Genomic DNA, 71151 nt, shown 5'->3' on the forward strand with positions numbered 1-71151 from the left:
TGAAAACTGGATACTGAGAAAAGTATCGATGCACGGACCGGCTTTCAAAGTTAAAACGCTTGTGGCAACATTATATATTACCTCGGTTGCCCGCCTAGACCGGTTTTTGAGTGATGCAACGGTTTGAAAGCTGAAAAAAAATTCGCAACTCGAACTTTCGAAGGTAAAACGATTATGGAAGTTTCCAAAAATTGCACGTTCTCCATAAAACCTTGAATTTGGTCATTTCACGTTGTTAACAGGGACCTCAAGCGGCGACGACGACGACGGCAACAAGAACGTCAGAAAACAATAGTTTAATAAGGGAAAACACTGTCTTTGCACGTCCATGACAATAATGGGGTACAAGGAGGACAGGCCTGCACGACTCCCTAGCGCATGTTTTAACATTTTTTATAAGGGAAATGGTCAAAACTACTATACTCGAACAGGACCCACCAAAACTCAAAATAGCTGGTGCTCTCTGCCTGTTACCTCTTTTAATTCCTCAACCTCAAAAGATGGTGTCTTTATTGCATTGCTTGTGGCAACATTAATTCTGTGTTCGAGGTTTTTTGTTGTGATTTCTGACAACATGGGAATTTTTTGATCGTACTTTGTGATAACTGAAAGGTAATATTTTTAGTGTTATATTACCACGGTTGCCCGCTTAGACCGGTTTGTGAGTGATGTAACGGTTTGAAATGCCCGTTTAAAGCAGATCAGAAAATTCGCAACTCGAACTTTCGGAAAACGGTTATGGAAGTTTCTAAAATTGTATGTTCAGTTAGTAAGTTGCATGATCGAATTTTGTGAATGATGGCATTGGACTCTGTGATCGTGCTTGTGATGACGGACAAATCATGAGCTCATTTTTTTGTCAAATCTGTCGAGGGAGAGTACATAGCACTGGCCTTTTCAGAAAGTTCATCTCGTGCCGGATTAGTTCGTCTCCCAGGCCCGATAAGTGTCTTTGGTGATAAATGTTTCTTAACAGAAGTCAACTTTTGTTAGATTTGAATACTAAATATCAAAATCTTATAATTCTAGGAAAACATTGGCTAAGTGGCATGTCTGTAATCATTGTGTAATCGGCGAAAAAAAAAAAACGTTTAAAAAATATACTTATCGGGCCCGGTAAGTTACCGGATCCGTTCGAGAAACGGGCCCCTGATCTCTAGGGATCCCGGTATCTCGGGATGAAACTATTAAATAAATGTAAGCGAAAATATACTTTTATTCTGTGACTACACTCATTCTCTGCTTTCTGTGAACGAGCCCTTATGCAATATATTACTATGTAGAATTTAAGATGATGTAGTTAAAATCGGCATGAAGAATCGTCCTTGTAGCTTTAGTAGTGTAAGAGGTTTTCATCAGTTGAAGATTTAATTCAGGTAGATAATAGAAGCAGTGGAAATCGTTCTAATAAAGCATTGTCATTTTTTTCTATCGATCAAATTGTTGTTAATCAAGTTTCGAACTTCCAGGCCATAATCAAAGATACTTTTATTTTCATTTAATTTATAATGGTAATTGAACTGAGTGGAGTGCAATTTGGTCTGAAATCATACGCGTGATTTCAAAATGGAACGAGCGCGCAGCGCGAGTTCGATTTGAAATCACAAGTATGATTTCAGACCAAAATTGCACGACCTGAAGTTCAATTACCACTTTATGACACCCATTTTGAAATCATACAGTTTTATATTCACTTCAGGAAATTAAACCCGGCTTTTTCTGGAAAAGAGGGAATTGGGGGAACAGAAATTGCAAAATTCTCTCCCCCCCCCCCCCCCCCAAATGAATTTTTTTTTGCCCTATATTTACTGCAATGTGATTAGCTAGTACATTAAGGCCATGAAATTTGATTCGCTATTATTTGTTCATATTCATTTTGTCATTTTGAGAGGGCTAAAAAAGGATGCAATTTAGAGCAAAAAATGGTGCGATTCGTGAATAAATCGCACTTGTGAGAACCAATCAGATTGCAAGGATCACCAGCGATTTCAAACTGGGTGTAATAAATTATCAAATAAATTAACCTTTTAAGTATCAAAGAGCATATTCTTGTGTTATAATGAGTTTTTCCTACCTGATATCAATATGCAGAAACAGATTGGTTACTTTCTCACTAGAAGACCGACGATGCTTTTTTGCGAATGGGTCATCTCAGAAGTTGTCTTAGTGTGAAAGCGGGATAGATATTGTTTGGATAAAAAAGTTGCCTAATTTTTTCAGGTATCTCACGATTCACCATATGTTTACTCTACTATGGATTAACCGGTTTAACAGGTTCCCAGTAACACAGATTTGAACTTGCCAGGTCATTTCACAAAAAGATAAAGTAACTTATGTAGACCAACGTTAGCACTTATAGTTTCCAATAGTGGGGCAAAAATATACAATGATACATTATATCAACTGAGGAAAGTTCCTTTTATATCAGGGTCCTGAAAAGGAAGGGGGAAGGTACCAATCCTATTTCCCAGCCCAATTTTTTTCCGAATCCCATCTCCCAGCTTCCATATCCCATTCTCACTTCCAGGAACATGTCACGTGTAATTATTCAACGCATTTTATTAAAAACTGGATCATTGTATGATGCAATTCCAGGGATTTGATTGGCTAAGCGGCCATGGTATATGAGCCATTATACCATGCCCAAGAAATAGCGACCATTAAATTGTCTTCTGGTTGTTCTTCTAAAGCAAAATTAGTTAGATCTAGCAACATTTCTCGATTTTTAAAATAAAACAATTATTCCACTCACGCTTGTTGGATATGAGATGATTAAAGCCAACTCGGCGCTACGCGCCTCGTTGGCTATCTGGTATGGTAACTTTATTTAGACACGGTAAATCCGTCAGTAAATATTGTAAAGAGATAAAAGATAAAAGATAACCAAAATCATACCTAACTAAACTAACTTACCTAAACTACTGTGACCACATTTTGGTGGGGTAGATTTGCGGGGTGCCCATTCTCGTGGTCTCAGAAACCTGGTTCAAGTCCCTGTTATCTAAGAATTTTCCCTTTGTACATACTCATTTGACTTCGAACAGTCCCTTAGTTTTCTTAAGGATAGTAAAGCGAGAGGTCCCTACGAGCTAGCGCGAAAATCGTCTCCAGTCAAGCACATGTACTGTTCTAGGGGCTGCACTGTGCAGGCTCAAAGCGGGCTTACATTACCGGCGCCCTAATCCGTCAGAAACAAGGAGGGACAGGAAGTACTGTATAAGCGGAAAACGGGCCGGGGCATCTTTTTGCAGCTGGATCTTAAAGAGCATTTTAAACGTATTTTGAGCTTTGAGCAAAGTGAACGTGTCTAGATTTTTCTCTTTTATACGATGAGTTTTCGTGGGAAGATAAGCGACCTTCAGATCAGGTTACTCGATTTAAATAACCCGCCAAGAACGTACCCCGCAAGTCAAAGTTTAGAACTGTGCCAGTTTCAGTATGATTTTCTAAGAAGATCGGAGGGGACAGTCTGTTCACGCACAGTGGCGGTATCAATTTGTTTAAACAATGACAAGAAGCTGGTGGAAATAGGTCCCTTAAAAAAAACCTTAAAAGCAGGGCAGTTGAAATCCTTCAGCACGTTCAGAGCAATATTTGACTAAGTTCAAAGAAAACTCGAGTACATAAGTATGCGGCCGTATTGCAACTTTTTACTTTATAATTTTCAAATGAATGTAGTTTGATATTAATCTCGTAGCCAGATCTCATTTGATTCGGGAATGTCGAAATGGAGATCTGGGTACGAGATAAGTTTGATATCAAAAGAAAAGCTGTTTTGTGGTTGGTTGTGTAGACTGTGCACAGCTGCCTGCTCTCCGAGCAAGCAGGAGAAAACGGGCAAGCGTTGCGACTGTGCACAGCCTATTGGTTGCGAGGTGATTTATATTTACTGGAAGATAACTCGTTTTCTCAACTGCAAAATAAAAAAACCCAAAACATTCCAGCCTCAAATCCTCAAAGAGTTAAAAATGCCGGTTACCCGTCGAATAAAAAATCATTCTTATTAAAAAAAGTATAACCAGTCGAGAAGAGATAATTGAAGTGTTATCACTTGGCTATTTTTGAACGCGCCAAAACCTGAGTAAACTCATCGAGTATCAGGCCTTCCTAAGGTTGGAGAGGTGGGGGAAGAAGGAGATCCAAAAGAGGAAAGAAGAGTTCTCTCCTTCCCCCCCCCCCCGTCTCCATCTTCTCCTCCCCAATAAGCCTGATACTCAGCTTATTATCCTCGCCCATAAAGCATAGGAAAGGCATCGTCTGGCTCTGCAAAGATGGTCTGATCAGCATATTAGAATTGACAATGCTGAGAGTGTACAACAGCAATTTTTTTTTACTGTTAAGCGTATGCATCCGACAGTTGAAAAGTTAATAAACAAGATGGAGACAGAGTAGCTAACGTCTTTCATAACAAATGCTTGAGAAAGTTCGAAGAGGATATATATGTTTGTTGAGGAGACGTATCCTCGGAGACTCAGGGATTCAAGTCGAAACGGGTTAGAATTTTTTTGGCAAAAAAAGGTTTCGCCGAAATTTTTTTTTTGCCTGTTTTGACCCAAGTGTTGATTTTCCCTCGCCCCGGACTATCTTTCCCTGGGTCTCTGAGGACGGAATGGCATTACATCAGAACGCCCGGCAATTAAGAACTCCATAGACTGACCTCCGTTTAGACTGGCAGCCGATAACTTATATAATAATAAGGGCAAGGCTAACCGGATTTTACTTACAAAAGTAGGAGCTGACTGCGTGGACCCGGTTCAATCTCACAGCTATCTGTGGCTGGAGTAACTTATAACAGGCTCTTACAATGGGAGAGAGTATTGCACCAAAATTACGCTTAAAACTAATAGAATGTTAGAAGTTATGCACAGAACGCTCAAACCATGCGAGAGCACAGTTAGGGCATGGACCTGCAAAATTCCCGAATGGAAAATGCCTCCCGCAGCACGGAATCCTTACGTGGATTTTGACGTCAGAGACTAGACCAACCATCAAAACAATGCAGCCAGATTCTTAACAGGCAATCAGTTATAAGCGTTCAAGTTCAAGTTTATTTTTGCAACTATAAATGAAATTACGAGTGTAACTAGCAGTAATCAAAGATTATAGTGCGTCGCCTTAAGCCTGTTCCAAACTGGACAGTTTTTCGGGGTTTTTTTGTTGCCATTTTAGAAATGTGGTGGGCCGCATTATGAAAGCCAGGCTAAGTGCAAAAATTTTTAACAGAAAACTTAAATTAGTTACATATGAATAAAACCAGTTTTCATAATATAAAAAGGTTTGGACTTAGGTTCGCTTTCATAGCGATAGAAGAAAACCGTCAAATAATGGCGAAACGAACGTAAAAAATGCGTAGAAAGATAAAAGAGGTTTTCATCAGATATTTTCAAGTCAACTGAATAAAACTTTTATTGATTATCTGTATTTTTTACAAGATTTATTTGTGTGAAAATTTACCTTGGAGGTGGAATCCGGCTGTACAATTTCGACAGCTAGTTCTAGTTTTCATAAGCTTACACTGAAATTCTCACATCTTAATTGCCCGGCGGATAGTGACTTACAAAAGGAATCAGAACATTACCCACTCTTTAAACAATTAGCCTCAGATCCGTTCGGGCGTAAAAGAGCTAGCACACGACTGCTGTGATTTTAGACTACCATCTTGGATGCAAATGCACAGAATACAAAACAACAGCAAACGAAAACGTAAGTTGAATATTTTAATTTCATTCGTTCTTTCTTTTACAAGCTCCTGTGATTGAACACGCTAACGTACGTATACTTTTAGACTTTTCGATTAAAACTGCGGCGGGAGTTTTCATGAAAATATTTGTGAAGAAATTATCAATTCTTTTAAGGTAACAATAATGTTATACCATTCAAACTACGCATAAAAGCTGTCTCTATCTTCCAAACTGAGCGAGTAGCTGGATAGACACCCTGAGCTGTGCCGCATTTTTATCTTCTCCAGCATCAAAAATGCTGCAGGCAAATCTCCGGAGACTTTGGACACCCTTGATAACGGACCTAAGAAAATGAAAAGAATGAAATAAGACAATGAGTGTGGTAATTTTTAGTTCGACTTTAACACTTTTGTTTTTTAAAAAGGAAATGAAGAAACTGAAATGTTATTCATCTTCAATGGTGAGACTCGTTTCTTAATTAGTCCGTTGGTCTATTGTTAGTAAATTTGTCTATCAGTTTGTCTGTTTTATTGATGTTGTCAATAAGTCGTTTCTAAGGTGCAGGGACCTAGTTGTAGGAAACGGTTTTATGGCGTTCCGTTCTAAGTTAGTAAACCAGCTTTTCAGAAGGAGTCGTTGATAATAATTTCTACTGTGGGCAACGCACTTGGTAGAGCCCCGGCAGAGGATTCTGTGGTTCGTTTGTTAATGTCGATGTGTGGCTACTGGAGATTTTCTTTCCTGACGTTTTCATCAGCTTCTAAAAACTGCTTACAGTTTACCTTTGGGCTTAGTTGTTGTTTTTGATTCCTCTTCCACCGTTTCGGGTGGGATTTCGTCTTGGAGCACAATCTGCACAAACAACAACAAAGAGGAACAAGTTCAGTATGAAAAAAAAAAAAAACAACTGAAATAAAAAGAAAGTCGCCTAGGTAGTTTTCGATTTACAGCCTGTACCTCGCCTTTTGCAGCAGACATTCTTGCACAACGATATGGTGCGAACTTCTTGCTTGATTGTTTGAAAACTGGATAGTGAAAAAAGTATCGATGCGTAAAGTTTACAGTCAACCCAGGTCACGCGCGAACAGTATTTCCAAGAATGAAATGAACATTCGAATTTCTCTCTGTAATGTCCGACGTGTGAATGGAATGTTGGACACTTCTCTGGAAATCGTTCCGAAAAAGACGCGTCAACTGAAAAAAAGATTCAAAATACTTGGGAAACAATTGTTATTCTTGAAAAATTCAATTTTGCAATGTAAAGAAAAATTCATAGCTTTATACCGTCAATAAGCTAGGGAAATTTATACGGGAACTCTGAAATCTCGTTGGCGATTTTGAAAACGGCAGGTCTATTCCGAGGGTGAGGGGTGGGGGGTGGGGGGTGAGGGGTGAGGGGTGGGGGGTGAGGGGGTGGGGGGTGAGGGGTGAGGGTGGGGGGTGAGGGGTGAGGAATGGGGGTGGGGGGTGAGTTCAACAGACGTGGATCTAGACTCTCATATACGTGATAAACGAACATCCTGCAATCTCACACGAAATCACGAGTTCGGGGGTGAGGGTACGTTTAATTTGTTCATGGCGCGAGCTGTGGGGATCTGCGATCCACCTTAACATTATTGAGTTTGACAAACACATAAAAGTAATCCAAACTGTGGCTATCGTTTATTGTATTGCTTTTTTGTTTGAGACTCGTAAGATCTTGGATCTTGGATCGACTAAATGATACAACTGACGTCATATTGGTTTTGATTCTTCAAACTGTAACAAAACTGTAACTTGATATATACAAATAAACTAGATTAACTTTCCCTGGTTAATCATTTACCATATGGCCTTCGAAAAACCGGTTGTTAGGCTGGTTTGTCAATGATACTAAGTGTAAGCGTCAATACTACTAAATGTCGCTATTGTCATGATACAATTACAAATGTCGTTATTGTCATTACACAAACAAACGTTCTGCTCTTGAGATATGAACCCTCTACTCTCAGATTAATTCGGAATCTTAAAACTGCAACACAACTGTAACTGTAAATAATCTGGATTAACTTTTATGAATTTGCCAAAGTGGCTTATGAAAAACCGGAATCTAGACTGGTTTTGTTGAATCGTTACTTTAACTAGCGAGCAGTTTCCTTCCTTCACCCCCCCCCCTTTTTTTTTGGTGGGCAGGGAAAAAATGTTTTTCCCTTTTCTCGTTTGTATTTGGGATTTGAGCATGTTACATTTCGAATCTTCATTTCTAATTCTCTCTAGGATCAGAGAAAAAAGAAAGAAAAAAGTTCACTGCCTTCAGTTTATAATTTCTTTCAATTTCAGATTTCCGTTTCTCCCTTCCTTGTAATCAGAGTTCCATTAATAGAAAACGGAACATAAAAATAAACAACAAACATGTTTTTAGTGACTAAAATATGCTGGTATCACTTATATTCGAGAGATAACTCTCACGACAACAAGCTCTAGTGTATTTGCCGTTGCCGATTAAGGCATTTCAATGGTCGAATCGTCCAACTGAGTAAAGCTTGAGGTTGGCCGCTGATTAAGATTGGTCCTTAAAATTTTTAACGGACGTGGTAAATAAAGCTGAAGTAACGTGTACTGGGACTTCAGTGGTACAAACAATTACAGCTGACAATAAAATTATCAATTCAATTCAAAAAACAAACTTAGCACAGAAATTTTTTGCGACACTTTCTAATTTTGCATATTTCGTGAAAACGGGAAAATTCAGTCACGAAAATTAAATTAAGTGACTTGCCGTGCAAGCCTTTAGAATATTGGCCAAAGCCAAGTGCTGCGATGTACACTTCAAAATCTCGAAATTCACGTGTCGCGAAAAATTCATTTAATAATGTACACAAGCCAACGAATCTCATGTTAGTGGTGGTATTCACTGTAGTCATGTTGGTGCTTTCAAACGGAACTATACTGAACGAGGATGCACAGGGGGATGATTTCCGTCCTTTGCTGCATGCAATTACGATGACATTTCTATTTTTATGTAATTTTTTTTCAGTTTTCGCTCGCACCAATATGATACCGTGAAAATAACCTGCATGGATTACATCTTGACTTGTATCCCCCTCAAGAAAATTAAGGCATGGGTCTCTAGTTATTTACTTGAAAAAATAAGAGGGTGGCCTATCATCTGAAGATTTAGCCGTAACTTCGTGGGACTTTGGCAGAGTAACATGGTTGCAAATGTCAAAGTATTGACATACACGATGTATGTAAATTGAGTTACGTGGTACGGCCGTAACGTCGTGAGACTTTGGAGAGTAACATGGTTGCAAATGTCAACGTATATGAGAGTCTATGAGAGTCTAGATCCACGTCTGTTAAACTCACCCCCCACCCCCAAACCTCACCCCCCACCCTCACCCCTCACCCCCACCCCTCACCCCTAACCCCTCACCCCTCAGCTCCCACCCCTCACCCCTCACCCCCCACCCCTCACCCCCCACCCCCCCACCCCCCACCCCCGGAATAGACCTGCCGTTTTGAAAACTGACATGTAAATTTCAAAACTCCGTTCAAATTTCAAAAATATCGTACACGCGTGACCTGGGTTGACTGTAAGGCAGGCCAGAAAATTCGAAACTCGAATGAAGTAAAGTTATTTTCAAGTGACGTTTTCTTTGGTGTTATTGTCGTCGCTGCTTAAGCTTTTTTCATAATAAGGCGGGGAGTCTCTTCTCGTTTTTCACGCGCGCACAGTACATGTCTAAACGTCTTGGGACAGGCAAAAGCACCCTAAAACGTCGAGTCGACAAGCCGAGTTTTAACTGGACTACAAGAAAACGGACTTCGAGAAATCTTGTATCAAGTCGACAGTACTGATTCGATGTATTTACTCTTATTTATATTAGGCAGGATTTTTAATTAGGGTTTCACCCGTCACCGCATTCCTAACAAGGGACTAACAATGTGGCAACAATAATCCCGTGTTCGAGTCTTGTGCTGTTTGTCTTGTGATTTGTGACAATATGGAATTTTTTTTTCTTGCCTTGTGAAAACTGAAAGGTCACGTTTTTAGTGTTATATGTGACAAGGGTTGCTTGTCTTAGGGCACAATCTGCGCAAACAACAACAAAGAGGAACAAGTTTTCAAAAAAACCAAATAAAATAAAAAGAAAGTCGCCTAAGTAGTTTTCGATTTACAGCTTGTACCTCGCCTTTTGCAGCAGACATCCTTTCACAACGATATGGTGCGAACTTCTTGCCTGATTGTTTGAAAACTGGATACTGAGAAAAGTATCGCTGCACGCACTTTCAAGGTTAAAACGCTTGTGGCAACATTAATCCCGTGTTCGAGTTTTGCGTTGTTTGTCTTGTGATTTGTGACAATGTAGGACTTTTTTGATCGTACCTTGTGATACCCGAAAGGTAAAGTTCTTAGCGTTATATTACCAGCGTTGCCCGCCTAGACCAGTTTGTGAGTGATGCAACGGTTTGAAAGCTGAATACCCGTTTAAAGGAGGTCAGAAAATTCGCAACTCAAAGTTTCGAAGGTAAAACGATTATGGAAGTTTCTAAAATAGGCCTTATCACGGTTTTCGACGCCATTTTGACGAGTAGGCAAACACGCTTAAAATGACAGTGTTTGTATGGAAATCCGATGTCAAATAATTTTCATAAAACATCGCTTCTGAAAAATTCATGAATTGGAAACTTTTGGCACTAGGAAAAGGATTTTAAGAAAAAAAATTGGAGGGATGTAGCTGTGCCAGAAAGCGTCCAGTCGTGTTTTGAACTTTCCATACATTTGTCTGTATTTTTTTCCCGCGAACTATTTTTAGTAGCAGTTCACGGCTGGTTCGCTTGCAGACAAATGTATGGAAAGTTCAAAACACGACTGGACGCTTTCTGGCACAGTGCCAAAAGTTTCCAATTCATGAATTTTTCAGAAGCGATGTTTTACTAAAATTATTTGACATCGGATTTCCATACAAACACTGTTATTTCAAGCGTGTTTGCCTACTCGTCAAAATGGCGTCGAAAACCGTGATAAGGCCTATTGCACGTTCAGTTAGTAAGTTGCATGATCGAATTTTGTGAATGATTTCATTGGACTCTGTGATCGTGCTTGTGATCACGGACAAATCATGAGCTGTGATCATGTTTTGCCAGTGAATATTAAATTACTGGAGTCGCGCATATCACGTGATGAAGATTCCTGTCCTTAAAATTTTACAATGACGTAAAATTGTGAAGTGTAATGTGAGGATTGCAGTGACGGGCGAAACCCTTGAAAATCCTGCCTAATATAAATAAGAGAAAATACATCGAATCAGTACTGTCGACTTGATACAAGTTTTCTCGAAGTCCGTTTTCTTGGAGTCCAGTTAGAAGTTGCCTTGTTTAGAGTGCTTTAGCCTGTCCCAAGACGTTTAGATACTGTGCGCGCGTGAAAAAAGAGAAAAGACTCTCCGCCTTATCATAAGGAAACGTAAGCAGCGACGACAATAACACCAAAGAAAACGTCACTTGAAAATAACTTTACTTCATTCGTACTACTTCGCCATGATTTCAACTCGTTCAACTCATTTAACAGAAACGGCGAACTACCCAGGTTTTGTCAAGAATCAAATTGGTGCGAGTGGCGTTCAAGTAAAAATTAAATATGGGTTTGTTTTGCAGAGGATGGCAAAGAAATTTACCAAAATTTAAAACGCACGTGCAGAGCGATTGTCTTTGCTCATTAAGCGGTTTGTTTTGTGGCGTTGTCGTCGCCGTCACCGTTGCATAATATATTAGTCTGATTAGTTCATCAACACACTGATAAATCCACTAAAGCAGAAGCTCTGTAGCTAAGTAAGCAACTAAAATAAAAAAAAGTCGCCTAAGTAGTTTTCGATTTACAGCTTGTACCTCGCCTTTTGCAGCAGACATCCTTTCACAACGATATGGTGCGAACTGCTTGAAACTGGAAGAAGACAAAAATCAAGTTCAGAGAGGAGCGGGTGAGGCGGGGGGGGGGGTGGGGGAAGTTTGGTGAGTTTGAAAGGTGAATACTCGTTTAAAGTAGGCCAGAAAATTCGAAACTCGAACTTTTGAGGGTGAAACGATTATGGAAGTTTCTAAAATTGCATGTTAGTTGCATGATCAGATTTCCCTTTGTGAGATCGGCTTGAAAAACACAAATCTACCTGGAAGTTAAAAAAAGTATGCCCTACAGTAATTTTGTAATTTTAATTCCCGAAAAAACTTCACTTGCTCATCGGACAAGTGATGATCAGAATCCACTAGCCCCAGTAGCCCCGGACTATAGGACACGAATTTGCATGACGTAGCTGCACATGGCGTGCTTCTGTGAACTTTGAATAATAATAAAAAAGTGAAATTTTTTAATCGGCGCATCAGAATAATCTTATTTAATCTGTATAGAATAATTTGACAATCATTTTTATAGTACAAGAATGGTTATTTCTCGTTACATAATCGGGCAAAGATATAATTTCTTTTAGCTTGCAAGGAAGTTTCCGCAGCCGTCTTAATTTCAATTACTGATGTGTCATCTGCATTCACGAGTTGGCTCACAGGAGCCTTTGATATTGTAGGCCAGAATGTTGAAAATTCGAACTTTCGAGAGTAAAACGATTATGGAAGTTCCTAATTAAAATTTTAATGTTAGTTGCATGATCGAATTTTGTGCGGTTTGTCATAACATTGAGGTCTTAAAAGACTATTTTTATTACTTTAACTTTGAAGGCCGATTAATACATTATAGTTATTCACTTATTGTATTACTGAAGTCCTGAAGCAATTACGAAACGTTTGAATACAGAGTACCACGCAACACACAAATAAATTGATCTCGTGCTTTTTGGAGAGATGCACTCCCGCTCGTGTCAGACTTCACTGTACTGTACGTCCTTGAACAATCTAAAAACTTGGGCAGTTTGGAACGCGGGCGGCTAACTCGTATCAGCGTCTTTTACCAAAGTGTAAGCTACTACAGTTTATGGACATATACAAACAAAAAACACATAAAAGCCGAAAAAGAAGTAAAAAAAAAAAAACCAAAACAACAACAACAACAACAACAACAAAAAAATAGAGAGCAAGAATGAGAAACAAAAAAAAAAAGTCCGAGGAAGAGAAAATGATATTTACTGCGTTATATTTTCTATTTTCGAACAGCTTTTACCGGTCAAAGTGGAGAAATAGAAACAACATGGAAATTTAAATTTCTGATAAGTTTATCAAAGGGAAAAATGCATAATTATTAAGTAGCACTGACGCCAAAGTCAAAACACAACGAGAATGGACCCATTTACATGAAAGTTTGCATCACAGGATTAAACGCGAGGAAAGATCGTATATGAACAGCGTTCACTTTTGATGAGGACATTTTTTGGTCCCAAGTGCATGGATCACATGCAGCATTAAACACTATTTACGCTGTTCAGTTTTTTTCGTCAAATCTGTCGAGGAAGAGTACATAGTACTGGCCTCTTCAGGAAGTTCATCTCGGGCCGGATGAGTTCGTCTCCTGATCTCTAGTGATCCCAGTATCTCGGGATGAAACCATTAAGTCAAATGTAAGGGAAAAGAAATTTTATTCTGTGACGACACTCATTCTCCGCTTTCATGTAAACGAACCCTTATGCAATATATCACTATGTAGAAATTATATAGATGATGTAGTTGAACCATACGTTTACTGTACTATGGATTAACCGGTTTAACAGTTCCCTGTAACACAGATTTGAGCTTTCCATGTCTTTCACAAAAAGATAAAGGAACTTATGTAGACCCAACGTTAGTTCCAATAGTAGGGCAAAAATATACAATGATACGTCATATCAACTGAGGAAACGTCCGGAGGTTTTCTCAGTTTAGATACGTCCCTTTTGTGTCAGGGTCCTGAAGGGAGAGGGGGGGGGGGGGGGGGGTTGGTGCCAATCCCATTTTCCAGCTCAATTTTTTTTTCAAATCCCATTTCCCAGCTTCCAAATCCCATTCCCACTTCCAGGAACATGTCACGTGTCATTATTCAAGACATTGTATATTGTAACCCGGCCATGACTCGTACCCAAAATCCTCAGGCTCCTTGACCAGCGGTTAGAATAGACTCCTAATAAGATTTGGTGGGATGGATTTGTGCGGTGCCCATTCTCGTGGGCTCAGAAACCTGGTTCAAGTCCTTGTTATCTAAGAATTTTCCCTTTGTACGGTGACTCATTTGACTTCGAGCAGTCTGTTAGTTTTATTAAAGATAGTAAAGCGAGAGATCCTTGCTAGCGAGCGCGAAAATCGTCTCCAGTCAAGCCCATGTACTGAAGCGTTCGTTCCAGAGGCTGCACTGTGCAGGCTCAAAGCGGGCTTACATTACCGGCGCCCTAATGCGTCAGAAACAAGGAGGGACAGGAAGTACTGTAAGCGGAAAACGAGCCGGGGCATCGTTTTGCAGGTGGATCTTGAATTGAAGGGCATTTTTAATGTATTTTGAGCTTTGAGCAAAGTTAACGTGTCTAAATTTGCTCTTTAATACGATGAGTTTTCGTGGGAACATAAGCGACCTTCAGATCAGAGTAACAGCACGACTTTCAAATTTCAAATCAGTCGCGATCCCAGAACTGATCGCTCCTTCGCGTTGTTCACCAGCAGCAAAGGAGACTCTAGAAACAAGATTGGTGTGACAAGCGGTTATCCAAACCACGCAAACTAGATTTGAAAAGTCGTACTCGTACTCAATCTCGTAGTCGTAGTCAAATCTGAGGGTCCCTATTGAGTCTGAGAAAGGTTACTGGATTTAAATTACCCGCCAAGAACATACCCAAGCCAAAGTTTAGAACTGACAATCGGAGGGGACAGTCTGTTCGCGCTCAGTGACGGTATCAATTTGTTTAAATAACGACAAGAAGCAGGGCAGTTGAAATCCTTAAAGCACATTTAGAGCAATATTTGACTAAGTTCAAAGAAAACTCGAGTACATTTGTAGGGAAGAGGTAATACGAGTCCCCTAAAAACGACTGCGTGGGAGGCTAATAAGTATGCGGCTGTATTGCAAATTTTCACTTATTAATTTTACAATGACTGTAGTTTGCTATCAAGATCAAAGCTGTTTTGTGGTTGGTTGTGTAGACTCTGCACAGCTGCCTGCTCTCCGAGGAAAGTCTTTTTTTCCCAGTTGGGCAAGCGTTGCGACTTCGCACAGCCTTTTGGTTGCGAGGTGATTTATAATTACTGGAAGATAACTTGTTTTCTCGACTGCAAAATAAAAAACCTAAAACATTCCAGCCTCAAATCCTCAAAGAGTTAAGAATGCCGGTTAACCCTCAAATTAAAAATAGTTCTTATTAAAAAAAAGTATAACTCGAGAAGAGATAATTGAAGTGTTATCACTTGGCTATTTTCGCTCGCACCAAAACCTGAGTAAACTCATCGATTATCAGACCTTCCTAAGGCTGGAGAGGTGGGGGGAAGGAGGAGGTCCAAAAGAGGAAAGAAGACTTCTCTCCCCCCGCCCCCTCCCCCTCCTCCTCCCTTATAAGCCTGATACTCAGGTTATTATCCCTGTCGATAAAGCAGATGAAAGGCATCGTCTGCTTCTGCAAAGATGGTCTGATCAGCACATTAGAATTGACAATGCTGAGAGTGTACAACAGCAACTTTTATTTTTTAGTTAAGCGTATGCATCCAACTGTTGAAAAGTTAATAAACGAGATGGAGACAAAGTAACTAACGTCTTTCATAACAAATGCTTGAGAAAGCTCGAGGAGGATATATATATAATTGTTGAGGAGGGAGGAGGGATATCCTCGGAGACCCAGGGATTCAAGTCGAAACGGGTTAGAAAAATTTTGGCAAAAAATGATTTCGCCGAAATTTTTCCTGACTGTTTTGACCCAATTGTTGATTTCCCCCCGTCGCGGACTATCTTTCCCTGGGTCTCTGAGGACGGAATGGCATTACATCAGAACGGCCGGCAATGACGAACTCCATAGACTGACCGCCGTTTAAACTGGCAGCCGATAACTTATATAATGATAAGGAAAAGGCTAACCGGAATTTACTTACAAAGTAGGAGCTGACTGCTTGGACCCGGTTCAGTCTCACAGCTATCTGTGACTGGAGTAACTTATAACAGGCGCTTACGATGGAGGAGAGTATTGCACCAAAATTACACTTAAGACTAATAGAATGTTAGAAGTTACGCACAGAACCCTCAAACCGCCATGCGAGAACACAGTTAGGGCATGAACCTGCAAAATTCTCAAATGGAAAATGCCTCCCGCAGCACGGAATCCTCACGTGGATTTTGACGTCAGAGACTAGACCAACCATCAAAACAATGCAGCCAGATTCTTAACAGGCAATCAGTTATAAACGTTCAAGTTCAAGGTTTATTTTTGCAACTATAAATGAAATTACGAGTGTAACTAGCAGTAATCAAAGATTATAGTGCGTCGCCTTAAGCCTGTTCCAACTGGCTGGACAGTTTTTCGGGGTTTTTTTGTTGCCATTTTAGAAATGTGGTGAGCCGCATTATGAAAGCCAGGCTAAGTGCAAAAATTTTTAACAGAAAACTTAAATTAGTTGCATATGAAAAAAACCAGTTTTCATAATAAAAGGTTTGGACTTAGGTTCGCTTTCATAATAAGGTTCAAAGCAACTCAGAAATAGCTATTTTTTGGAGGTGGGGCCGTCGGTATCCCGGTGTAGTTGGCGACCTGGTGCCCCTCGATTGACTATGGTGAACCCAATAACCCAATATAACAGTGATCAAGGAGGCTCTCACACGGTCATCTTGTTAAAAGAGCTTATGTTACTTTGTGTGACATAAATGTTAGCGTTACGCAAGCGTGACCGAAGGTCACGTTTTTAGGTCTACTTGTTGTAGTAAAAGAAATTACAGATACATATAGTCAATATTAAAATGTTCGGCAACAGAGTTTTCTTGTCTCATCCACCTGTTCTTTGGAGATCTCTTAAAAAGCTTGACAGTGCTTGTGTTTTACAATCCACTCGTCGGTGTTTGGAAAATCAGATAAAACACTCTTTCTCGTGTTTGAGATATTACGTGTTGTTATCATCAAATCGTTCTGGGCGCCTAGTGTTTTCACTGTGGCATAATATTTCAAAGGCTTGTCTCCTAACCTTTCAGCTTTTGGCCTTAATTGTGGGCTCCTTCATTTATTTTTCCATAGACAACAGTCTTGAGCTCCCAATACTTTGGACCAGTCTCATGTAAATAATTGCCTGGTTTCTTGGCCTCTCTCTGTTTTTCATCTCGGTCAATCCGTTTCGGGTCACGTGGTCCGATCGGTTAATTTGTTAGTCGGGGATTAGCGTTAATCGCCTTTCGAACAACCGGGCCCAGACTAGCAGGAACAGTACTTGTACTTTCACATTGTTAACAGGCCCTTAAGTTGCAAGGACGACGACGACGTCAACGAAATCGTCAGAAAACAACAGTTATAACGAGGAAAACACTGGCTCTGCACGTGCATGACAATAATGGGGTACAAAAGGGACAGGCCTGCACGACTCCCTAGCGCACGTTTTAGGCTTTTTTTTTTTTATAAGGGAAGTGGTAAAAGCTACTATACTCGAACAGGACCCACCAAAACTAAAAATAGATGGTGCTCTCTGCCTGTATCCCCCTTCCCCAACCTCAAAAGATGGTGTCTTTATTGCATAGCCATGCACCCATCTATCCAGCAGTAAAAGATGACTGCGAGATTCAAACATCACTTTTCTTGTTCATCTTGCAACGCTGTGTGAACTAAAATTTTAAAGCCAATAAAATTTTGTCAGTAATGTTCACGAGATAGGCCGGGTGTCTTCGATAACCCCCCTACCCCAGACAAGGTGGGTCCTCTACGAACAAACTTGTTATGACCAGTTCCCTAATTTGGCTCTCACGGAGTATATCTTTGATTAACCGCCCTCTTTTGTAAGTTATGAGGGGTGGGTCTTTGCAGATTTCTTTGAGCGATGGTTAATTTTTGCTCTTTTAAAATGCCAGTCTTTCATGGGGATTTGTGGGCACTGCTGGGTGGTATTGTGCATCGAAAGGCAAGATTCATTTGTTCTCTTTTGGATATTGAAGGAGTGCCAGTTTCCTGTTTTCAAACTCTACTTCTGAAAGGGTCCTTTGAACAAGGTTCTCGGGATAACCTCTTTCCCGTAAGCATGATTTAAAATTTTTGAATTTCCTCTTCAAATATATTTTTAGAAAAGTTAATTGTTCTGAAAAGCATCAGAGCCTCGCGTTTGATGAAGCCTTTTTTGACCCTTGGTGGGTGGCACGAAGAGAAGTGCGTATATTGAAATGTTTCAGTAGGTTAAGTGCTTACGCACATCAAGAACTGAATTGCTTCTAAATCTTTCGCCTTTATAAATGTTTGTATCCAGAAATGTCGTTTCTTTTTCTGAAATTTCAGCCATAAATTTACTGTGGGGTGGTGTTTGTTTGCTTGCTCAATGAACTGCATTATCTACTCTTTGTTTAAGGTCAATTGGGAAAATATGTCACCTATATATCGTTTCCAAATGAGTGGTTTTAGTGCGCTTTGGTTTAAAATCTTAGTTTCAACCTTAGCCACGAAGATATTGCTCAAAAAGTAGAAAAAAGTAGGAAAGTGTGGAATTTATAGTATCCTCCCCGTACATTAGTTGGGCATTTTTCACTAAATCATCGTCTGCTCCGGGTGCCATTCATTTGATGGCCTCGTTAATTTCACCTCACAACAACGTGTAACGTTTCAATGACCATTTTTATTCTAGAGGACACATTATCCGTCTGGATGAACTTGTGCAAACATTCGTAGTTCGTCTAGAATTAAAGCTGCGTCCATAGTATAGAGACAGCCAAGACACATTAATGGAAGTTCGGCCAAAACAATGAGGTAAAATGGAAAATCTAGTAATACATAAATGCAGAAAATAACTGGAAGTGTCATCTGAATGGACGATGATCAAAGAGATAGAAGAAAACCGTCACATAATGGACGAAACGAACGTAAAAATTGCGTAGAAAGATGATAGCGGTTTTCATCAGATATTTTCAACTGAATAAAACTATTATTGATTATCTGTATTTTTTACAAGATTGATTTGTGTGAAAATCTACCTTGCAGATACAGTGGAACCCGCTTACATCATAGGCTTACACTGAAATTCTCACATCTTAATTGCCCGGCGGTGACTTACAAAAGGAATCAGAACATTACCCTCTCTTTAAACAATTAACCTCAGATCCGCTCGGGCATAAAAGAGCTAGGACACGACTGCTGTGCTTTTGGACTACCATCTTGGATGCAAATGCACAGAATACAAAACAACAGCAAACGAAAACGTAAGTCGAATATTTTAATTTCATTCGTTCTTTCTTTTACAAGCCCCTGTGATTGAACACGCTAACGTACTTTTAGACTGTTCGATTAAAACTGCGGCGGGAATTTTCATGAAAATATGCGTGAAGAAATTATCAATTCTAATATTATAAATATAAATTCTTATAATTATCAATTCTTTTAAGGTAACAATAATGTTATGCCATTCAAACTACGCATAAAAGCTGTCTCTATCTTCCAAACTGAGTGAGTAGCTGGATAGACACCCTGAGCTGTGCCGCATTTTTATCTTCTCCAGCATCAAAAATGCTGCAGGCAAATCTCCGGAGACTTTGGACACCCTTGATAACGGACCTAAAAAAAATGAAAAGAATGAAATATGACAATGAGTGACTGTGTGGTAATTTTTAGCTCTACTTTAACACGTTACTTTTGTTTTTTAAAAAGGCAACGAAGAAACTGAAATGTTATTTATCTTTGTAATGGTGAGACTCGTTTCGTGATAAGTCGGTTGGTCTATTGTTCACTGAGTAAATTTGTCTATCAGTTTGTCTGTTTTTTATTGATGTTGTCAATAAGTCGTGGCGTTCGGTTCTTAGTTAGTAAACCAGCTTTCCAGAGGAAGTCGTTGGTAATAATTTCTACTGTAGGCAACGCACCTGGCAGAGCCCCATAGGATTCTGTGGTTCGTTTGTTAGTGTCGATGTGTGACTATTAGGAATTTTCTTTCCTGACGTTTTCCTCACTGGCTTTTAAAAGCTATTTACAGTTTACCTTTGGACTTAGTTGTTGTTTTCGATTCCTGTTTCACCTTTTCGGGCGGGATTTTGTCTTGGAGCACAATCTGCGCAAACAACAACAAAGAGGAACAAGTTATGAAAAAAACAAAAAAACAAAAAAACAAAAAAAAAAAAACAACAACAACAACAAAAAAAAAAACCTAAAATAAAAAGAAAGTCGCCCAAGTAGTTTTTGATTTACAGCCTGTACCTCGCCTTTTGCAGCAGACATCCTTGCACAACAATCTGGTGCGAACTCCTTGCTTGATTGTTTGAAAACTGGATACTGAGAAAAGTATCGATGCGTAACGTTTAAAGCAGGCCAGAAATTTCGAAACTCGAATGAAGTAAAGTTATTTTCAAGTGACGTTTTCTTTGGTGTTATTGTCGTCGCTGCTTAAGCTCTTATAATAAGGCGGGGTGTCTCTTCTCGTTTTTCATGCGCGCGCAGTACATGTCTAAACGTCTTGGGACAGGCAAAAGCACTCTAAACCGGCGAGTCGACAAGGCGAGTTCTAACTGGACTCCAAGAAAACGGACTTCGAGAAATCTTGTATCAAGTCAACAGTACTGATTCGATGTATTTACTTTTATTTATATTAGGCAGGATTTTAAAGGGTTTCACCCGTCACCGCAATCCTGACAATGTGGCAACATTAATCCCGTGTTCGAGTCGTGTGTTGTTTGTCTTGTGATTTGTGACAATATGGGACTTTTTTTTAATCTTACCTTGTGAAAACTGAAAGGTCACGTTTTTAGCGTTATGTTACAAGGGACCGGTTTGTGAGTGATGCGACGGTTTGAAAGCTGAACACCTGTTTAAAGCAGGTCAGAAAATTCGATACTCGAACTTTCGAGGGTAAAACGATCATGGAAGTTTCTAAAATTGCATGTTCAGCAATGATTTCAATTCGTTCAACTATAACAGAAACGGCTAACCACCCAGGATTCGCTAGGAATCAAACTGGTGAGAGAGGCGTTCAAGTAAAAATCAAATTTGGTCATTTCAGGTTGTTGTTTTGCAGAGGATGGCAAGAAATTGACAAAATTTAGAAGTTTAAAAAATTTGTTCAACAAGCGGTTTGTTTTGTGGCGTTGTCGTCGCCGTCACCGTTGCGTAATAAATTAGTTCATTCAGTTAACCAAAGAGGAACAAGTTATCAAAAAAACCAACTAAAATAAAAAGAAAGTCGCTTAAGTGGTTTTCGATTTACAGCCTGTACCTCGCCTTTTGAAGCAGCCATCCTTGTACAATGATATGGTGCGAACTTCTTGCCTGATTGTTTGAAAACTGGATACTGAGAAAAGTATCGATGCACGCACTTTCAAGGTTAAAACGCTTGTGGCAACATTAATCCTGTGTTCGAGTTTTGTGTTGTTTGTCTTGTGATTTGTGATAATATGGGACTTTTTTGATTATACCTTGTGATAACTGAAAGGTCACGTTTTTAGTGTTACACTCTGTTTTTTTTTTTTTTTTATACGAACGTCTAATTTTGGAGCTGAGGCTGAACGTTCTTATATATATATATATATATATTTTTTTGGGAGTTGAGCCGGGCTGGAAACGTTCTTAAGGTGTTCTTAAACTACATGGTATACACTACATGTATTTCAGTAAATAAATGCGGACGAGAACAGAAAACCTGTCAAAGTGCATTGTCTGTAGAGATATGGTATCAAGAACTGCTGAATATGACAAACCGAGATGTGTGTCACCGTTGTTACTGTTATACAAAACATGCCCTTAAGTATTTTGGTTAATTTGCATTTGTTACCTTGATTTTATATACAGATTAGCAAAATAAAAACGTTCTTAATCGACTCTCAGCCTGAGGAACGTTCTTAATACGTTCTTAAAATTTTGGTTAATTTCAGCCTCGACGTTCTTATAAAAAGGGTTCTTATAAAAAAGACAGAGTGTACATTACAAGGGTTGTCCGCCTAGACCGGTTTGTGAGTGATGCGATGGTATGAAAGCCGAATACCCGTGTAAAGCAGGCCAGAAAATTCGCAACTCGAACTTTCGACTTTCGAAGGTAAAACGATTATGGAAGTCTCTAAAATTGCATGTTCAGTTAATAAGTTGCATGTTCGAATTTTGTGAATGTATTGTTTATCATTGGATGGCATTGGATATTGTGCTTGTGATCACGGACAAACATTGATCATGAGCTGTAATCGTGTTTTGCCAGTGAATCACTGGAGTCGCGCATGTCACCTGACGAAGATTCCTCTCCTTAAAATTTTATAATGACATAAAATTGTGAAGTGTAATGTTAGGATTGCGGTGACGGGTGAAGCCCTTGAAAATCCTGCCTAATATAAATAAAAGTAAATACATCGAATCAGTACTGTCGACGGGATACAAGATTTCTCGAAGTCCGTTTTCTTGGAGTCTAGTTAGAAGTCGACTCATCACTGACTCGCCGGTTTAGCCGGGTGCTTTAGCCTGTTCCAAGACGTTTAGATCATGTTTAGATACTGTGCGCGCGTGAAAAACGAGAATAGACTCTCCGCCTTATTATAAGGAAAGTTAAGCAGCGACGACAATAACACCAAAGAAAACGTCACTTGAAAATAACTTTACTTCATTCGTACTACTTCGCCATGATTTCAACTCGTTCAACTCATTTAACAGAAACGCCAAACTACCCAGGTTTCATTAAAAATCAAATTGGTGTGAGTGGCGTTCAAGTAAAAATTAAAGGGGAAGTATCACGAGAATTTGATGTCATTTGAAAACCCAAAAACGTTTGTCTGTGAACAGAAACGAGAAAATAATTGTATAGTTTGGTTATAAATTATCACTCCAGCGAAATAAAACTGTCGATTATTGCCTCTGGTCAGAGTAGGTCGGAAAGGATTGAAACTTAAAAAATGTTAGGCTAATTTTTTTCAAGTTCTCGCATTTTTGTTTCCAAAATGCGCTAGAATAGATCAAGAGAAATTCCTTTCAAGAATTGAGTTGATTTCTTCCGTCTCGTTACTCTAGAATTATTTTGTAGCTAAGTGAAGGTCTCATTTCACCATTTTTTAAGAGAAGAGGTCAAAAACACCATGATACTTCCCCTTTTAAATTTGGTCATTTCAGGTTGCTGTTTTGCAGAGGATGGCAAAGAAGTTTACCAAAATTTAAAACGCACGTGCAGAGCGATTGTTTTTGCTCATTAAGTGGTTTGTTTTGTGGCGTTGTCGTCGCCGTCACCGTTGCGCCGGAGTAATAAATTAGTTCATTAACACACTGACAAATCTATCTAAGTGCAAGCTGTAGTCTGTGAACAGGCTTCCAAGTTAAGTGGTGGCGATAGGGCGAAGACAAAAATCGAGCTCAGAGAGGAGTGGTGGGGGGGGGGGGGGTGGAATTTTGTGAGGTGATGTAACGGTTTGAAAGGTGAATACTCGTTTAAAGTAGGCCAGAAAATTCGAAACTCGAACTTTCGAGGGTAAAACGATTATGGAAGTTTCTAAAATTGCATGTTAGTTGCATGATCGAGTTTTGTATTGTGTATCCTATGATGGTATTATATTACTAGCGTTGCTTTATCTAGACCGGTTTTCTGAAGGTGATGCAATGGTTTGAAAGTTGAATATTAGTTTAAAGATGGCCGTAAATTGGAAAACTTTAACAGGTTATTAGGCCTCCCTCTTTAAATAATTAAGACTAAAAGTAACACCCCTCTGAATGAACTTTTAGTCTTACTTTTAGTCTTAATTTAATTTATTCTATTTCACACCTTTACTTTCTGTATAAATTATCTTTTCTGTTGCATTCTTACTTTATAATGGTGCCAAGATGACACCGAAACGTCGTTCCGTTTTTTCGCTAATTTTTATAGTCAACTGTATTTCTAAATTTTATCAATCACTAATCCTAAGGAGTCCCTGGAGGAGTATTCGTTTTAAAGATGGCGTTACTATTAAGTAAACAATAGGAGACCCGCGTTCAAATCACTGTCAAATGGTGAAACATTTTATTATTTAAGCAGGTAGTTCTTGGTTTGGGGTTTTAAAATATTTTTAGTTGGCCATTCATCCCAGCGCTGTCGATTGCATCTTGCATCTCCTTTATGGCGTTCTCCAAGCACTTCCAAACAATAATATATCACAATTCGCGAGTCGAGCCTTTATTTTATGACGACGAAAAACACAGAAAATTACTTCTTCTTTTACATGTGTTCTTTCTTATCAATAATTAAGGAGCAAAAGTGATTACTTCTGTGCTACTGGATTATTTTTTATTTCTTGCTTACTCTGTGATTTATTACTACGCTTCTTTCTTAATGTAACTAACTGGAATTATAAAAAGACTGATTTTGTTGTTTATTTTGCTTCATATTTATAGCGTTGCTATAGCAAGACAAGAGGGTTGCACACCGCTACTTTGGTCGCAACTTCCTCTTCTTCTTTGAACCGCGCTGAAGCTTAACATCGATAAAAAAACCAAATTAGCTTGTTGATATTGCATTGCATATCCACGATTGAATGACTCAATAAAACCATAGAAAATACATCGTGTCAATCTTTTACTTGTAGAAATTGACAAAAATAGTTTCCGATAAAAATCGATGATAATCGATAACAATCGATAAATCAATCCTTATCGATTTCCATCGGAAATCGATATCAATCGAACTAACGACTTTTTTTCTTTATCGATTCCTATCGAGTGGTATCGGAAATCGATATCGAAGATTGATATCGATTGCTATTGATTGTTATCGATTATCGGTTTATCGATTGACTACGCCCGGAGAACTGGCAATCGGAGGGTACAGTCTGTCTGCGCACAGTGGCGGTATCAATTTAGTTAAACAATGACAAGAAGCAGGGCAGTTGAAATCCTTTTAAAAGCACGTTCAGAGCAATATTTAACTAAGTTCAAAGAAAACTCGAGTACATAAGTATGTAGTCTCCTACGCAGCCGTTCTAAGTGACGTCACGTTGCGTGACGCGTGACGACACTAAGAACGGCTGCGTAGGAGACTAATAAGTATGCGGCCGTACTGCAACTTTTCACGTATTAATTTTTACAATGAATGTAGTATGCTACCAAGATCAAAGCTGTTTTGTAATTGGTTGTGTAGACTGTGCCTGCTCTCCGAGGAAAGTCTTTTTACTCCCAGTTGGGCAAGCGTTGCGACTGTGCACAGCCTATTGGTTGGGAAGTAATTTATAATTACTGGAAGATAACTTGTTTTCTCAACTGCAAAATAAAAAACCCTTAAACATTCCAGCCTCAAATCCTCAGAGAGTTAAGAATGACGGTTAACCCTCAAATTAAAAATCGCTCTTATTTTAAAAAAAAAGTATAACTCGAGAAGAGATATTTGAAGTGTTGTCACTTGGCTATTTTCGCTCGCGCCAAAACCTGAGTAAACTCATCGAGTATCAGGCCTTCCTAAGGCTGGAGAGGTGGGGGAAGGAGGAGGTCCAAAAGAGGAAAGAAGACTTTTTTCCCCCCTCTCCCCCCCCTCCTCCTCACTTATCAGCCTGATACTCAGGTTATTATCCCCGCCCATAAAGCATAGGAAAGGCATCGTCAGCTTCTGCGAAAATGGTCTGACCAGCAAATTAGTGGGTCGCCCCACTGGAATATTCTTGGTTTTAACGTAACGTCACCAAATTCTAGAATTCAAAACCGGGAGGCCTACAAAATTTTTACCTTCATTCAAGGAAAGATTACCTAAAAATATATCGTTTTACAATTTCTTAGCTCGATGTCCTACTTCCTTTTGAAAATAGAACAGTTTCAATTCCCCAGTTTTTATCGTGCGTGACATCAATAGACGGCCGTGACAGAGCTGTTCAGTATCTTGAAAATGCCTCTTTGGGTGATTTTCAGCATTCTGAACAATTTATGTTTGAGGAGAAATATTTATCTTAACATTCGAAAATTCACAAGGGGAAACAAACTTCTTTTCTGGCAAAAGTGAACTCCAGATGTTTTTTCCTATTTCCGGCCGCCATGTTCGTGCCACCAACATGGCGTCTCCATACTAGCTCTATAAATTTGTGTGAAACATTTTGTCAAATAACTCAAGTACGGAATAGCGCACAGACCTGACACTTGGACAGGTTTCTTATTTACTTATCATCTATTACATGTCAATTTTTTGGGTTCATTCATGGAATGGTTTCAATTTTTTTTCACGCACACGGCAATCAGTTTTAATTGGTTTACTAGTGTTACTCCATTTACAAGACCGGGGCTTAATATTTTGATTGATTAGCTATTCTTTTCTACGAGAGGGGTGAAAGCCAAGGACGGGTCCCTCACTACCTTCAAATAATAATTAGCAGCCTTGGCCTTATTATTACAGGCAGTGTATAGGGCGGTTAGGGCTTTGAAAATTTCTCGACCAGTTATTCCTTCAGCTACCGAGATCAGAAAGAAAGCATACCGAGGGACACGCGATGGATGAAGATTGGTAGAGAAAGGAGGCAATGAGATTGCGTTGAGAAAGCTGGACTGAATTTCTTCACACAGTCACACAGTAACTAAAAATAGACCCCTAGCGGAATGGTGTTTTTTTTTTTCCTGAAAGCACTTCCCATGAGGCTTTGTCGGCTTGACGCGTAAGGCGTTTGTTCGAAAGTTGATGTGTGTATTCCTATTCGTCCTGAACAGAGATGCAAGCTGCAATGGAACCTTACGGTAATTTTGATCGTTTTAGAATTGAAGACGAAGATGATGATTTGGATGACGACGAATTCTCCTCGGGAAACATGTGTTTCAATGGTCGGCTTGTTATTTCTGGAGAACCGATAAATTTCCCAGTATTTGCAACGGGAGGTAATAAGCTTCAGTAATAGTCCGTACGTTATTAAGCTTATATTGCGGCATATTTTCACTTACGGTTCATTTTGTCATTTAAACGCTTTCATTTTCCGTATCATTGAGGACTCTTCATTAGGCTTTCATTTTCATTTAGAAATCTATCCTTGTTTCGGTTTGAAACTCTAGGACCTGCGGCGGAAATTCAAATATTTCCTGTTTGGTCGAGAGCGAAAAATACGATTCGTGAAACTGCGCCAGACAAAATATTAGCATTCCTGCAGACTTTGATTGAAAGGCCATGAGACTATATAGCTGCTTGAATACGGATAATATGGGACCGTCTTTGTTGTTCAACACGAAGAATCATTCTTTGGTGTCGAAATATGATGTGTTGTAATCTGTAACTTTCTAATAACGTTCTACAGTTGTTTGTAGATATCGCATGTTTATGCGTCAAAGCTGTTGTCCGTGGCATTTGTTTATATAATTTGTAGACATGCATTCACCAATGATTAGTTGTATTGCTCTTTCATGTTAAAAAAAGTTCAAAACTTACATTAAAAGTTTTATGAAGAAGTGCATGTGTCCCTCGCGTTGTGCAAGGGTGAATTTTAATATTTCCAGCATAGATATTTTTATAAATTTGCATTTGCCAGTGCAAAGGATTTAATTAAGTTGTGATGGCCTGTGTTGAACAATATAAAAATGGTAACTCCAAGACTACCCAAGACACTGAGACCTGATGAAAGCTTAATATATCTGTGGGGATTTGACAAAAAAAAAAAAAAAAAACTTTCAGAAGTCTTGGGTGGTCTCAATTTTTTAAGAGATTAGGCCTATTTTTTGTTTTTTGCATTCCCAATTGGATTTCAGGTTAGAAAGAATAGAGGGAGCATGAGCAGAAATCATTGTAAAGAAGTTTTTTTCTCTCCCACCTCCCTGTATACTACATCTTGTGCTTTTAATTTTTCAGTAAACGCTGGTTTCCATATGATTGCGGATCGCAGATCTCAATAAGGTTTGCGATCATATGGAAACACACTTCTGCGATCCTGCGATCACGATCGCAGAAGATAGAACCATGTTCTATCTCCTGCGATCGTCTGTGATCCCCTGCGACCAATTGCGATTGTGCGATCATATGGAAACCAAGGTTTTGAGATCCGCAATCGAAACACATCCTATAATATTTTGAGTTCTCTCCCGTGAGTCAACGCTCGTGTGTTCAATTGTAGGAACGGTCTCCATAGCAACACTTATTTCGTTGTCATCATGTCTGAGATTGAACATGTTAACGTTAGTAACGAGGAATTTATGGAGGAGGTTGCACGTTATGAATGTGTTTACCATTGCAAAAGCAAAGATTTTAAAGACAAGCACGAAAAGGCCAACTGTTGGGACAAAATCAGGCAGAAGTTTAATTTATCGGCCGGGGAAGCGGTGGCCAAATTTTGCAACATAAGAACTGCGTAGGGTCGTTATCAGAATCCAAAACAGATGTTTTTGATAGTTTTGGAGGTGACGACGCCGTTGCGTCATGACAAACAGAAGAAGTAAGTTTGCTTGCAGCAAAATTTCCTCTTCAATGTTCGTTATGTTGTCTACTCTTCAGCCTACACGCGTGTGTATATTTGACATTTCTGCTGACTGAAATGTATGGCTACGGTCGGTTCTGCGATTGTTGCAACTATATGGAAACAGCCTTGTTTGCGATCCTCTGCGATTGTTTGCGATCTGCGGTCTACAATCGTCTGCGATCATATGGAAACCAGCCTTTTGTTCCATTCCTCAAACATCAATAATTGATATTAATAATTGATGTCAATAATTGATGTTAGTATTCAATTAACTCCAGACTGAAGATCCCCGTTTGAACTCGATGCATCAAGGGGGCTTGTGGTGACAGCAGTTGATGATGAAAATTAATCATTGCTATGACTGTCTATTTTAGGACGAGGCATTGTGTATGTGCCTGAAGATGACAGCAGTGATTGTGAAGGCGACGAAACTTATGATAGTATTTGTAGAGGCCATGGAATATCAATCAATACTGACCCTCAGAGTATCAAGTTTGAAGTCTTTTCAACTAGGATTCATGAATTTCAGCACAAACAGTGTGTGGTAGGTCCTTTATGCTGGAAATATTATTGATGTAATGACTGCTAGAAAAGTAAAGTCGCTGGTCTGTGGTTCTCAAACATTTACTTCGAAATCAGATCTGCCTGTTTTAGCATACTTTTTGCTTAATATTTTCATCTATTCTTCCCTTGTTTTATTTCTTATTTTAGTTTTACTCTCTTATGGTATTGAAAACAGAAGGCATTGATAAAGACAAAGCAGCAATTGAAAGGAGATACTCTGACTTTGCTACCCTTTACAAAGCACTCAAGAAAGCCCATCGTGAATTACTAGAAAAAGTTACCTTTCCTGGAAAAGTATTTGGTCAGAAAAGCAACTTGAATCCTGAAGTAATTGAATCCAGACGCAGTGCCTTTGAGGCTTTCCTGCAGAAGATCTTCCGCAGCAAAGATGCATGCCTTCATCCTGCCTTTAGAGAATTTTTCTATTTGCCAGAATTGCGAGATGCAACAGAAAAGCTGAGAGGAGGCGAACTGAAGAATAGCTTGAAGCTCTTATTGAACAGCCTGCATCTTCAGGTGAAGTTGTGTGACCAAGTAGGAGAGGTGATTGCTACCCTTGGAGCAATTGTCGTTATACATGAGGCCCAGAGTAAGTTTGAAGAGGCAGAACGTTATGCAACAGCTGCAATAGAGTTAGTACAAGGGGATTGTTCCTGTCCTTATCTAATACCTCTACTGGACACAGCAGCCCAACTGAGGTGCAAACTTCAAATGGACAAGAAAACCATTGAGAGGCATTTGAATCGTGTGCAAAGAATGAGCGGGATAGAAGTGGAATACACTAAAACGCTGCGAGAACTTGCTGTTACAAGATTTGACAAGTAAAAATGAAGTAACTGTTTTATATGTACAGAGATACTATATAGTGTTAATAGTTACAATGTAATTGAATATCCCATCTTTACCGATAATTATTTAGTGATCTAGGGTTTTCTGTATGTTAGGAATTTATATAATTTTCACATGCAACAATTTATAGTATAACATAGCTAGTAAATTTGTGTAATCAAATTCAATTGCACGTACATACTTCATATTCCCATTGCGCATGCTGACAACATACAGCTGTAAGCAAACAAATCACTCGAGACGACATTTAAACTACTGCGTTGAAAATGTTATAAAACAATGCGCTATGCGTTCATTGAGACATGAAACATACAGGAAGTTTGGAGAAGCTAGAGTTGCTCATGGCTATGACTCGAGCAACTCTTACACATCTTTCGTGCACTACAAACTTCCCACGTGCTTGATATCTCGATGGATGCTGACACATGACCAATTGTTAAATGAAGTACCATATACTTCTTAAGCAGTGGCTTGAAGTTATCATTAATGTCATTCCTCATCTGTTAGTCCCATTCAGGCCTGTAGCCAGTGTGGAGTTACATGTAACCAAGGTTATAGTTGCCTTACAGTGTAGTTAGTAAACATCTTCAATTCAGTTAAGCATGTAAAGAAAGATTTTATCCAAAGCAATCATATTAGTTGTTTGTGCGGGATTTGGTAGAAGATTTTTAATTTCTAGACCTGAGCTACTCATTTTTTTAGAATTTGTTCAGGATTGCATTTGATGTAGCTGGGGCATAGGGTGGTTAAAATATTTTGGACCAATCCAATCACATTACATTTCATGGGAACACCTTAGAAAAGAGTTTGAGATTACTACTGGTCTTCCAGAGTCATATTATGGTGTATGCAAGGCTCCAAAAATTTGCATTATCTACTACTTGTTCCAATGGAAGGCTAAAAAATTAAATAAATTTGCTCATGCTACACATTCCATTATAGATATAAATTTGTATCTTCTGAAGTCGTCTGCTCTTGTCCTGTTTTCCTCAGACAGTTAAAACTTTTGGTTTGGCTATGGGCCTGGCAATGATCCATTTTCACAGAGGGACTAGTTTCATTTTCTTTTCCAGTTTACTAAATCATGGATTTTATCAAAAGTGATTAATGAGATAGTGGTCCAATGTTTTGTATGATACAAGAATAGCTGCATCTTTTGTGAAGACAGCATGACTCATAAGTGTAAGGTTTTTCACTTATGTGAAGCAAATAAAAAGCAGTAGCATTAGATGGAACCACTTTAAGTTACCTTATCATTAACATTTTAATGATTTATACAATGTTTTGGTGTACAGCTGAGTTACTTATATTTAGTGACAACTGACGGAAAACAACAACAGCAAGGTCAGACCAGTTTTGAAGGTCTAAAATTTATACTCCTGCAGAGGAGATTCATGACTTTTTTCAGTCTGTACACAGCTTTGTAATCATGAAATCAAAAGGGACCTAGCAACAAGACGTTTGGAAGGTTCCTAAAATCTTTAAATACATACATATCTTATTTGATGGTTTAATATGTGCAGATATATTGCAAGTTGCGTCAATCCTGTTTCTGCTGTATAATTTGTAAATAACTTAATTTAATTTAATTTGATTTATTTTGTAATTGTAATTATTGTAATTTAACAGGGAAGAGCCACCCAGTGGATCTGTTAATAAACCATTATTACTATTATTATTATTATTATTATTATTATTATTATTATTCTTATTATTTTTCCAAGCCCCAAAGGGGTGGGGAAAAATATGGGCAATGAGCAAAATGTCCGCGCGTATAATTTGTATGTAAAACCATCGAATAAGAGATTCATTATTCCACTACAAAAAAATTTGATTAACATTATTTTGGCCTCTCTTTTCTTGTAAGAGAGTTGAAATATAGCTGGCATTATCTGTCCATCAGTCTATGGTGCGTGCGAATGATGTAAACAACACAGAAAGCCAGTGAAATGTCGTTGTCCGTATTCGCTCTGTTGTAAACTGGTCAAACCGGGGCGCTACAGTGTATTACAGTCTGATATTTTGCGCTTTTTCTTGACCTTATTTGGTGAAATGACATAATGGTGGAATAATAATTGTTAATATATTTTCTGGAACAATTTTGACAAAGAGGCCATGGATATTTTTCATGGCAAGAGAACTTAGAATACATGGAAAGGTAAATTAATTTTATTTTTTCCTAGCATTTATTGGCTTACTTTATTTTTGTATGAACAACTAGAAATAGCAGATCTGTACAAGGTTTTCATACTAGTAGTTTCATATCTAGTGTTACGGTTTAGGGTTAGGTTATTTTTACCAATACAAGAAATTATATTAGAGAGCAACATTCAGTTTGTAAAACATTATTTGACCCCTGGAAATTGCTCATGTAATGTAAAGATAATTTTAGTAGAATAATTTTTCAAATTTGAACCATTGCTATATAATGAATGCTTGTGTCAAATCACCATGCACTTATCAGTGCAAAACCCAACATTACCCTTGGCTTAAAGCCCTTCAAATGCCTGTCCTGGAGGCCAAATTTTGAGCTGCATTTAATAGCCGTTCATGCGTTGTAGATAGAGGTCTGTTTATGATACCTTCAAAACCTCTATAATTTGAAGCCCCTTTTGAGTGAGCTATTTGCCCAAAAAAGCAAAATCCTGTTATTAAAAACTCCTGAACTCCCACAAACCAGGACAAAAAAACTTGTGTGCGTATTCCACCACACTGAAAGCTAAGTCCGGCTCAAACTACTCACCCCTCCCCAGCAAATATCAAATTCCTCACTTCCTGGGCGTGGTACAAACTCAAATGCCTGGTCTATGTTAGAGGTTCGAATAAATTATTGATCGGTGTATTATACTATAAGTTGTACCTAGAGACTCTGCCATGTAGCCTGACTTCATGACTTGTGTTAAGCTAGATACCATGAAAGCCCTATCAAGCCCCCCCCCCCCCCACTCTACTTTCCCTTGTCAGAAAACACAACAGAAATACTTCACAATCAGGTATACCATTGGTTAAAATGCCAGTCAGCTGTTCAGACTGTCTATAGGAAAACATGGTCTTCATAATTTTGTGCAGAAGTATTGTTGTGCTAAGGCATGTTCATAAAATATTGGATTTGTGATACATGTCCCATTGGTGGTATGGTGAGCTTAGGCCACCTCTTGGAGCAGTTATGGATCACCTAGTTGCATAATATATTATTTTGTAAAATTGAGCTTGTTCGAAACTTCATTTGAAATAAGCCCCCCACTGTAATAAGCTACCCCATCTTGAGACTTTTAAGAACAACCCTGACACCCCTTAGGGGTCTAATAGAGCTTTTACTATAGTTACATGTACCAAAAGTTGTTTAAACTGAGGCTTAGCCTATTTACAGAATACAGTGCTAGTTTTACTTGAGTATATGGGAGTCCACAAGCTGACTTGGCATTTTTCCAGTGACTGTAGATGAGCCACAGAGCTGAAGAGCCACTAAACTATGCATCTCTTTGTTCTATATTTAAGAGTCTGTTAAACCCTAGCCTTATTCTCAGACGTCCGAGGTCGTTTGCGTTGGCCCCTCACTTCTCTTCCTTAGGGCCGCGAATGACCGCGGACGTCAGAGAATCAGGCTAGTGAAACCCTAAGTTGACTGAAGATCCACCAAGTCAATTAAATTTTCAATTTTCCTTTTACCAGTGTTGTGGGTACATAACTGTGCATAGTTGATAAAATGTTTCCATAACCTGGGTACGTGCAGACAAAACTTCTTGCAAAGGCCAAGATGTCAATTGGGATGCAAGAAAGGGAAGCCTTTGGTACCCAGGGTAAACAGGGTCATATCAATCGTAGGAAATAGAAATAAAATTGCTAATTTTGGACTGAAGTTGAGAGAGCCCCCCCCCCCCCCCCCCAACCCAGGTGTATTTCCACAATTACAAATCAAATTGCTATTTTTGGACTGAAGTTGAGAGAGTAGCCCCTTTCAAATGAGAGCCCCCTCCAAACCCAGGTGTATTTCCACAATATGTAACCTGCAATCAGGCCAGATTTTATGTCTTCTTATTCAGTTGCTTGTTAAAATTCACACTTCCCGCATCAATGGTTTGCCAAGTGAACAAAAATAGAGCCTGATCACAGGTTAATTTTAGTTTTATGCTGGTTAAGAGTACTTACCCAGCTGTCATCTTCATGGCTTTGGTATAAAAAAGTGTAGCTTTAGGGCGCCCCCTGCCTCTCTCCTCCTGGGCCCGGTTGCTCGAAGCATGGTTAGCGCTAACCCGGGTTCAATGCCATGACAACCTATAGGTTTTAATACCTCTTAACCAATGGTTAGCACTAACCATGCTTCTAGCAACTCAGCCCTGTTGGAAGGTACTTGAGTAGGTTTTGGGTATGTGCCGCCCAAGCCTTATATCCCTTTCACAATACTGTATTTCAATTCTGTCAGTCGTATAGCCTTATCTGTAGAGACAGACCCAATAGTTTTTGTACTTTCGAGCAGTTGTTGTGATAGATGATGAATCAGGTGGCCTCGCACACAGTCGTTTTTAGGAGACTCGTATTACAGCCTCCCCACGAAAAAAAAACCTTAAAACGACTGCGTGGGAGGCTAATGCATTTTGTCATCTGTTGTGAGTGGTGTGTTACTTCCAGGATAGGCTGAGGATAATAGGGTGTTGGTAAAATACGTGATCAGGGATGGTTGTGTCTGTGACATATGCGTGACGTCTACATGACGGTTTCAGTGGTAAACTAATAGAGAACTTAAGCACAGGCGTGTTTGAGTCACGGACTGCAACCGGAAATTGAATTTTCCCCCTTCTAGAGAGTTTTCATGCCATCGCGTTTCTAACGTCAAGCCGCAGTCATCACCAAGATATTTTCCTATCCGTGGTAAGCTATAAGAAGCAAAACCACGCCAAAAAAGGAAACATTCGACTTCCGGTTGCCGTCCGTGACTCACGAATCAAGGACCTCGAGAGTAGACTGGGAACCAGTCAGCAGCAAGATCTTCCCATTTCTTCCCATAATGCTTCACGGTGAGAGCTCGCGTGGAAGTAAACACGCATTTTCCGGTGTATCGATGAACATGAGTAAGAAATTTGTAAATTTTCAATGGAATCGCGCTGGTATCTAGATGATTGTACTGAAGTAGATCCAGATGGGCCGTCAGAAACCTCATTGGACAGCATTTCCTTCAATGGACAGCTTGTAAATGGCGTAGGTCCCATAATTTACTCTGGAGGTTAGTCTTTGCACTCGACCAAATCGAGTATACTTGTAATGTTGACCAAGGCATAATCACGAGAAAGCTGAAGTCAGGATAATGATAATGTGCAGTTCAGAAGATAAACTTTAACCTACTACAGTACTTTGAAAGTACACTTTCTTCTAGTACATAGTCTTTATGTATGCAAGCTTAAATAACTAGTTTACTTTCCAAAATCCCAAAATGAAAAGCAAGGATGATGTATTCTTGCCAAGCAAGGATGATGTTTGTGGCCCACAGTTTACAATGATCCTTACATGAAATGTACATTTATACAATGTGACTTCGTTCTTTAGGTGGGGGTGATTAAAAAGGTTCTTAATTCGGAGTTTAGCCTGGCTCTTCGAGAATGTTAGAAACTGAAATGAAAAGATTGATTCATCATTCGGAATAAAATAAAAGACTTAAGTTATTTATAAGTTTATTCTGTTCAGATATAGATTTCCCCTTTCAATAATTGTGAACCATACCTCCTGAACATACCCCTGGGGATCTGCATTTTTTTTTCCCTTCTTGCCATCCAAGTCCCCACAGGACAGAAAGTGACAATTTCACACCCAGGGACACTTAAAGACATATTAACCTGAAAACGAAAATTCTTTCTCACAAAAAGGTGGAAAATGTTGAAGCTTGATCCTATGTTTAGTGTAACCAATCCTGGAAAATTTACAAAACAGCCATGTTTGTAATTTAAGCTAGAAGGCAAAATTTTCTTCGTAGCCTCTCTTTGTTCAACTTTGAATGCTCATTGCTTGCGGTAACTGTCTTTGGAATTTTGGATGTATTCCAGCAAATATTTTTTAAACGTCTTCCAAGGAGAGCGTAATATTCCCATTTTTGGAGACTTCCATTTGTGTCCAATAGGTCGTCCATCACAGACGTTGTACATTGCTTTAAGTGAGGAAAGTTTGGAAACTTTACTTTTAACGTTGGTTGTGTTGGTTAATTGATCTTGATTGGATGCAGATGCATGTGTTTTCCTAGTACCCCCTTTTAGACGCAAAATCCTGGATTTTAATTAATTCTACCTGTGACCCATACAGATTTATTGCTAATTAGGGCTGGTCCACACAGGCAATAAAATAGGATTCAAGTGGAGTAGGAGTTGGAAGCATAACAAACCTTCCATTCCAGTGTGAACAAAAAAAAAAGAGACAGAATCTCAATCATAAACTCAATGGAATCAGAATTGCAAGCATCAGAACATTTCATTTTTCATCCAATTCCGCTTTTGATTGCGTCACTTGCGATCAAGTGTAAACTGGTTGATCAGAATCGGAGGTGCAAGCAGAAGAATCCACCAATCATGTAGCTCATTCCCAATCCCTTTACACAAGATTTAAAATGGAAAACATGGCAGCTTTCTGCCATTTTGAACGAAAGTGAGGCTTGGGTTTCTGCACTTTACCGGTAGTTATATTAATTTACAGTATGTCAGAAGAATCTTTTGTTTCTGACTCCAGCTGTGATTCCACTTCCGTCACTTTTGTTGCTAGTGTGAACCAGGCCTCAAGCAATAAATTAAATTATCATTAACGATAAAAATGCCGTGACAAAAATTCCTCGCAACTGCAGCTGTATTCCCAAATTGATATGTCTGTAAAAAAAAAAGAAGAAATATAAGGAGAATTTGCATGTTGATAATAATTGCAGCTAAGACTGTTACAAAGTAAGTGAATGACAGCCAGAGAGAAATTAAACCTTTGTAATGTTCAGTGGGTTAATATTTTTGTTTACAGAGAAAGGCATCGTCTTCTTGGATGACATTGAGTCTGACGAGGAGGATCAAGATCTTGATAGTCTTGATTCCATTTGCAAAGGCCATGGCATATCGATCTCTTCTGACCCTCAAAGTATAAGATTTGAAATTTTTTCGACAAGGATAGATCAACAAAGCAAGCGTGTGGTATGTGTTTTTTTCTTAGTGCCTCTTTTACTCATGTTGTGACAGTTTTAATAAAACTGATGATATTGGACAGATACATACAGCATGTCAGTGATGTATGTACGTAACATATTATATAAAAAGTGAATTATATAGGGGTGTGAAGCAACAAGTTTTGTCTTCTTGTTGTTGCTGTTGCTTTTTAGGCAGTAGCTCTGGCTTTCTAATACACCTGCTAGTGTTATTTTATCTGCAGGAGTGGGAGGTTGGAAAGGTTTGGCATATCTGATTTTTGTGAATGTTGCAGAGGCCAAGACTATTGGTGATGGTCCAATTACTGCTTTTTGGGCTACTTATGTCACTTTGACTTTGACTTATTTGGATAATTGCTCCAGTATTAAGGGTGCATGGGGACATAAGAAGACAGATCCAATGTCTTTCTGGTTCCTGTTGTCTAACACAGTTCCACAGGTTTTGGGAGCTAGTAGGATAACATTGCAACTGGTGGCAGTAATTGTTGAGAAAGCTGTAGGTTGCATACATATTTGTGATGGTCTCTCATTTATTCATTCTTTCATCTGCAGTTCAATATATCATATGCTTCAGTTCCATCACTTCACCTCTACAAAAAATAAAATAGCTCAGTTGGTAGAGTTCTGCACTGGTATTGCAGATTCATGGATTGGAATCCTGTTTGAGCTTGGATTTTTTCCTTTCTTGCATACATAACTTCAATTTTCTCTCATTTGATCATTCTTTCATCTGTAGTTCAATATAAATTTATACATTAATTTTTGTATGTTTTATTTCCAAAGCTGTTGGTGTGTATGTGAAAGAGGCCCTTCTGAAACTAACAACTGCCAATGTTAGAGTCATTTTTCCATGTTTAGAAAAACAAAAAACAAAAACATAAAAAAAAAAAACAAATAAAGACCTGAGTAGCCTCAGGGTGTCTAGAGATGATGCAGTTGAAGGGCTGAGTGTATAACCATCTTATGTTTACCCATTTTTCATTTAATTTAAAGGTGGCTGAATTTTTGCATCAGGCCCCAGTTGTTCAAAGGCCAGATTACTTTATCGAGTGGATAAGTCTCTATCCGACAGTTTCAATCTGTGCAAAGATTTCAGTATTTCCTCATCAGGGCAAAAAACTTTTTTTTATTCCACTTGTCCATTGGACGAGTAACGTTCAGATTCTGGTTATCCGAAAGTTAAATTCACTAGTCCGAAATAATTATTTAAGTGAATAACAAAATATCATAAAAAAACGTAGAAATTGTATAATCTGTTTTGTACCAAATCTTGAGTATTTATTTTAATGGTTATTTCAATTTATGTTGTTCTTTGCACTTTTTAAACAACACTATTTCATAAAGACCCATCAGGAATCACTCACATTCTTCATACACGACTTGAGAAAATGCAGGACATCTAATGAGGCATTAAAACTGCGATCTAAGATGAAACATATAAGTCTCGGCAATATTCTAAGGCTATTTTCAAGGAAATCATCTGAATCATGGTGAAAACCAGTGGCAGACGATCCATTGATGCCGACATAAAGCCGGCTGGCTTTATCGGCTGCTGTCGGATTCTTGCGGCACACAATATAGAACATTTCATTCTTCTCCACGTCAAATTTAACCCAGGGAATTTTTTTTTTCCATGTTGGTTGGAATTTGACTTTCTTCATATTTTTTCACTTTTTCACTCTTAGGATGTTCCTCTTTGCTGGAGTCAGGTTTTCTTTTGCTACCGATTTTCCATAGGTCAAGCAGATTAGCCGACATCTTGTACACTGAGTGTGAAAATGTAGCATGTGATCTGATTTTATTTTGCATGTTTTTAAAGTGGGTAATGTGACATTTTCAAAGTTTACAAAGTCCAAAATGCTTGGGAACTCAGACCTCAGTAGAAAAGAACATCTTTTTTAGGCAAACTCTACTCGTCCCATAGGACAAGTGCTTTTGGAAATCCACTTCTCCAAGATATGAGAGTACTAGTCTCGAACGGGCGGACAAGCGGAAGTTTTTTGCCCTGCTTGTGCACAAGTGAATATGCACACTCTAACCACTGATTAGTTGGGGAGTATACGAAAACCGTGGACAACATTTAATGTGAAGTATATTTTAGTAAAGAAGAGTGCCTTATCCAGCGGATAAAGTTATCCGGTCTTTGAACAACTGGGGCCTGGCCTTCAAATTATTAATTATTTAATCAAACAACATTACTTTTTTTGTTTGTGTGTTTGTTTATTGCTCCAAAACATCAGTTGTTCCACATAACTTCTTTCTTTGCTTTTCTTTTTTTTGACTTGATATTTTGGTCTTATTTTTTTCAAAACTTAGCGTAAACCAGCTGAACATATTGAAGGCCACATCCCAAACATCAGACACTGTTGAGCAAAACGAAAAATCGGCCTAAAACTCTACATTTAACAATTATTCCATGAGCGTGCATTGGATATAAGATGATAGATAGCCAACAAGGTGAAAAGCGCTGAGTTGGCTGTAATCATCTCACATCCAATAAGTGCGAGTGAAATAATTGTTTTATTTAAACAATCAAGAAATATTGTTAGATCTTGCTGGTTTCTCTTGGCAAGAACAACCAGAAGACCGTTTTAATGGTCGCTATTTCTCAGGCATGTTATAATGGCTCATAAAAATTTGGCCGCTTAAGTCAATCAAATCCCTGGAATTGCATTATAAAATGATCCAGTTTTTAATAAAAGACCGTTATGCTAACTATCAGCCCTTCATTAATAACATTGAAGCTCTATGATAACTACCGACAAATAATCATTTATCCTAACCTGAAATTTTCGTTTCAGTTCTACTGTGTGATGGTCCTCAGAACAGAAATGGGAATTGATAAAGAAAAAGTTTCGGTAGAAAGAAGATTCTCAGATTTTGCAGCTCTGTACAAGGCACTCAAGAAAGACGTTCCTATGGTCGTGAAAGACATCAATTTTCCAGGGAAAGTTCTAGGTCAGAAAAGCAATTTAAACCCTGAATTAATTGAATCCAGGCGTATGGCTTTTCAGAAATTTCTACAGACAATTTACCTTGACAAGGAAGTCCAGCAGCATTCAGCTTTCAGAGAATTTTTCTATCTACCAGGACTGCGAGAGGCAACTGACCATCTGATAGGTGGTGAATTGAGTGATGCATTAGAACTATTCATAAACAGTCTGCATCTTCAAGTTAAGTTGTGTGACAAGGTTAGAGAGGTTATTGCCACCCTATCTTCAGTTGTTGTTGTACTTGAGGCCCAAGACAGATGGGAGGATGCTGAACGTTATGCAATGGCAGCACTAGAATTATTGAAAGATGATTATTTGTGCCCTCATATGATTCCTTTGTTGGACACGGCAGCAGAACTGACGAGGAAACTTCAAATGGACAAGAAACCTTTAGAAAGACATTTGAGTCGTGTTCAGAAAATGACGGGGATTGATGTTGACCATACTTTGTCACTACGAGCACTTGTAGTTATGAGATTTAACAAACCTACGTGAACTGGTGTCGCAAGAAATACTTGTGCAATCAAACCTCTTTAAGGATAGTGTCTTGTAATATTGAGGTACGTTGTATTTTTCCATGGTTTATGACTGTGCTAGAAAAGCAGATTTAGCAAGAGATAATGAATCCGAAAAGAAAATTGAGCTCGTTAACTATGCATTTTTTAATACAAAACAAAGTATGGAATTTTTTCCTAAATTGAAGCTTAATAATAATGATAATAATAATAATAATAATAATAATAATAATAACAACAACAATTACAACAACAACAACAATAACAATAATAACAATAATAATAATAATGATAATGGTCTTCATTTCTCATCATCGTAATTATCTCTGACAAAAATGCATGGTTCCCCACAATTTTCTCTTTGGATTTTTCAATAACACTTGCTAAGATCTTCTTTTACCACAATAGTCATAAACTGCACAAAAATACCTTTGAATAGTATGCGCTGTCCACCCAAGATGCGCAGAATGTATGTGCATTAGCAAAAGGAGGCACCATCTTTAAAACAGACAGCAAAAGAACACAGTTGAATGTACATAGAAGATGCCCTTATTATATAGAGGTAGAGTCAGTGTGAATTTTAGTAGGGAGTGTCTATATGATAGGGGTGGTAATTGCTTTGTAAAAATATATGGATTTTGCAAAAATTGTCTTAAAAGTTAACCTAGCAAACTGGTGCCAAGCATAGTCTTGATTGGTTTTGGCTTTGCTTCTCATTGGTTGAGAAAATGGTGCAAGTTTTGCAAACCAATGAGACAGTTTAGTAAAGCAAAACCAAAGCAAATGGAAATTACTTTTTAAATGCAATTGAGAACCAGTCTGCTTGAGGTATTATTTATCTCTGTCCAGTACAAATAATATACGATACACATTCAAACTCAAATTATGAAAATTAACTTAGCATTCACGAGGCTATTGCTACTGCTTAATGATTGCACCAAGCGTAGTCTCGATTGGTTTTGGCTTGCTTCTCATTGGTTAAGAAATTGGTGCAAGCTTTGCAAGCCAACAAGAGAGCGTCCTAAATCAAGACCAAAGCAATATTGGAAATTACTGGTACTTTTTAAATGCAATTGAGAACCAGTCTGCTTGAGGTGTTATTTATCTCTGTGGAGAACAATTAATATACGATACACATTCAAACTCAAATTATGAAAATTAATTAAGCACTCATGAAGCTTTTGCCACTGCTTAATTACTGACAATATGTAAGAATTTTATATTTGGTGCAGAGTTACATGATGTGGAAAAATTCTTTGGAGAACAGGAAAAAGAGAAATAAAATTAATGTTGTAAATGATTCAAATGTTTGGCTTTATAACTGAGCTAATGAGGCAAATTGGCCACTATAGCATATACATAATTATATATATCTTATTTGATGGTTTTGCATATAGTCCACATGGATATTTTGTGAGCAATGAGCAAAATGTCCGCTGATATTGTATGTAAAACCATCAAATAAGAGGTTTATTATTCCACCACAGAAAGATTTTGTTATTTTGGCTTTCTTTTCTAGAAAGTGTTGAAATACACCCGGCATTATGTATCTGTTCATCAGTTTTGGCACATGCTAATGACGTAAACAACACAGAAAGCCAATGAAATGTCTTTCTGTAGTACATGGTTCAAACCAGGACACTACAGTAAATTACGGTCTTATATTTTGCACGTTCTCTTGACCTTATTTGGTGAAATGATATAATAGTGGAATAATAAGGTGACGTATTTAACTTGCTGACTTAGTTGATGAAACCAAACATTCATTTTCACTCTCCTGCCAACAAAGCATCACAGTTCCTTCAGAAACTTTCACTCTTTGTCCATTGGCTGTAAATGATGGTGTATATAAAATACATCTAACAAATATTAATATCTATTTAATACTATAATAGCGAAGGATCATTAAATGCCTTTGCTTTTTTATTAACCATATATGTAAAAAAAAACTGGAAATAAGATTATTATTATTATTATTATTATTATTATTATTATTATTATTATTATTAGGCGTGGTTACTAGCCACTGTTTGGGAAAATGAGCCTGCACTCATCCCCCCTCTCTTCTTGGGGAGGAAAGCTGGTCCCGAGAGAGCGGCAGAAATTGAGCATAGATTATTATCTAAAATAAAATGTTCAAAGCTTTATGTAAATTAACTGTAAAAAAGTCAGCGTCTTAAATTATTACAGTAATTAAAAAAAATATATCAAATTATTCTAATTTATTTGCAGACAAGATGAAAAAAGTTGATCAGTCTCTATGTCATCATAATGCCAAAATTTGTGAAGCTAATTAAAAGTAGTGAAGGCAGACTAGAACTTGCAATCAGACTCGATTTAAGCTAAAGTATTTGTCTAATTTTGTTTTTGTACTCCTAAAACGGACCCTGCCTTAGCTAATTACCTTCACAATCCACCATACAGAAAAAGATAGTGGCTGTACATTTTATCATAATACCTTGCGAACCTTACACAACAAATAGGCACAGAGAAAGCCAAATTTTGGGGGTGAAATTCGCCCCTGTACTGACAACATTATGTGTGCTAGGTTGGAAGTTTTTAGGGATTTCGTGCGCTAAGAATTGGTAAATGTACAAGTCACCATCTTTTTCGGTACAGTGAAAATGGCATCATGATGACACCAAAACGTTGGGTTTTTAATCATCAGTTTTGGTTTCAATTGGTTCTTTTTTGTATTAATAAAGAAATAAATTATAAATAAACTGATATAAATAGAATATATTTTTGGAGCTGTCAATTTTTCCAGTTGTTCAAAGGCCGGATAACTTTATCCGCTGGATAAGGCACTATTCGGGGTCTAAAATATACTTCACGTTAAACGTAGCCCAAGGTTTTCGTACACTCCTAAACCAGACTGTGGTTAGAGTGTGCATATTCGCTTGTACACGACGAAATACTGAAATCTTTGCACAGATTGAAACTGTCGGATAGTGACTTATCCACTGGATAAAGTTATCCGGCCTTTGAACAACTGGGGCCAGATGTGTAAACCTGGGGATTTTCACAAGTAATGGAAGAAAAAAAAACCCAGAGGTTGGTGCCCCAACACTGGCCCCGGTTGTTCAAAGAGTGGATAACTTTATCCCGCGGATAAATCGCTATCCAGTGGGTAAAATGTATCAGTCGGAGTACATTTATCCCCTGGATAGCATTATCCACTCTTTGAACAACCAGGGCCTGGAGATTTACATAAATGCTTTAAATTCGAATACTACAGAGAGCAACAGCGTTAAAACTATGACCCAAGGTCCTCAGTGGACAAACTTCTTAATATGTAAACAAGGCTGAAAACTTGAACCTTCTTTTGATTCTTTTGGTTCCACTTCAGTTTTCAGAGGCAATTAAGCTAAGGGGCTTTTATTCATCGTTCACAATGGTGATCAATTTTTTCTACTGCAAATGGTTTGAACCCAGGAGTCGCGTCATAAAAAGTAGGTACCGATTAACAGCCCATGGCGCTTATTCAATTTTGGGCCCATAAGGGTGGACGCTTTTATTTTCCCGACATTTTCAGCAAGTGAGGACTTTTTTCTAGAGAATAACAAAACAAGGGACATCAAGTTTATTTCTCTTCAACAAGGCAAAACAAAGCACAAAAGCTAACATGAACAAGCCATAAACAAAAGTTCACTGACTACCGTATCTAAAACCAATTTTTGAAATACAACGGACGCTCCTCTTACTTCACGCTGGGCTAGTACACAAATGTTTTTTGTTGGGAGGGGGTGGAGGTGGGCGCTTTTAATCTTTTTGGGCTTTCAAGGTGAGTGTGGCCTTGAGGAGAACTGTTTGTGGTGACATTTATCAATCAACCCTTTCACTCCCATGATCTGAATGATAATTCTCCTGGCTGACTGACATACATTTCTTTTAAATTTAGTTCAGAGAATTTGGTGTTACATCAAACAATATCACCCAGTTGATGATTTTCTTTATTCTCGTCACCTTCCTGGTTGACAATGTATGATAACTTCAGGAGAAATTACATTTTGATCACTTCTGGGAGTGAAAGGGTTAATTAGTCTTGGGATGTTTGAAAACCGTGACATCTGCTTCGTTTCTTTTATTAAGACAGATGTGCTAACGTAATATGTCAACTCTCAGTGTTGCTTTATGACCTACAAATCTCACGGTTTTTAAAATCTTTTTCGCGAATTGATAACCACAATAGGATATGTTGGAATCAGGTTTTTTAATCTTCCTTAAGTTGTGCTGGGGAAAAGTCGTCTTCATATACACCGAGGCAATGAGCGCAGAGTCGAATTGGCCAAACCTTGGAGTCAAGGGATGGATCAGCAAGAACGGGTAGGCACTCCCCATAAAAAGGACGAGGTCATAGGTTATGATTTGTCAGCTGTTCTAGTAAAGTCAACCTGAGATCAGGCTCTCTTTGTTTCTGTTGGTAAGCGATTCACACGAGAAATGCGGGGATCAGATAATTCAATTTTGTTTGAGGGGAAAGGTGGTTTGCCTGAGAATAGGTCAGCGACTCCTTACAGACTCTCCTTGTGGCATTTATTTTTCCCCTTCCTGCCATGAATTGTAACTAATAACCTCCTCAGAGAAAATAAGAGCCCTGCTAAAATTGAGCCAAATACTTAAGTTGTAAATGAATGCATGATAATTTGATTTAGTCTCAAGGTTCGTGCCTGATACTCGGCCACGATTCTGAGGACAGCGATTCCCGAGATCTCGGGAATATCTTAGTGCAATGCATTGCATATTGCAACTTTCAGCAATCTTAGTGGTTCCTGGCTTACAGGAGCACTGTCATGGCTATTTAGCTGTATTTTGGTAAAAACTGCTCGAATGTTTTGGCGAAAAACCTTTTTGCTAACATGAAATTGCTCTGAGAAAACCGGAAAGAAAATATGAAGGGATTTTCTCTAAGAAAGAACTAACTATATTAATTTTTAGCGACTTCCATCCTAGCCACCCGCATAGTGTTATTCAGATAGAAGAAAGATCCTCGCAGTTACTACGCAAATTAAGCAGTTGCGAAAAGAAAACCTGAAAAAAAATTTTTTCCTTGGTTAGTTAACCTTTACCTGGCAGCCTACGTGTTTATACAAAACCTTTTTAGTTACTTATATATTCAACCTCTCAGTAGCGTGTCCTACATTTTATTATTAACTCGTGAGAGATAAATTAAAAGTAGCTGCAACGGCTGGAAACAGGTCACATATTAGTGATTTCAAAAGTTTTTATTTTTTCATTTCTGTCCATTCTTTCTTTGTTCCTTTCCTCCTCATTCCTAGCATTTGCGATCAAAGTTAACAATTTCTTCCCACTTTTCGAAATGATTTTCTTAAAAACAGGTCTTGTTCCTGGTCCTTGTGAGTGAGTTGGCCATTACGTATGCAGCTGACACCCGCCTTTAATCACAGAAACCGTGGAAAAATGTGCCCTTCCGGGGTTGGGTTACACAGCTATAGTAGACAATGTAAGCTCTCTCATAGACCAACCCATGGCGCACTGACCCTTGTCTCCCGAGACAGACCGTTGACAATAATCACAGTGCCCCCAATTTGCACATTTAAATTAAGGTATCATTAATTTTTATCATTTTATTTATCCTGCGGAGTGCCTTGAGGACCCACCGCCATTTTGGATATTACCGCGTGGTAGTAGGCGCGTGAGTGCCCAAGAGCGGAGATTTGCAAAAATATTTATGGTATGGTTTACAGTCACGCAATAAACGACTTCCGCGTTCGAAACTAGTAGCTTATGAAAGCCATGTTCTAGTACGACAATCAACCACGAAGCGTTTCTCAAGCCCAAGAGCATTTGGACGTCCCCGTTCATCATTTTCAAATGAAAGACAGGTAATTAAGAGGCTATACTTAACCAGTTTGGGGGTTTTGTTGTGTAGATTAGCTGATTTCAATACTCTGAGAATCTGCTAAGACTGAAGGGTAATGAATACATTTTGGATTTATCATCGTCATCAGTTTACAAAACTGTTCAGTTTGGAATAAACTTACTCTGGTTTCTTCCATAACGTATTAATTTGTCACTCAGTATTTCCTTATCTATTTAAATTCTTACAAATTTGATTATTCAGCGTTGTTGTGATCTTTAAACGACGCCCAGAATTTCATGCGACACTCGGGATCAGCCACTGTTTACTTTACTGTGCTCGCTTTCCGCTCTGTTCAAAGACATTGAAGAATAATTTACTTTTTTTTTTAACTGTTTAAAACTTTTCTATTAACGGAGTTCGCAGGATGTCATTTTATCTACTGCCTTAAAAATTACGTTTCAGTTCGTCATCAAGAAGTCAGTGAATCGCGAGAAAGATCAGCCTTAAAAATTACGTTTCAGTTCGTTATCAAGAAGTCAGTGAATCTCGAGAAAGATCAGGGTCGGCTGGATTCCTCTTGACGAGAAACATACGTGACGTGTGAAACACGGTGAGCTATTGTACTTATTTTTATTTGCCTCCTCTACATTACGGTTGTTCCTGTCAACTTTAGCTACCGTTGAAGTCGTTTTATTTGAGCAGGAGCGATTTTAATAATTTTGGCTTTCTTGAGTTTCTTCGATCTTTTGTTATTCAAACTGGGAACGGCAAAGTCCATGACGTGTTACTTGTTGCAATTCAATGCCTTGTGGGACGGAAAGTGAGTCATGTTAGATTTTTTAACATAACAAGTGTACCATATTTGACGCGAATATTTGCTATTTAACGAATAATCGAAGTATGCATCACGAATGCTGACTCTTAATCCCTTAATTTATGGATTACCCGCAGAGAACGTAAAGAAGACAAATAACATTTTTTTCCTGACTTCGTGGACAATGGAAGGACAGCCCGCGCGCTAGGATGCGACCCCCTACTAAGTCTGACTTGCCAAGTTTATAGTTTCCAAATTAAATATAGCGTGAATCACTTTTTAATTAAAGACACGTGACGCGCACATGGCTTATATAGTTATAGATTTTTAATGAAAACTTCTTGAGAGCATACGGACTGTTTAAAAATATTGGGCGATCTCCTTTGGTATTTAGAGGTGTTAAACAGCGGTAGTGTACGCTTTGCTCTTCTGTTTCGTTGGAAGGATGAGCAACCGAGGCTACCTTCCACTACGTACTGCAGGTTTATCTTTCCAATATACACAATTGTGGAGTAGCCCATGCCCCACATATCGTTGAACGGCATTAGTTTAATTTATTGGCCGCTCGCCACAGTTTAGACAGCCTGTAGCTATCACTGTACAGGACTGGTGCCGAAATGTCACAGATGGAAAAACACGTTAACCTGTCAGAATTCATCTAGAAGTGAGGCTACTGTCAGAGGCCGGCTCATGATGGCACATCGGTGAAAACGATCAGCAGTTTTTTTTCCGATGCAGCTTAACGATAAGTATTAAAGTTGCTAAGTAGGATTCTGTACTTGAAGTGTTTACTCTTATTATTTTGTTTACATAGCAAATGTCTGCGTGGATGCCAAGTAGAGTTGGTGCTCATTTTTCATCCCACAACGCATATAGGTCCTCATACACGAGGGGACATGTCCGTTATAGAGTTAATGGGTCAGAACTGGTCACAGCCCCTGTCCCAAGAACAGTACGTGCGCAGTTTACACGAAGGGACAAAGAATTCAAACCCGTTTGAATTTGTGGGACAAGACTTAGGGAAAAAACTTTCGTCTTGAGTCTTGATGTTTTGACAGAAATGGGTAGTTCACATGATAGGAAAAGTCTTCGAGAGAAGTCCCTGTAACAAGACTTGTCCCCTTGTGTTTAGCGACCTTTAACAAGTTGGAAATGTGATGGCATGGTTACGAGAAAGATGTATTTTCAATTATCAGTTAGGGACACAGAACTACTTGCGAAAAAAAATCCCAATTCGGGCTTAACAGAAGTCGAACCAATAGCCTTCCTCCCACCAATCCAAATGCGTAAGCTCTACCACTGTGCTCCGGAGACATTCGTGACACCAGAGCCTTTCGGCTTGCCTACGTCAGTCACGCGCAAAAGAGAAGAGTTCTGGGGTCGAGAATTCTCCGGAGACTCCTGGGCAATCTCGTTCCCAGAGTCCTCGTTACCCTTGTCCAGCGGGTGTTTTTGACCACAGGTCTAATAGAACGCGGACTCTAGATTGACTCCTGGGAGCAAGCGACAGGCATCCTGCATAGGTTCGACTCCTGTTGAGACCTTTTTCCGTTCTGCCTGTGCCAGCGACTAAAAAATACATCTATAATTTGTTCACCAGGCTAAAGACACAAGTATTTCATTTTCCGTTAATGCGCACATGCCCCTCATGGACATTCAAATTCTAGTATGTGTCTAGGATGTTTCTCACATGAACCAGGGCATCCAAACTAGTAATGCTAGGGTTTGACTCCTGTTGGGATAACTTGGATTTTCTTTTTTGGAATATGCCTGTTTCACTAAGCGGAAAATACATATATCATCTTCATCTAGGCTAAAAACATAACATCACATTTTTTTTCATCATGCGTATAGTGTTAGAATTTGAATGTCGTCGGATTGGCATTTGCGCACTGAAAAAAATGTGATGACATGATAAAAGAAAAAAAGAAAAAAGATGTATTTTATTAGTCATCGACAAAGGTATACTTACGTTCCAACTGAAAACCGAAACTCTTGAAACTTGTGTTCAGTTCAATATGTTCTTCAGCTCTCAGCTCACTCCTGTCGCACAACTAGTGCGATGAATCGTGGGCGGAAGAGGAACAATGCTTTCTCCAAATTACACCTGATATCAGTATTGCTAGGGACTTGAAAAGCCTCGCGAACCCGCGCTAAAATAAAGTTACCTTTTACTATTCAGAAGAGTGGTGACTTTTGGGAATCAAGCTTTCTTCTAACGCAAAGGTTAAAAATATTTTCATTCTATACAGAATTTTAAAAATGGAGTACAAAGGAGAACAATTGAACTACTTTCGAATATGCTACATTGCCTTTAATCTGGTTCCGGAAGGATTACGAAAAATCTTCAAACGGGAATGGGATTTCCGTTACAACACTTACAAGACACGTTGGCATGGAGAGCGGAAAGATACTCCAAAGAATGGCTTAGACTTTTACAGGAACGAATCTCCAAAAAGTCACAGAAAGAATGCGCGATTTCTCTCAACAATATTGAATGGAAATACGGCGGAATGGGACTGCAGTTGTCTGTTTTTCGCCATCCTCTACTCAGATAGCATTAGTGCGTCCCTAAGTCCGGTCATCCAAAATGCTGTGGACGATCTCCGCCAGGTGAGAAACGACATTGCACACATTAGTGAGGCTGAGCTTAGTGAAACCGACTTTAGGAATTATGTAGACAGAGTCCTGTTTGCATTCAGTCGTTTGCGTCTTCCGTGTAGCGAGATCGAAGAGGTTAAGAATCAGACCACCTTTCCAACGGCAGAGGTCAACAGGATGAAGGTACAGGTTGATAATCTTAACGATGAATTGATCAAGGCGAAGTCTGATTTACAGGACGCTCGAAATGTAATACAGACGCAAAAAGAACGAGCTGAAGCCCTCAAAGAGGAGATTAACTCGAAAGTTGAGTCATTTTGTAACCTCACTTTCAAGCCTTCTCATGAGATCATCATACGTGGGAAAGATGTCACAAGGATCATGGAGAAAATGAAAGAGCTTAAAGACGTAAGCAGCGGACGTATCAGCACGATTTATTTATCAGGAATCCCTGGATGTGGAAAAAGTCAACTTGCTCGTCAACTGGGGAAAGAGTTCTTCAAAAGAAGATGGCGTCAAAGAGGCCCCAGTGGGCTAGTATTTGTTGCCACCCTGGATGCAGAGAGCCTTGAAACACTGGTTGACTCGTACCTTGCTCTTGCAAAGCAGCTCGGAATTACAGAATATGCTTTGACAAACTTAGCTATCGCGAAGTCTGAGAGGCCAAAGGAGACTCTCCAGCATCTGAAACTGTTCGTCATGTCCAAGACTAGAACTTTCAACGACTGGTTGATAATCGTCGATAACGTTGTTGACTTGTCCTTGGTCCATGGTTATGTGCCAGAAAATGGCAACAGAGAGTGGGGTAACGGTCAGGTGTTGGTCACGACTCAAGACACCAATTCCTTTCCTTTCAATGGTCCGTATACTTACCACGAGTCATTAAGCGAGAGAATGGTGCAAAGTGATGCAGTTGAGCTGTTAAGACAAGTTTCGAACATTGCCAATCAAGAACAGATCGGCGAGGTTGCTGAGGTTTTGGAGTACCAACCACTAGCGTTAGCAGCTGCGGCATTCTACGTCCAAACCATGGTCAGAAATGGCTCTCCCAGTTACAATTGGACAAATTACCTGGAAACATTACAAAAGGGCAGACGAGCGGCGACAGAAGGACCTCTCGCAGAGGGTAGCCTTTGTTATTCGAAAACAATGACGACCGCAATTGCAGTAGCATTGAACCGGACGTTTGAGACCGATGCAGTCCTTCTTGAAACATTCTCCTTTCTGAAATTATGTGCTTCAGAATCTCTTCCAATTCAAGCTGCCGTGGATTTTGTGTGCATTAGGACGGGGATAACTGAGGAGCTGGTTAGAGCGAGAGATCTTAAAATCGTCTTTCATTCTCTGTTCATGCGACGGAAAAAACCAGGCACTTATGAACATAAGGGTTCATGACATAGTGCACGAAGTTCTCCAGAAAATGAACCGTTTTGATCCTGAACAATTTACGGAGACATTGGAAGCCACTGCCGCAGCCATAAGGATTTTTAATTCTTTAATAGATAAAGAAATTTCCCTTTCATCACACGATGAGTATACCTATACACAATTAAGGACAATTGTGTCGCACTGCAAAGCCCTACTTGAGAACCCAAGTTGCAGTTCTGGACCAGAAGGTAACTTGATACGATTCATTCCTCGTCGAGCCGTCATTCGGTGGCTTTGTTCCACAGCCGATATCTGCTGCAAACTTTCCCATTTTTCACGCGCAAGGTTTTTTTAGCGGTTTTGCGTTGGACCTAGTTAAAGACGAGTGGGGCAAAGTGCAGGAGAATTCGGTGGCAGCGTACGTTTTTACAGTATATGGAAAGGTACTTTCAATGCAGTCTCAACCAGCACGATCGATTCCATACCATGAAAAAGCAATCAAAATTTTAGACGAAATTCAAGGTGAAGACAAACTGAGCATGTTAATGACAAACTATAACAGCCTCGGAAGAGTATATAGAACAATTGGGCAACATGACCAAGCTGAAAAATCCCTTGAAAAGGCAATCGACATTTGCATAAACATGAAACGAACAGACAATGTTCTCAGTGGTAGCAACGAGCTATAGCCACCTGGGGCTTGTTTATAATGACATGGGGAAGCACAAGAAAGCTAAAGAATTTCACATGAAGGCCCTCGATATCCGAGAAAAGGCTTTTGGCGAGAAACATGGTGATGTTGCTGCAAGCTACAACAATTTAGGTATTGCATTGTACAATGTTAAAGAGTACAAACAAGCAAAAAAATTCCATGAAAAAGCACTAGCAATTCGAAGAAGTATTTTTGGCGAGGAACATTGTGATGTAGCTGCAAGTTACAACAATTTAGCACTCGTAGCCTGTAGAAATGAACAGTACGATCAAGCTAAAGAATTACACGAAAATGCACTGAAAATTCGAAGAAAGATCTTCGAAGTAAAACATAGTGATGTCTCCGCAAGTTATAACAATCTGGGCGTTGTTTGCTACCGACTTGGAAAATACTCTGAAGCACTTGAAATGCACAAAAAGGGATTGGAGATTGCGCGCAGTCTTTTTGGCCAAACGTCTCTCATTGCCACCAACCTTGACAATTTAGCACGAATTTTTTTCAGCACTTGGGAAAGACACTGAAGAACGCGAGTGCAAAAGGGAGGTGTTGGAAATTAACAGCGAAAAACATCATCAGGTAGTTTGTGATTATGATCTTCAGGGAAATCCTTTAGACGACTCTGTTGATTACAAGCGGGCAAACGAATTTCACGAAGAGGTTCTGGCCGAAACAGAGGAATTTTTAAGCGATCTTGCGGATTCAGTTGATTTCTATTCAGACGTTGCCAACCCAATGGGCATTCCAGCAGCGGAATCAGGTATGATCCGAAATGCTGGAGCCATTTATTCCAGATCAGTAGGAAATTCTATAGGTGCCTCTATTGGCAAATCCGCTACCGGAACGTACTCAAATTTCGCACAGCATTTCTGGTTAAGTCCAGAATAGGCACTGGGATCCTTTGTATTGTGTCAAGGCATCTCGAAAAAAAACGACGCTTACTCAACTCCGTTGAAAGACGCGTTACTTTCGCACTGATCGAACTCAGAGGACTAAAGGAAAGAAAATTGCACCCATATGACAGGACACTACTGCCGGAAGAGTGCCGCCTCTTGGTGACTTAAGATGGCCGAAAAGCCAGCCTACCGTTCGTATCTCAGTGAATGAATGTCTAGTTTCATTTCAGTTACAGTGAACCCTCCACTAAACGAACGCGTTGATGACCAAATCGTTTTTTTCTCCCTGAATTCGAAAGGTTACGTGACTATTGTAAAGAAAGAATTTTAATTGTAAAGAAGAAACCACTGTAGTGTAATTTTGATGTTATACCTTAATGTACGTGCCATTAGTGACGAGTGATTTACAGCTATCCATTCTAAATTCTGGTCTTGTCGCGTGAGCTTGAGCCTTAAAATTTTGACACCGTTAAATAAAATAACTGTATTTATTATTCTACTATTATTTCATTCCACCAAATAAGGTCAAGAGAACGCGCAAAATATAAGACCCTAATACACTGCAGTGTCCCGGTTTGACCTGTTTACAACAGGGCGAATACGGGCAAAGACACTTCACTGGCTTTCTGTGTTGATAGACAGTTAATGCCGGGTGTATTTTAACACTCTTATCAGAAAAGAGAAGCCAAAAATAAGAAACTCTTTTTGTAGTAGAATAATATTCGATGGTTTTACATATAATACGCTCGGACATTTTGCTCATTGCTCGTATTTCTCGCAAAATATCCGCGCGTATTTTATGTAAAACCATCGAATAAGATATATGTATAATTGAACCTGCGTAGCAAGGTTTCCCTGGAGTTTTGTGGGTTTTTCGCTTTTAGATCGCGCGGAAATACCCGCGAAGACCAAGAAAAAGGAAAAGAAAATGAATCATTTTAAACTTTTTGACAAGCAAAATTCAGAATCCGTGGTGAGATGGAAAACGCAACATTTTCCTTTCTAAATTTTTAGAACTCGCAACAGAACCTGCTGCCAAACAATGATTATTGGACACGTAATTTTATATAAAAGTTACAGAAAATGGCAATAAAGTTGATTGTTGTGCTCGTTATTTGATCTGTCTATGTGTTTTCCTAACGACTCTATCGATCTCAGACTAGCGCGACTCCGCGGCTCAGCTTAAAAACGCATACGATGGCGGAACCCAGTCGCAACAAAACTTGGTTTTGACTGTAACTACAGCGAACTAGACATAAACCTCTCTCGATACTGCTTATCGGTCCTTTCACAAATGTGATGTCCTTGACCGCGACTGTTGACATATTTTATCTTGTATTAAAACTTTGCAGCTCACTAGCTCGCTATGAAAAGCGATTTGGAGGTTTCATTTAAAAAATTATTTCTTTAAAAATGGACAACCACCTTGAGTTTGTAACAAGACATGTTTCGATCGTTCAACGATCATCATCTATTTTCCTCGACATTAAACAATAAAAATGTTGATACCATTTTAGTAGATGGCGAAACGCTTCATCTTTTTTTTTTTTCGACATTTTCTTAAAAATTGCATTTTACCAGATGTTGAAACGACTTGAAATGTTTTCCTGAGCGGTGTCAAATCAACATTTAAACCAACTTATGAACAGAATTGTTCTTGGAAGGCACTTTCAAGCCCATTTACACTGTTTACGGTCCTGTACAAACTGATGATTTCAACATCCGGTTAACAACAAATATTGATAGAGTATTGAAGCAGTTGTTGAAATCGTTAACTGAAATGGGCCAAACGAAAGATGTCCTAATCACTGTGAGATTTATACAAAGCTTAGATATACCCGACGCAGGAACACGCATCGAATTAGGAATTTCATTTTCTTAAACAAACAAGTGAAAAAAGGATTGGTCGGGAAATTTAAAGGGAAACGAAAGTTTGCCTAGATGCGGAAACGAATAACATTGGCTGAGTTAGTAAACACGGTCTTGGTCCTCTCACGGCCCGGTTGTTTGAATTTGAAACAGGCTGCTGCCAAAACAATGGTTGTCCCCCACGATATTGCTGATGAAAATTGATGCCATTTTATTTATCTTTATATTGTGTGTGATCCGTTTTGAAATTGCGCTCCGCCGAATCAACATTTTGTTTTTTTTCAAAGGCAACCTATGGCGCGAAAAGCCTTGACAAATTAGACTAATTGGTGCGATTGGGCCTGAAAAAACCACACAGCTAGCTCTGCTTAAAAATGGAATACAAAAATCGAGTTCAAACATTGTTTTTATTCTCCGCGGAACATGTAACAGCATCTAATTTTTTCTTGCACTCTTCACTGAGTTAAGTAGATGCCGCAAATTTCGAAATGGACATTTGATAGTTTACAGCATGCTACAGCTTTCTGTCAGATACTCTCCACGTACTACATTTTAAAATTTGTATTCTATCTCGTATCTCGCGTCCTGGGTATGCTGGTATCAATCACTGTTTTATGAACAAGAAAGCTTAATTTAAAACAATATTGGAAAGCAATATTCGTGTAAATCAGTAGAGGAATTACCACAACGAAAAATTCAAAGATAAACGGCAATAGTACATTTACTGCACACTTCGTTTAGGCTTTTGTACATTATGCTTTTGTTTCCCCACTAAAATGCTCCACCTTAATGCTCCGTTTTCCCACTAAAATGCTTGGTCTACCTCAAAATGGTCACTAAAATGCTCGGATAATGCTCATTATACAGAGGTTTTAACAGGGTGTTAACGCTGACACTATCAAAAAAAGGTAACACACTGAACACAGGGTCACAGCGAGAACAAACATGGCCGCCTCCTCAGTCTCCACTCGGCTGTATTTGGGAGGCATTTGAAATTTTTTTGAATTTCGAGTGCAAGTCTTCACTTTCTCTTAAAAAAAAAAATAATTTTCTCTGAAAAAAGAATCAATTTTCCGGGAAAATGCCACTAAAATACTCGAATAATGCTTAATGTCTTTGCTTCACTATTTCATTTTTTATGAGCATGGGGGTGGGGGGGGGGGGGAACGAGAAAAAAATGGCACTAAAGGGGGGGGGGCTACCAAAAAAATTGAGTGAAAGAGGGGGGGGGGGGGGTCACCAGCAATAATTGGCTAGTAGGGGAAATTGAAAGTGGCTCAACACAGAAACAGATGAAGAAATTGAATATTATTACAATTTTATTTAATACGATTTTCCTAACAACTTTTAATTTGTTTTACATACTGAGGTCGAAATCTGCATTTTATATTAACAACAACTGAGGAAATAAAGCATATCTGTTGGAAAAGCAATAACGAATATAAACTGAAGCTCACACCTATGTTTGTACAAGTTCAAATTAATATAAAAACGTAACAGTCTCACTATTGAATCATCCGTGGGGGAGTAGTTCTCTACAAAGTGGTTGTACTCAGAACTATATCAATACATTGTTTAATGTTCTGTTTAATAGTACTCACTTTTATAAAGACTGTTGATTAGTAAATTATTTGAACCCAGGAGTATCAGTAGACTCAGTAGTATTTTAATAATAGAACTGTTGTTGGTGACTTCAGTTGACGGTAAATCTGAGCCGTAGGCCATCTTCAGAAAAGCTTGTAACTGTCATTTTTAATAGCAGTACTTTAATATGATTATCTGTGTGTCCGCTATTTTTTTCTGTTTAATATGACTCGTAATCGTTGATTGGTATGCTTCGATCCATATTTTGTTAGTCAGATCTGTACGCGTATTAATTGTTTCTACTCGAAGGGGAGTAATTTCACGTTAACCATTTGCGTGATTAATTTTTATAGTTCCTTTGAGAATCTAAATGGAAATTTAGGGTTTGCCGTTGCCGTAAACGTGTTGCTATCTATAAAACGTTCTTTTTAAACAAGAGAAATCTTTACCTAAGCAGAGAACGGTAACTTTTTAATAGTACTGTAAAGAAATCACAGTAACAATTACGTTTATCTTTGATATAAACAGTACATAAGCGTTTTGTTAAAGTTAGGAGTATGATTTGTTTCTGGTAGGGCGGGAATGGGGGGGGGGGGGGGGAGGGAGTCATCAGAAAAAAAATAGTTTCTCCTTGGGGGGGGGGGGGGAAGGGGCCATGTGGAAAAAAATTGCATGCTAGGGGGGGTCATACAGTTTCGTAGTGGCAATTAACCAAATCCCACCAGCCCACCCATGGTGATAAAAAATGAACGGTCCCTAAAATGCTCGAAAAAATGCTAGCATAATGTACAAAAGCCTAATCTCGATAGCCCTGGCAATTAAAACTGTCTCTTTTCCAAACCGTTTATCCATTCACTTCAAAGAGCCAACTTGCGGTCTCAGGTGAGGCTTCAACATTCCAGAACCCTTATCCAATCAGAACATAGCAAGCCACTTGCTTTATCGTCAATCATTCCTCGGTCAAATTATCGTGATAGCGGGATTTGGCGGCAAGCGCTAGTGGACCTACTGCTAGTGGGTTAGGGAGATTTTTTTCACAATACGTAGCGTTCAGTTTAGACGGAACTATAAATTCCCAGAAGGATGAGGACGGCTCAGTTCATTTCAGTTTTTTTGTGCAAAAAGATTGCTACTGGCATTGGTGTGGTATAGCATTCTAGGGCCGGCTTTTGTTCCATTTGATACTCTTCAATATACTCCAAAATATACTCCAAAATCGCGCGGCACGCACGCTTACTATTCTTCTTCCCCATCAGTACAAATTTTATGAAAAATAGTTTCAGTTACTCTGAAGCAGTTATTTGGAATAGCCTTCCTATTGAGCCGTGGTAGGCAAATTCTCTTGGGGCCTTCAGGGCTGGCTACACACAACACTTCTAAAAATCTATCTACACGGCACTTATGTAAAGCAGGCTCCTTGTCTAAATAGGTTTTTCAATGATAATTTTAATGTATTCTAGTAGTATTAGTTTACATGTAATATAGAAATAGTGTTTTTAAGTCCTGATGAGATGCCTGTGTTTAAATGAAGTTATTCATTCATTCACAAAATTTCTTTTCCGCACAACTCGAAAACGTAGCATGCGCTTAGCTAGAAAGACACCAATAACAAGATTTTCCTTTCATTGAATAGATTAACACCAATGCAAGATTATCAACAAATCCACTAACAGTTCAAAGTACAACGCCAATGTTTTCGTTTTGACGCTGGTAATAACGTTGCGGATTCCTCAAAGAGAAACTCTTTCGCCTACAGCATACCAACCTTTTGCCTTGCGGTAAATGCGGTTTATTCCTTTTGAACGTCTATGCCCGGATGCTGCCGATAATTCGCAGGTGCAATTGAAGTGCCAAGTAAGACTCCCTTGTTTTTGGCAAAAACCTAAGCGCACTTCAAGTGCACTTTAGTCTTTAGTGTGAACCCAAGTAAAATTGAATTAGGAAATTCAAAAAAGAATTGTTTGGAAAAATAAACCGGAAAGGAAGGTTTTTTTTATTTGGATACCTAGATGAAACGAATAACATGCTGAGCAAACACCCTTGGCCTGTCTGTTTGAATTTGGAACTTACGCCAGAAGCTGCTGTCAAAATAATGATTATTCCCCACGTCAGTTGATGATAAATATGCCATGTTATTTATCTGTATTGTTTGTCTTTTTGTTCTTTTCAATGGCAACAATTGAAACGGTGCGTGAAAGCCTTAACAAGCTGATTAGTGCGGTTGGGCCTAAAAATCTCGCACAGCTCTACTTGAAAGCGAAGGCGAGAAGCGAGTTCAAATATTGTTTTTTTCCCGTAGAACACTTAACAGGATTATATTTTGGCTTTTACTCTTCAGTTACGTGGATGCGAATTTTGATATGGGCATCTGATAACCTTACAGCCGTCTGTCAGATACTTTAACAACTGCATTTGCTCTCGACTCCACTTACTATACATTACTCTATCTCGTATCTCGAGTCCTTGGTGTGCTGGTATTGGCTGCTTTATAAACAGGAAAGCTCATCTAGTTTAATTAACAGTTGGTTCATGCGTCAGCGCGCGTTCATTGAGATATGAAGCACGCGAGAAGTTTGAAGTGCACGAAAGATGCGAAAGATGCGTAAGAGTTGCCCGAGGCGTAGCCGAGAGCAACTCTAGCTTCTTGAGTGCTCTCCAAACTTCGCAAGTGCTCCATATCTCGATAAAAGCACAGTTGATTCATGAACGGTAGTTTAACCCGTTGATTCTAGGTTGACCAGAGGTTTTACCAAGCATTCATCCAATGTGCAAAGTGCTAAAAAACAACCCCATGTTCAGTAAAAATTCACAACTTACAGGGTAAAAAAGCAACACCCCCTGGTCTAAAGTTTCTAATTATCGAATAAAATACACTGGTTACCATTTCAAAATTTTCCAAAAAACAAACTTGAAAATAATTTATGATCCTCGCATTACGAAGGAAGAATTCAGTTTCCGCTCGCGAGGACATGTTTGTTTGTTTACGCAAGATTTACACTGTTGCCACGTTTTATCAATGAAAATAGAAAGAAAATGGACAACTGAAGCTTTGCTAAAAGAAAAATTTATTGAGATAAGTTTTTGTTTTAAGATGCAAAGGCGTACAATTTTTAAGCCGAGACGATAACGCGCAAGCGATTTAAAGGAACTGCAAGTCCATTCATGAAGCGAATTTATCGATCCATCGGAGCACAGTTTTTAAATATTTCGCAAAATATTGTTAAGAATCCGAGGAATCGGTCAATTAGGAAAGTATATAGGTACAAATTCACAATGAAACCTGTAATTTCTTGTGAATTGGAATCCCACAAGTACTCAAACATTACCAAGAAAGTCCGTGGCCTAAATAATGAGATCTAAGATGTCCGGTAGCTCGTTGGCTGGGTAAAACGACAATTTGTCCCTGAAGCACAATTTCTTCGCCGTTAATTATCGGATTTGCGCTGTTGAAATTGTCGATTATTCCTTAGCGGTTTTTCTTTCAGTTTATTGTTTCGAAAAAGTGTGTTTTCCCTCTGAGAAATCCAAATTGGCGTCTGAAAATTATAGTTTTGCAAGACATGATAACACGGGCCCGGCGTGTTCTCTTTTTTCCTTTTCTTTCGTTTTTTTTTTTCTGGGCCCAGTTGTTCGAAAGCCGATTAAGCTAATCCTGGATTAACGCAAAATTTGACTCGAATTTGATTGCTAATCAACAAAGATTCTTCGAAAAGATTTTTGGTCCTCAGTTTTTACTTAGACTTTTCTTTACTTTTAGCTCGAAATTAGCCTTCAAAACCATTTTAAACGAGCGCGATGAAAGCGCCGATTAACTTCTAATCATGGATAAGTGTTAATCGGCTTTCGAACAACCCGGCCCTGGAGTTTAAAACTGCAATCCCAGAGAAAAAAAAAGGCAGATCTTCTTCATGAGCTGTGCTGTGTAAGTCAGAAGAGGAATTACGACAATGAAGAATCCAAAGATAAACAATACTGCATTTACTGCACACTTTGATAGCCCTGGCAATTTAAACTGGCATTATTTTTTGCGGGAAGTTTAAAGTTAGCTGCCACTTAAGTGACAGTCTAAAAAATAACCTGTCATTTTTCCCCCTAGCAGCTGCACATTTTGGTAGCCCTGGCAGTTTTAACTGCACATAGCTTCAACAAATTTAAAACTGAACTTCCCAGACGCGTTAGGACACCCAGTTTAATTTATAAAGTATACTGAAACCCTTTCTAGTTTAGTTTCGCAGCTCAAACAACTTGTTACAAGTTGTTTGATTCTGTAAATGTTATTTATTTACCTTATTTATCACTGACTACTGTACCCCTTATCTCCGCCGTCCTCGACTAGCACCTGCTATTTGCGGGCGGAAATGGACCTTATGTAAATGACTGTTGTTAAGTAAAGTAATAGTTAAGTGACGGTTTTTAGCTCAATTGCTGTGAGATCTGAATTAATGTGTTGTACTCATGTAAACATACAAAGCTAGCAAAGGGTGGCTGTGGCTTAGAACATCCTCATTGGGACGTGATCTCACTTTTGATCACCGAAGAATGGCGAGCTGTTCTTTCACCCTCCTAGATTTGCTGCTAATGTGCATCCTTTGGGGAGCTAGGCTCCACTGCATTAAAGGTACGCATCAAAATGTTGTAAAATAGTAAACTAATGTTTAAGGAAGAAAAAAAATGAGGAGTAAAAACCAACAAATAGAAGGCGCCTCGAGATTAACATGAATTTATTCGTAGTAAGTTATTATAAACTAAATTCGAGTTTGAGACGACATTACGGGTTTTTACCTCTTACTAACCGAGTTCGAGGTCCGTACTGCAAGTTACGGACCGAGTTTTTTCCCTTTTGATTTATAAAAATTATGCGCTCGGGCCATAAATCAAAGGTGGGGAAAAACGAGGATCCGTAACTTACACTATGGACCGAGAAAACGAGGTTAGTAAGATATTTATTATATCTCTGAGGCTAATCCGGTGCGCGGCAAAGGAAACTAGTTGAAGTCAAACGGAACGGTCAACTGCCACGAATGATTGGCATGCGTCAAATCCCACAACACGAATTATAATAATTTCATCGGGCATTGGGCATTGCGGCATTGCCGCGCATTTTGCGGGCTAAAATGGAGAATTCAGCGGGCTAAAATTCGCTAAAATATATTTTAGCCCGCTGCTCTGAGCCAATAAGAAAGAAGAAAAAACGTAGCCAGCCAATCAGAACTGGAAGCCATTCAACTGTTCGCGCCGTTTTCTTGTTTGTTTGACTGGAAGCGCTGCCAACTCCGCCATCTGCAAAGAGATTGTTTTGAGCTACAAAATCGATGGAAAACCTAACGAAGAAGCAAATTCTCAGTCGTCTGAGCTAGATGAAGAGGACTGTACTACAGAAACTCGTGGGCGATGGCGGAAATAATGCCTGTAGTAGCTCCACGGCCGGAGGTGAGGTGAATGTAACTTTGTCTTCTTTGAGCGAAACCAGCTCAGTATTTGCACAATTAATTTTACAGTCGTAAGAGACTATTTCTTCGCTGTTTACAAAATTCTGTTATCTTCCTTTTGAAAACTTAGAAGCAAAGATTCTTTTGACAATATTTGCGGTGTTCTGCCAAAGTTTTACGTTCCAGTGACAACGAAAGCTTTTGTACAATAAAATAAACGCCGACGCGATTCCGGCAGCGTTCACAGAAAATATCGCGATCGCTTTACATTGTACTGTCTTTGATTCCTTTTTCTGAATGCCCTTTGAAATTATTATAATAGTAATAGAGTTGATGTTCTTAGGCGCAAATATGTTTTTCGCCCTTCTCAGAACTCATTTTAGCCTGAGCCTGAGTCGGGCCAAAAACATATTTACGCCTGCGAACATCAACTCTATTGCTATATTAATCTTACTGGCTGCTTGCACACGATACAACCATTGCAAAAATCAAGTGTACAACTGAAAACCTACAGTTTCACAAGTTTAATTCACATGAACAACATGAATACTTACAAGAAAATAGTCTTCGAAATAGTTTTTTGTAAACACTTGAAGAAGGAATTATCCGACGAAAACTGCTGGCAAACTAAGTGAGGAACTTACAGCACTCAAAATATTTGTTTACTTGAAAACTAAAAGGCGGTGTTTTCTACAGCACATGTCAAAATGTGAATTGAATAATAACAAATGTGAAGGAAATACAGGGGGAAAGTTTTTCTAGCTGCTGTCATCCAGCCTTGGTCGCTTCCCTACATTTTCTTGGATCTTGCGGGTGAACAGTAAGCTTAAATACGCAGTTTGAAATTGATCCGATGGTTGCCGACGCGAAGAATGACCGCCAAACCAAGATTTCTCTGCCTGTTTCAGGATTAATTTGCAGCTCCAAATCGCCCCAGCAAAGTTTCCGGCTTTCGTCCCTGGCTCTGAATCCAAAGTGGAGTGAAAAGAATCACCATAATGAGCGCCGGAGCGCTTCGGGATTATGGCCGGCAACCAAAAGCACCGCTCTCAAACAACTTTTCTTCTTCTTCGCTTGTCAATTCACGGCAAGCGTTTCGCTTGTTTCCACGCCCTTGTTTCACAAGATTTTTTCTTTTGACGGCCAATACTTCTCTGGAACGACAAAACTCTTCGTCTTTAAGGATGTTGAAAGACAGCTTTAATTCTTTCAGGCGACGCTGAATGCTTCTTTGAAAACTTGAAAGGCTGTCTGGCTCGTACTCGCCACCATTTTGTTTACGGACATCTTTAAAAAAAAAAAAAATCCAAGCAGCTTCCATTGCTCTGCTCCTTAGAAAATGTTTCAAATTTTTTCTATTCGTAATTTGTCTTCTTCACCGTGTTTTCAGACTTTTCAGAGGAAATAAAAACGTCCAATTCTTAACTCGAGCCCGGTTCGTCCATTAAGGGGGCCCACACAATGTGTCTGTGTAGCCGATTGTTATTATATAGTAAATGCACTGGATTTACCGTTTGCTTCACCTATAGCGATATATCGCGAACTATGTATATAAATCAATGATAAATAAACGTTGAATTACCTTATCTGTGGTATATATTGGTCCTTTTACCTCAAAAGCGGTTTTTTGAGCGATTTTGAGGGACTTTGAGTTCGCTGTTGACTGTTCCATATATAAGAAGGAGAAGGGAGAAATCAAAGTTAGACAATTGTCCAATCAGAATGGGGCAATCAGCGGGACGGTTTGTGGCTGGCACGTATGGATCTTGCCACGCATTCCAGTCGCTCGAATACTGTGGGATTTTGATTTTCTTCCAGGACTAGCTCCGGGCCGTTTGGATGGATTTTCGATTGGAAGGTACGAGAAGAATCGTGAATCTTTTGACCTTTATGCTGTGAAGTTAAAAAGCGGAGCGATGCGTTTTTTTTGGGGAAAAATCGCTCCGTTGCTGGAACCCTTTCAAAACTTTGATTCCTCCCTTCTCCTTCTTATATATTGGTGAGGGTAAAAGAAGGAATGAGTTTGTGGAATGGAATGTGGAATGACGTGCGGAATGGCATAATTATGCGAAATACGATTTATGCGTAATGACTCACAGAAATACATTAAACTGAAAAAGCGCGCCTTTTTTGGGCGCCAATTTGCAAATACAGCCTTTTTGTAACCATTCAACCGAAGAATACATCACAAAAACGCAAACTATGGTATCCTCGAATTCAAACTTTTTTCCTTCGATTCTCATCGCATGGCCGTTGATGCAACATAGCAGCTCGTGGACTTTCATCGTTCGCGAGTGAACACAAGATTTTGTAATACATTTGCATTAAAGAGGCTTGTTTATTTACGTGACCTGGTTTCCATTCCACACGAGTCGTCCGCCATAGCGGGAGATGTATACAATTCAATCGAAGGCTGGTTAAACCTGACATGTTTCAAGCTTTCACAGCGCCTCGCAGGAAAAAGACGTGAGTAAAGAACCGCCTCTGTTTATTTTTGAAACGATTTATGTCACTTGTCAAGGATTTATCTGGTTATGACGAATGTGTTGTGGTTCGGTCATGCTCATTTCCGTTGTTTTACGTTTTATATTAATCAATTTATCATACACAGCCAAACACACTGACACGCAAAAAATAAATAAATAAATGAAAACGAAAATTAAAATTTAACCGCAATCTATACCGCAAAACTCTTTCCCCGTATTTTGACGTGTAGATTTCGGTTTTTTATTTTCGAAGGAAGGATCTTGATGTAACAAATTTTCAAGTCCAACATTTTATAAGAAACTATATCTAAGCAATTCGGGAAAGATTTCCGCACAGCCCCATACATTATTTATCCATGCACAACTGGCTAGGTTCCACATTAAATCATTTTTTTTTTTTGACATTTTACAAACTGTAAGCAAGAACATTACAACATCACTTTGAAAACGATAAGTTTGTTGAGTTGTTTTCAAATTACATTACATAACTAATTATGTAATGAACAACTCATTGTTTGGCGTGAAAACAGCCTTGTTTTTATTATGCTTAAGTATCTTCAAACTTTATGTTAAATGAAGATACTGTTTGTAGAGTTTTCATATTACAAGCGTTATATATGTGGACATGGAAACTGCTATAACAACAAGAATTACCAGCTAAAGTTATGGTGGATATAGTTTTGGTTGTCATAAGAGAGGATCAAGTATATGTGTGGGCTCAATTCTGTAATGGTCATACATGACTTATTGGAATGATGACGATTCCCCTTGGTTTATTTTTAGGTCAGTCATCAAGAATCATAAAAATTAATTTTTAAAAAATTCTGTGTACGTAAACAAAAAAAAAACTCTGGTTGTATGGTTGACCTAAAAAAGAGGCATAAATAGTGAACAGCTGGGTAAGTATCGGAACATGTATGGAGAATTCATACTTTTGATCCTCTCTTGCTTGTTGTTGTTGTTGCCAAACGTTAACTCCATGTGAACAGTTAGTTATTATTGCTCTACACCCCAAGGGGAAATGGGAGGTCAATTTTAGGGCGATGTAAAAATGCTTGTCCCTGACAGGGGTTGAAAATGTGCAGTTTTGTACCATTGCGGTGGAAATCTAAATCTCTGTTTTCCAAACCTCAAAGGAAAGCTTTTTTGTTCTGTGCAATGAGGAAACTGCTTGATTATTTCAATATTTTGTTTTGGTAACCCTTAAGGAAACTACATTGGGGCCACACCTATGCCAAGAGAGTCTGCTACAATTTGGAACATTCTGTTCAACATTTTTGACGGCTTGTCCCTTCAGTTTTATGTAAGAGTCCCCCTTCCCCTGGGGTGTAAGTGTGGTTACATTACATGTTTGTAGAGCTACTTGAGTTACTGTTGTTGAGCTACTGAGCAATCCAACCATTTATGGGTTTACCTCTGCGAGACCTGTGATACTCACCAATCAGATAAAACAAGGAAAACCAAAAAAGTCAAAAATAGGTTGAGTCTACGAAAACTTCACAGGCTCTTGTAATGAGGCACAGACCATAATACCGTAAAATTCCGGTTACGGGTGGGGATACGTAAAAAGGAAATGTCACCGGCTTTTTTAGGGGCAAGGGGGCAAGGGGTGTTACACAGCAAAAAAAGCCATTTTTCAATTGAGTAAAACTTACTCTTTTTTTAGAGTAAACTAGTAATTTTACTCAGTATTTTGAGTAAAGTTACTCCCGATTTGAGTAAAATAAATAACTCGAAAGAGTTAGTAGAATTTACTCTTAATGTTGAGTAAATTCTATGAGGAGTATTTTTACTCTTATAGTTGAGTAGAAACTACTCAGCCAAGACTAAATCATTTTCAGTCATTTTACTCTTACACTTGCTTAACAGCTGAACTAAAATGAAAAGGCCAATTAGTTTGTCATTGGGCCGATTAAATCGTCCCGCGGCATGTCTAGGGTTAAGAGTAATTTGCCGTGGGGGGGGGGGGGAGGGGGAGAGAGTCCCATATAAAAGTGACGGGGGTGGTCGTCAGAAATTTTGAAAAATAAAAAAAACCTTTTAAAGAGGTTCCATGATCCTGTTTTGTGGGTGTGGCCCCCAATTTTTATCACCCCTAAGAGGTACCAATTCTAAAACAACACATTAACTGTCACTTTGACAATTTTTACTAGCGATAAAGACGATTTCTTCAAATACCTTCTACTCGTAAATCAGTTGACTGTCAAATAGCTTCTGTCATATTTTTCGGGGAACTCTGCATCAGCCGTAGCCAAAATCTGGCTAACTGGGCCTCACAGCTCATGCTCATCTCTTCACAGAAAAAGTGAGGGTTTTATGGTGACACTGAGGGTAGTATAAATTTACACCATATTCGTTTTGCCACAACACTAGACGAGTGTAATTGGAAAAATACACCAATTTAGGGTTAAGTAACACCAAATAGGTATAAACGAGATAATGCACAACACCTTGTTGGTGTTTTGTTACACTGCCTCTATGTAACAAAACTCTGCAAGGAATCAAAACCCCATATGTATGTATATTTACCTGAATTTGTGTAAATGTGTAAACTTCAGTGTTAATTAGTACCGAATAAGTGTCTTAAGAGCTCGTGAGGCTATGAAATTCTTGATCACTGCGAATTCCTTTTGAAGATTGTTGTTGAAGAAAACTTGATGTTAAAAATCTGTTTTACGGTTACATTTTAAACTAAGTTAGCAAATGGGGGCGTGTGCATGTGCATCAAGAAAAAAATCATTTCAAACCAAAGCAAGATATTTTCCGAAAGATTCCCAGCTACCATCAGAAAGCCGAGCAGTTGGCTATTCAAAGAGCGCAGAGAAGTTCAGTTCATTACTACCGAAGGCAAATCCCATGAATTGAAGGGTAATTATATAAGGGCAAATTTAGTGGCTGGAGACCGGGATGTAGAACTTAGTAAATACATCATACCCCTTTTTGAAATCAATCTTAAGAACCGCTATTGCTGAAGAAAACAAAACTAGTCCGTGTGCAGGTTCCGTGTGTATTTATGACAGTGTTAACGAAAGGTTTGTAAAAGAGAAAATTATTGTGAGTCGCTAAAGTTCTGCTTAGTCGAAAGGTCTTGGATTTCACGAGAGACTGGGACAGACTGGGAATGAATGAGCCGTTTTGGTCAGCAGTTGTTCTGGTGCGCACTCTCTTTTCGATCGTTTCGATCGTTAATTCTGGCGGGAGCGATTCTAGCGGGTTTTCATACTTATGTCGTTCAGTTTTAGCTTGAATTTATGACTCAGAACAAGAACATGTGGATGAATTCTGTCTTTAAACAGGTAAGCTTTAGTTAAAAGCAAGTGATATTTATTTTGTTGAACGATTGGCGTCAAAAATTACGATTTTAGGTCAAGCGGCCTACTCGAAATTTAAGCTTTCAGATTAGCGCGTCGGGCAGCGCGTAGCGTTCTCGATTTTCCTGATCTCTACAACATTTTCATAGCACAATTCTCTAGTGTTAAACAGTAGATTTGCTGATTTAAATTGTTTTAAGACCATTCTTGACTCCTTTCCCTCGTGAATTATTGATTTAGTAGACTTACGGTTGTGCTGTTTGTACGTGATCTTGATTATACAGTATTTGACTGAGGTTCTTGATGAGTTTGCAGATTATTTTAAGAGTGACACCCGTTCCTGAAGGACAGAACGAATAAAAGGGACAGCCAGAAAACAGTTTAATCTCCCTATATTTTGTTTTAATGTAGATGTTCAACTCAGCTGTTTGTGGGGCTCAGGACTGCAGCCCTAGCCTGCGTAGCTGGCGGTATTGTAGGCGCGCGCGAAATAAAGTTTTGGCGGCGGAGCCGCGAGGAGAATGGGGAGGGGGGCTTTGAAATACCGTATTTCTCGCGGCTTCGCCGCTCGCTTCTAGCGGCTCCGCCGCCAAAACTTTATTTCGCGCACGCCTACAATACCGCCAGCTACGCAGGCTACTGCAGCCCTAGTGAAGAGTACAGCTGGTGACAAGACACGAAATGCTTCTTGGCAAGCTAAGTCCCCAAATGTGGCAGTCGTTTTTTATCTGCCCCATTTTTTAGGTTTCATGACTCCCAGTAGTTACCAGCACTACTTGATATTGTTTATAAGTTACTTATAGATACATGTAGATATGTTGTGGTTCGATTTTATCCTGGGTTCAGTTTTTATTTTCCTTTTAATAAATTGTTTTGTATTCATTAATTATCATACATTACCATACACAAGAACCAAAAAAATAAAAATTGAACCAAGGATTAAATTGAACTACAACAGATACATTATACGCTTCTGAAAGTTTATTATACTTTATTGTCGGACGTGATATACAAAGTGAAGTTCATTATTCTGGTTTGATTTTGTTTATTTGATATCAGCTAAAGCAACGGCAGAAGATTTGTCTTAGCGTTCTTTTGAAGTTCTAAAGCTATAATATTTACATGTTCTGTGTGTTTTTACAAAACAACGAGCTACAGTAGTTAACTGTTTTACATGAATGACGAGACGCTTAACCCTCATGCCTACCACCTATTGTTAAAAACAATCTCCTGTTACTCAAGACATTTTGCCAAGATCATATACTGTAATTTGTAAATCAGTTTATTGTTTTTTCCTTGTTACCTGTCTATTTGCCCACTGTTTTTTTTTTTCTTTAATAAAGAGGCATCATTATATGGAAACACTAGTAACTTGAATATAATGAGCTTCATATGACACTCTTACAGATTTCACCTTTCCTTTACTGTGACACTTGGATTGCCAATTAACTTTTACATGTACTGTAGGTCTACTCCAGAATATGATTGCAAAGAGTTTTATAGAGCCACTGTTGTTATCTGCCATTTCTTCATGTTGTGGTCTTCCATAGTTATGTAAAGTGGATTTCCCGCTTTTTACTAGCTCCAAAGTTGAGTGGATTAAATATGATTTTAAAACCGCTCATTACTTGGAACATGAGAAGTGACAGGTGGTAACAAGTGATTGGCAAAAACACAACAACAATAAGAAATTGTTTTTTTGTGCTTTCTTTGAAGTGATGAAAACAAGTTTCACTTTTGATGTTCAAGGCAAAATTGGGAAAAGAGTCAGCAATAAAATGATCTCAGAGAGCATATTGGCAGAAACAAGAGAAAATGGGCTGGCAACTAATTAAAAAAAATTGATTTAGAAGAGTGGGCAAAAGACAGGCAACAGAAAAGGAATTGTTTTACACTTACAAAATAGGAGTGATTTTACTTGTACACTGTACGTGATCTTGGTTTACATTTGAATTAGGCTTTAATATTAGATTATTGATGAGTTTACAGATTATCTTAAGAGTGGCACCCATTCCTGAATGACAGAATAAATAAATGGGACAGCTACACTGTAGGAAGTATTTTAATCTCCTTATATTCTGTTTTTATGTGCATGTATACATGCAGATATTCAACTTGGCTGTTGGCGGGACTTAGGACTGCAGCTCTAGTTGCAAAACTCGAAATGCTTCTTGGCAAGCTAAGTCCACAAATGTGGCAGTCATTGTTTATCTGCTCCATTTTTTTGGTTTCATAACTCCCAGTAGTCACCAGCACTACATGATATTTTTTTATAAGTTACCTATAGCAATGGTCATCCAGAAAATTCCTGTTCATGCAGATACACTACATGTAGGCTTCTGAAAGTTTATTATACAGTATTGACGCACATGATATACAAAGTGAAGTTCATTATTCTGGTTTGATTTAGTTTATTTGATATCAGCTAAAGCAACAACCGACTCTTTTTGTGTAGGAAATAAAACTAGTTATCATTACAGGGTTTTCCTTTTCAAATGAAGTTGCAGTCGACTGGGGAGAAGCAGGTGGAGAATAGTGGGTGCATTAGACCATTATTTTGTTTTAGGACCAAAAAATTAATGACAGCAAGGATTCTTTATTGCGCAATTGCCAGCGACTGAACTGTTCACAGACGGCAAAAATCACCAGTTGCCGGCCAAAAAAGAAAACCCTGCATTAAGTGAAGATAATATTTTTTGTCTTTGTGTCCTTTTCAAGTTCTAAAGCTTTTAAAATTAATTTTTACATGTTGTGTGTTTTTACAAACCAATGAGCTAGTTAACTGATGGAGATGCACTGTTCTGCGTGAATGAGGAGACATGTAACCCTCATGCCTCCCACTGGATGTTCAAGCCAAACTATTTCTCAACATTAAAACTAAAAAAAAACAAAAACAAAGCAAACAACCAACCAAACAAGAACAATTATTTTCCTGTTACTCAAAACATACATGTAGGCCAAAACCATACAATCCATAAATCAATTTGTTTTTCTTGTTACCTGTCTATTTGCTCACTGTTTTTTTTTTTTTTCCAATAGAGAGGCATCATTATGGAAACGCTAGTAACTTGAATATAATGAGCTTCATGAGAAACTCTTACAGATTTCAACTTTCCTTTACTGTGACATTTGGAATGCCAATTAACTTTTACATGTACTGTAGGTCTACTCCAGAATATGATTGCAAAGAGTTTTATAGAGCCACTGTTGTTATCTGCCATTTCTTCATGTTGTGGTCTTCCATAGTTATGTAAAGTGGATTTCCCGCTTTTTACTAGCTCCAAAGTTGAGTGGATTAAATATGATTTTAAAACCGCTCATTACTTGGAACATGAGAAGTGACAGGTGGTAACAAGTGGTTGACAAAAACACAACAACAACAAGAAATTGTTTTTTAGTGCTTTCTTTGAAGTGATGAAAACAAGTTTCACTTTTGATGTTCAAGGCAAAATTGGGAAAAGAGTCAGAAACAAGAGAAGATTGGGCAAGCAACTTTGAAAAAATGCTTGAGAAAAGTAGGCAAAAGACAGGCAACAGGAAGAAATTGTTTCACACTTACAGAGTAGGAGTGATTTTACTTGTAACCAAATGCAATGTATAAAAGTGATACAGTATATTGCATATGCGTCAGTCTGAGACGACTGCATGTATGAAAAGGAAATCAAGCAATTACTATAAGAGCATTCTTCCATCACTTTTCTAGAGGATATTCAAAGCAAAATGATGAATTTGGAAGCTGATGTAATTCAATTCTGAGTGAGGGAAAGTTTGGCAATTTACGATTAATCTCTTACTGAGGATTGTGTGTAATGTTTGCATCAAGCAATATTTAAAGCTGATGTTTGACAAGCAGGCATTGATCATGAAGCAATTAACGGTACATGCATTTCTTGACTGGTATTTAATTACTTGAATCTTCCAGTGCAGCTTGAGCCCATGTTTATTTAGGTTATGTATGTATGCATACATGAATTATACTCCATATCCTTATTGATTGCACTGTCCGTTTTGTAATTGTTGTGTCCGTTGTGTAAATAAATCAGTAATGTAGT

At 38.7% G+C, this 71151-nt stretch overlaps 4 protein-coding genes and 3 long non-coding RNA genes across 16 annotated transcripts in view; 4 read left to right on the forward strand and 3 right to left on the reverse strand.

Moving 5' to 3' along the window:
• Positions 1-10157, reverse strand: part of LOC146478042 (uncharacterized) — a 12675-nt gene extending 2518 nt beyond the window's left edge. Inside the window, exons 1-3 of one of the 6 annotated variants that reach the window (XR_014865228.1) lie at positions 9852-10157; positions 6464-6533; positions 5698-6024 (exon numbers count right to left, since the gene is read on the reverse strand). This is a non-coding gene — a long non-coding RNA (uncharacterized LOC146478042). Of the gene's footprint in view, positions 94-211; positions 227-5697; positions 6025-6463; positions 6534-6638; positions 6817-9851 lie in introns of those variants that run through there. The other 5 variants (XR_014865227.1, XR_014865226.1, XR_014865225.1 and 2 more) reach the window with 5 other exon arrangements.
• Positions 10158-18991: 8834 nt separating this feature from the next.
• LOC146478043 (uncharacterized) lies at positions 18992-21208 on the reverse strand. 2 transcript variants are annotated; one of them, XR_014865230.1, is made up of 3 exons: positions 20991-21208; positions 19763-19832; positions 18992-19342 (listed from the first exon to the last, which is right to left on the reverse strand). It is a non-coding gene; the product is annotated as an uncharacterized LOC146478043 (long non-coding RNA). The 2 variants fall into 2 exon arrangements; XR_014865231.1 differs by lacking the exon at positions 20991-21208 and adding an exon at positions 19979-20729.
• Positions 21209-26330: 5122 nt separating this feature from the next.
• Positions 26331-33395, forward strand: LOC146478044 (sorting nexin-20-like). Its single transcript, XM_085112755.1, has 3 exons — positions 26331-26563; positions 28500-28669; positions 28837-33395. The coding sequence occupies exons 1-3, from the start codon at positions 26401-26403 to the stop codon at positions 29512-29514; spliced, it is 1011 nt and encodes a 336-aa protein (XP_084968881.1). The 5' UTR covers positions 26331-26400; the 3' UTR covers positions 29515-33395.
• Positions 33396-33714: 319 nt separating this feature from the next.
• Positions 33715-35466, reverse strand: LOC146478045 (uncharacterized). The gene is made up of 3 exons (XR_014865232.1): positions 35254-35466; positions 33870-33975; positions 33715-33749 (listed from the first exon to the last, which is right to left on the reverse strand). It is a non-coding gene; the product is annotated as an uncharacterized LOC146478045 (long non-coding RNA).
• LOC146478046 (sorting nexin-20-like) lies at positions 34549-42948 on the forward strand. The gene is made up of 3 exons (XM_085112757.1): positions 34549-34759; positions 36523-36689; positions 39502-42948. The coding sequence occupies exons 1-3, from the start codon at positions 34630-34632 to the stop codon at positions 40186-40188; spliced, it is 984 nt and encodes a 327-aa protein (XP_084968883.1). The 5' UTR covers positions 34549-34629; the 3' UTR covers positions 40189-42948.
• Positions 42949-45934: 2986 nt separating this feature from the next.
• On the forward strand, positions 45935-53534 carry LOC146478047 (uncharacterized). Of its 3 annotated transcripts, XM_085112758.1 has the most exons (4): positions 45935-46054; positions 46554-46642; positions 46984-47944; positions 49122-53534. In XM_085112758.1, exons 3-4 carry the CDS (start codon positions 47920-47922, stop codon positions 50840-50842), a joined length of 1746 nt encoding a protein of 581 aa, XP_084968884.1. In that variant the 5' UTR covers positions 45935-46054; positions 46554-46642; positions 46984-47919; the 3' UTR covers positions 50843-53534. The 3 variants fall into 3 exon arrangements, with proteins under 3 accessions (XP_084968884.1, XP_084968885.1, XP_084968886.1); XM_085112759.1 differs by lacking the exon at positions 46984-47944 and having other exon boundaries at positions 49099-53534; XM_085112760.1 differs by lacking the exons at positions 45935-46054; positions 46554-46642; positions 46984-47944 and having other exon boundaries at positions 49304-49459; positions 49570-53534.
• Positions 53535-60084: 6550 nt separating this feature from the next.
• Positions 60085-71151, forward strand: part of LOC146478048 (uncharacterized) — a 27460-nt gene continuing 16393 nt past the window's right edge. Inside the window, exon 1 of one of the 2 annotated variants that reach the window (XM_085112556.1) lies at positions 60085-60491. In XM_085112556.1, the coding sequence (XP_084968682.1) occupies positions 60413-60491 (79 nt within the window). In that variant the 5' untranslated portion in view covers positions 60085-60412. Of the gene's footprint in view, positions 60492-61019; positions 61304-71151 lie in introns of those variants that run through there. The other variant, XM_085112558.1, reaches the window with a different exon arrangement.

The sequence above is a fragment of the Pavona decussata genome, unplaced genomic scaffold (assembly GCF_977016875.1).
Source record: "Pavona decussata unplaced genomic scaffold, jaPavDecu1.1 SCAFFOLD_67, whole genome shotgun sequence".
NCBI lineage: Eukaryota > Metazoa > Cnidaria > Anthozoa > Scleractinia > Agariciidae > Pavona > Pavona decussata.

Bases quoted from the DNA above. Each gene is read 5' to 3' on its own strand.
- LOC146478044 (XM_085112755.1), top strand. From the start codon at position 26,401: ATGCAAGCTGCAATGGAACCTTACGGTAATTTTGATCGTTTTAGAATT. The intron at 26,564-28,499 runs GTAATAAGCTTC...TGTCTATTTTAG, and splicing joins CCCAGTATTTGCAACGGGAG to GACGAGGCATTGTGTATGTG. The intron at 28,670-28,836 runs GTAGGTCCTTTA...TTCTTATTTTAG, and splicing joins TTCAGCACAAACAGTGTGTG to TTTTACTCTCTTATGGTATT.
- LOC146478046 (XM_085112757.1), top strand. From the start codon at position 34,630: ATGGAATCGCGCTGGTATCTAGATGATTGTACTGAAGTAGATCCAGAT. The intron at 34,760-36,522 runs GTTAGTCTTTGC...TTTTGTTTACAG, and splicing joins TCCCATAATTTACTCTGGAG to AGAAAGGCATCGTCTTCTTG. The intron at 36,690-39,501 runs GTATGTGTTTTT...TTTTCGTTTCAG, and splicing joins ATCAACAAAGCAAGCGTGTG to TTCTACTGTGTGATGGTCCT.
- LOC146478047 (XM_085112758.1), top strand. From the start codon at position 47,920: ATGATAGGAAAAGTCTTCGAGAGAA. The intron at 47,945-49,121 runs GTCCCTGTAACA...TGGAGTACAAAG, and splicing joins AGGAAAAGTCTTCGAGAGAA to GAGAACAATTGAACTACTTT.